Raw genomic sequence first — 72,089 nt, forward strand, 5'->3', positions numbered from 1 at the left:
CTGTAGATATAGCCCACCGGTAGATATAGCCCCCCTGTAGATAGAGCCCACCTGTAGATATAGTTTCCCTGGATATAGCCCACCCCTGAATATAGCCCACCCCTGGATATATCCCACCCCTGGATATATAGCCCCCCCCTGTAGATATAGCCCGCCTGTAGATATAGCCCCCCCTGTAGATATAGCCCCCCTGTAGATAGAGCCCACCTGTAGATATAGTTCCCCTGGATATAGCCGACCCCTGAATATAGCCCACCCCTGGATATATCCCACCCCTGGATATATAGCCCCCCCCCTGTAGATATAGCCCGCCTGTAGATATAGCCCCCCTGTAGATATAGCCCACCTGTAGATATAGCCCACCTGTAGATATAGTCCCCCCCTGAAGATATAGCCCACCCCTGAAGATATAGCCCCCCTGTAGATATAGCCACCCTGTAGATATAGCCCCCCTGTAGATATAGCCCCCCTGTAGATATAGCCCCCCAGTAGATATAGCCCCCCTGTAGATATAGTCCCCAGTAGATATAGCCCACCCCTGTAGATAGCCCACCCCTGTAGATATAGCCCCCCTGTAGATATAGTCCCCCAGTAGATATAGCCCAACCCTGTATATAGCCCAACCCTGTATATATAGCCCACCCCTGTATATATAGCCCGCTCCTGGATATAGCCCACCCCTGGATATAGCCCACCACTGGATATAGCCCACCCCCTGGATATAGCCCACCCCCGGGATATAGCCCACCCCTGGATATAGCCCCCCCTGTAGATCTAGCCCCCCCTGTAGATCTAGCCCCCCCTGTAGATAGCCCACCCCTGTAGATAGCCCACCCTTGTAGATAAAGCCCACCCCTGTAGATATAGCCCCCCAGTAGATATAGCCCACCCCTGTAGATAGCCCACCCCTGTAGATATAGTCCCCCTGTAGATATAGCCCACCCCTGTATATAGTCCCCCTGTAGATATAGCCCACCCCTGTATACAGTATCCCACAAATAGCTCCCCCTATAGTGGTCCACAGAAAGCCCACCCCTGTATATAGCCCCCCTGTACATATAGTCCACCCCTGTATATAGTGCTCCACAGATAGCCCACCCCTGTTTATAGTATATACAGGGGTGGGCTATCTGCGGAGCACTATATATAGGAGTGGACTATCTAGTGGAGCACTATATACAGGGGTGGACTATATGTACAGGGGGCTATATACAGGGGTGGGCTATCTGTGAAACACTATATACAGGGGTGGACTATATGTGGAGCACTATATACAGGGGTGGACTATATCTACAGGGGGGCTACATACAGGGTTGGGCTATCTGTGGAGCACTATATACAGGGGTAGGCTATATCTACAGGTGGGCTATATACAGGGGTGGGCTATAGCTACAAGGGGGCTATATACAGGGGTGGGCTATCTGTAGAGCACTAAATACAGGGGTGGGCTATATCTACAGGGGGCTATATACAGGGTTGGGCTATACGTGGAGCACTATATACAGGGCTGGGCTATATCTACAGGGGACTATATACAGGGGTGGGCTATCTGTAGAGCACTATAGGGGGAGTTATTTGTGGGACACTATATACAGGGGTGGGCTATATGGGGGCACTGTCTACAGGGGGCTCTATGGCAGGCACTATCTACAGGGCGCACAGTGTGTGTGTGGGACACGGTGTATGGTGCTATTATAATTAGAGGTGCAGTGTATGGCGCTATTATATTTATTGGCGTAGTGTGTGGTATAATGATAACTTTATATTTATTTATAGGTGCAGAAATGTTGTAAAAGTGAGAAGCTGAAGACATGTGAGCGGCAAACTGCAGAAATGGTCTGTGACCGGGAGAATTCATCATAGAGGTCTGGATCGGATGGAGAAAAATAACTAGAATCTGAGACATCACCGGTGAGTCACTTAATGTAAGTGTTTATTCTGCCTCTAATCAGTACTGTAGTCGCTGTATGATTTGCAGTGACATGATGGGTGGTATGATTATGATAGGATTTATTTTTTGTGAAACAGCATCTCCCAGCATATCCTTATCATTGTTCGGGCCATGCTGGGAGCTGTAGTTTTACACCGTACACACCTATACGGCAGGGGTTGCACTAAATTGAGATGTATTTGTGCTGGTGTTTTATATATGTAGTGAGCTTGGTCCTGGTGTTGTGTATAGAACCATATTGCTTGTAAAATGTACAAATGTTTTTATGCTCGCGTTACATAAAAAGAAATGTGGAAAATAAATGACACGTCGATTGGTAGAGAAAACAAACACGGCGAGGGGGAAGGAGATGTCGGGAAAGAGGTTGGAGGGGTGGGGGGCAAAATGGATCTTTGCCCCGGTTGCTGGAGAACCTAGCTACGCCTCTGATGGCACCGACTCAGCTTCTGAGCCGGTGCCAAACATTTGGCGTATGGATACGGCAATTTACGGGAAGTCATAGCTTTCCATGGCGTACCCATACGGCAAATGTCGGGAAGGGGTTAATGCAGGGGCGGACATACCGCATGTGCAGCCGGTGCAGCTGCACAAGGGCCCCGCGTGGGAAGGGGGCCCGTTCCTCTGCTGGCCGACTCAGTTCTCAGCTGCGCGATGCTGAGGACAGAGGCCCGTGGACCACTGGCGTAGCTATAGGGGTCGCAGCGGTCGCAATTGCGACCGGGCCCCGAAGCCAGGGGGGCCCACGGCCCCCCGCACCACATCAATAAAAAGTTACTATAGTAACTCGGGCCGCGGGCCCCTGTTACTATAGTAACATACTTTACTTACCTTCCTGGTTCCGGATCGCAGCGGAGGTCCTGACGTCAGGCGCTGTGCGCAGCGCATGACGTCACAGCGCTATGCCGCCGCGCACAGCATCGAGACTACAGAACTCCCGCCGCGGCCGAAGAGGAAGGTAAGATAGCCCTGACTGGCGGGGTCCGACTCCTGGGACCCGCCAATCAGCTGTTTTGAAGGGGCCGCAGCACTCGTACGAGAGCTGCTCCCCTTCATTCCTGTCACTTCATTCCGGTCACACTGTGAATCGGTTTCGGCGATTCACAGTGTGGGCGAGTAGTGAAATGAAGGGGAAGCAGCTCTCGTACGAGTGCTGCGGCCCCTTCAAAACAGCTGATTTGCGGGTCCCGGGCGACACATCAGCTATTGATGGCCTATCCTGAGGATAGGCCATCAATGTTTAGGGACTGCACAACCCCTAAGCCTACGATGTAGCAGGCTTAGGGGGCCCATGAGACAGGATCACAGATTGTGTGATGCTGTCTGCTGGGCCCTGTATCTAAGCCAATCACATGGTAGGCTTAGATACATGGCCCATGCGTGATCCTGTCTGCTGGGCCCTGTATCTAAGCCTACCACACTGTAGGTTTAGATACAGGGCCCCAGCACACAGTAATCTTATACTGTATAAGATTACTGTCTGCTGGACCCTGTATCTAAGCCTACCTTGTGGTAGGCTTAGATACAGGGTCCCACAGACAGTATCACACATGGGCCCTGTATCTAAGCCTTAGGGTATGTGCACAGACACTAATTACGTCCGTAAGTGACGGATGTATTTCGGCCGCAAGTACCGGACCGAACACACTGCAGGGAGCCGGGCTCCTAGCGTTGTACTTATGTACGACGCTAGGAGTCCCTGCCTCGCTGTGGGACAACTGTCCTGTACTGTAATCATGTTTTCAGTACCGGACAGTTGTCCGGCAGCGAGGCAGGGACTCCTAGCGTCGTACATAACTATGATGCTAGGAGCCCGGCTCCCTGCAGTGTGTTCGGTCCGGTACTTGCGGCCGAAATACGTCCGTCAATTCCGGACGTAATTAGTGTGTGTGCACATACCCTAACACATGTGTTACTAATCATTTTTTGTGTGTTTTCTTACAGGTTCGGTCGTTGGACTACGGCGGATTCCAGGACTACTTCGATGACAGCTTTTTTTTTTATTAATAAAATGGTTAATGAGGGTTGTGTTTTTTTTTTTTATTTCAATAAAATATTTTTTCTATGTCTTTGTGGTTTTTTTTAAACTATATTACTACCGCCTTAGTAATGGCCGCCGGCTGATTGACAGCATCCATTGCTAAGGCAGGGCTTAGTGTTAGCCGGTGCAGAGGCTAACACTAACCCCCTTTATTACCCCGGTACCCACCGCCACCAGGGGTGCTGGGAAGAGCCGGGTACGATCCAGTACCTGACCATCTGTAGTGATGGTCGGCCACTGGGGTGGCCGCAGGCTGGTATTATCAGGAGGGGAAAGGCCAGATACAGTGGCCCTTCCTACCCTGGTGATGCTAGGCTGCTGCTGCTTTATTGTATCTGGCTGGTTATGAAAATGGGGGGGACGCCACGTCATTTAAAAAATAATTGGAAAGAACGATGTCGGGTCCCCCCCAATTTTCATAACCAGCCAGATACAACACAGCAGCAGCAGGCAGCATTACAAGGGTGGGAAGGGCCACTGTTTTTGGCCTTCCCCAGCCTAATACTACCAGCCTGCGGCCACCCCGGTGCCTGCCCGTCACTACAGCTGGTCGGGTACTGGTTTGTACCCGGCTCTTCCCAGTACCCCTGGTGGCGGTGGGTACCGGGGTAATAATGGGGGTTAGTGTAGACTCTGCACCGGCTAACATTAAGCCTCGCCTTAGTAATGGAGGTTGTCAATCAGCCAGCGGCCATTACTAAGGCGGTGATAATAAAGTTTAAAAAGATACAAGCACATAGAAATTTTTTTTATTGAAATAAAAACACAACCCTCATTAACCATTTTATTGAGAATAAAAAAAACGCCGTCATTGAAGTCCTCGTATCCGAAGTCCAACAACCGAACCTGTAAAAAAAACACAAACACACAAAAATAATCAGTAACACATAAAGAAGCAAAATTATTATTCTTACCTTTCCTGGGTCCAGCGCTGGAGCCGCAATGTCAGCGAGCTGGGCCCTGTATCTAATCCTATCATGTGTGATACAGTCTGCTGAGCTGTGTATCTAATCCAATCATGTATGATACTGTGCTGGGCCCTATATCTAATCCGATCATGTGTGATACTGTCTGCTGAGCCACTGTATCTAATCCTATCATGTGTGATACTGTCTGCTGAGCCACTGTATCTAATCCTATAATGTGTGGTACTGTCTGCTGAGCCACTGTATCTAATCCTATCATGTGTGATACTGTCTGCTGAGCCACTGTATCTAATCCTATCATGTGTGGTACTGTCTGCTGAGCCACTGTATCTAATCCTATCATGTGTGGTACTGTCTGCTGAGCCACTGTATCTAATCCTATCATGTGTGATACTGTCTGCTGGGCCACTGTATCTAATCCTATCATGTGTGATACTGTCTGCTGAGCTGTGTATCTAATCCTATCATGTGTGATACTGCCTTCTGAGCCACTGTATCTAATCCTATCATGTGTGATACTGTCTGCTCAGCCACTGTATCTAATCCTATCCATAGTTTATAGGGTCGTAGTGCTATAGATATGCTATGCTGTCTCCTATACACACACTTTTTTTTGGGGCGGACACATATGTATTGGGGCTATTTCCCGGACATTTTAAGCCCTGAGGGTATGTTCACACGGCAGCGTCTGTTACGGCTGAAATTACTGTGCTGTTTTCAGGAGAAAACAGCACCGTAATTTCAGCCGTAATGGCATGTGCAGGCGTCTTTTGCTGCGTCCACTACGGAAGTAATTGAAGCTGGTTTTCCATGGAGTCCATGGAAAACGGCTCCATTTACATCTGAAGAAGTGACAGGCAGTTTTTTACGCGCCGCCTTTCGACAGCGGCGCGTAAAAAAAAATGACCATCGGCACAGAACATCGTAAGACCCATTCAAATGAATGGGCAGATGTTTTCCGACGCTTTTGAGCCGCATTTTCGGATGTAATTCAATGCTAAAACGCCCAAATTACGTCCGTAAATAGTGTGTGTGTGAACCCAGCCTTAGTGACGCCCCGGCTGCTAGTGCTGCATTGTTGGGTCACTTAGGAGACCCAGCGATGCAGCTGAAAGCGGACCGTCGGCCATGAGAAGTTTGCGGGGTGGGGGGGGGGGGGCCCTGGCACATTATCTGCACAGGGGCCTTTTGCAGTCTGTGTCCGCCACTGGGTTAATGTAAGGATGTGTACACTTAATTGTGCAGCAACGCTTGTTGTCTCCATTCTATGTCAGTATGGGAAGTAGATGTCCGGCCTTATGATTTTGTGATATGTGATAGACCCAGAATCCCAATCACCAAACCAAAGAATGCAAAATAAAGACACAAAGCATTATAATTGGGTGTTAAATGGTCAAAACTTTTATTATATTATATGACCAAACCCAAAATGGCAAACCTCCGACTCACGAAGAGTCACCCTCCAGCACGCAGGAAAGGAAAAACCCCCTGTGGGGGAAACCTCTAGGGAAACCATGGCTGGAGGATTGCCCTTCCTCTGGGCTTAGAAGGTGCCAAAATATAATTTGTAACAGAATTTGTACGTTTTCTCAGATTTTCAAGGAAGGACAATACAATAAACGAACAACATAAAACACATAAATCGGCTGATCTGGTTGGCTAGGCGGATGTCTCTCTTCCTGGGCACCCATTAAAATGAATAAGCAATCCACGGATGAAACGGGTCCTGCAGATGCCTCCTTGTAGCACCTGTCTCCGCTCCGGCTCCGGCTAATAGAGGGGGATCTCCTGCTGGAAACCCCCCTCTATTAAAGACAACCCGTATGAAGAGGATGGCATCACTGTGATGAAGAAGTGGTCTTGGGTGAAGGGTTTCCCTGCTAGAACCTCCAAATTACATCAGGTATATTGGTGGGGAAGTTAAGCTCAAGGTCCTCAGTCCCATCCAATATGGCGCTGAATGTGGCAGTAAAACCTTCTAATATGGAATCTTCTTTATGTCATAAACATTTGTATTTATGACATCAGCGCATTCATCATCATTACTGCAGGAATTTATTACCACTGCCGCCTCATTCATTGATACGTCACCCACAGTGGTCTGAAGTGTTAACCCTTTAATGACTGGCAGTGTACTTACCACAGAGGCCATAAAGCTGAATAGAACATATCAGCGGCCATAAAGGAAAAGGGATAATGCAGGGAGCATCTCCGCACAAGAACAATCCATGACAAAGGGTTGTCCAGGATAAGATAACTTGTCTGCTTTCTCCAAAAACCAGCACCACACCTGTCCATAGGTTGTGTGTGGTATTACAGCTCATTACCATTCACTTCAATGGAGCAAACCTGCAATACCAGATACAACCTGTGGATAGGTGTGGTGCTGTTTTTGGAAGAAAGCAGCCATATTTTTCTAATCCTGCACAACCCCTGTTAGAAATAGTTCCAAAAAATGGGGGTGAAAAGAAATTAAAAAAAGGTAAAAAGAGGAACTCTGAGGTAAAAGAAATCAAACTAGACTGAAAGGAGTCTGCTGGAGGTGCCAGATGGAAAGACATATTTCTGCCATGGGGACCAGATTAGTTGAAATGTATCTTGAAGGGAGGCCTCAGAGAGTGGGTTTTAACCCCTTCCCGCCCTATGAAGTGCTGTTGCATTGAAAAACTATGCAGTTCATCTTCGAATGCAGCGTCACAAAAACAAATTATTTAGTAAAAAATAAAACGATATAAATTTGGTATCGCCATAATCGTAACGACCCGCAGAATCAAGTTATCATGCAATTCATGCCGCCCAGAGGCGGATTAAGGGTACCATGGGCCCCGGGCACTTTTTCAAGTCTGGGCCTCCCTCCCCCCGAACTCTGAACGCTGTACCGTATATATTTGCAGATTTTTGTTTAGGCGGCCACAGATCTGGCACGGTTTTGCATTTGCTGTAAAAGCAGAATGAGCCATACAGAAGAGAAAAAGCTGAATACTTTGAGACACTAGAGAGGTCAGGAGCTTTATAACTTTTTTATTTTTACGTCAATGGAGTGGTGTGCAGGGGCGGAACTACCGCAGTAGCAGCCGTAGCAGCTGCTACGGGGCCCGTAGTGTCAGAGGGGCCCGGGCTGCCTAGCACACTATGTCCGGACGTCAGCATCCTGACGTATGTAGCAGAGGCGTGGAGTTTGAAGGGAGCTGGAAGCCACTGACGTTCAAGTAAATACAAGTGAATAGAGGATGTGCAGCATTCCTTAGATTGTATGCAGCACATACTCCGTAGTCCTGGAACGATCTCCTCTCCTCTCTGCACTGTGTACAGCAACTGCCGAAGCTTCCTCCAGCGGTCGGGTGGGAGAAGAAGGAGGAGGCAGGCTCACGAGTCACAGCAGTCTTAGATAAACAGCGTGTCAGGACAAGAGGAAACTTTGCCTTTTCTGTGCTGTCCCTCTCCTCCGTGATTTCTGCAGCTGGTTATCAGCTGCTTTTTTTTTTTTAAAAAAGGATCTCATTTGCGGACCTGGACTGCCTACATGTCAGATCTTTCATAAAAGGTTAGGTCATATATGAGTCTGTATAAGTGCTCATGTATTTGTGTGTATATGTATGTATGTATGTATATATATATATATATATATTTATTTAGTGTGTGTGTGTGTGTGTGTGAATATTAGTGTGTATATTTGTTATTTATATATGTATGATACTGCATTTATAACGAGAAATGTGTGTGTGTGTGTGTGTGTGTGTGTGTGTATATATATATGTGTATATATGTGTATATATATATATATATATATATATATATATATATATATATATATATATATATATATTAATGTACTTTATTTTTTATGTTATTGTATATATATTCCCCAACCCAAAAAAGCTTAAAGGGTACCTCCAATGTTGCTGTGTTCCTGACATTCTTTAAATTGAGGGGGCCCGTGCCACCTGGCCCGACATAACATTATGTGCTAGGCTGCGTGGCATGGGCCCCCTCACCCGGTGGCATCACTAGCACCGGGCAGCCGGGGGCCTCTGGCGACTGCCACGTTTAATTGTATCTGCGTCCTTAGGACGAGGATACAATTTTAACACTATTGCAGAGCAGGGAGATAGCTCCCTGCTCTGCCGTCTACTAGACTACAGGCCATGTTAGGCCCACAGCCTATAAGGTGCAGGGACAGGATCCCTGTGCAGGCAAGCATGGTGATGTGATCATTAAGCTGGCCTATGCAAGTGTCCCGTCTCAGGCTGCGGAGCAGCTGAGGCTCCATTCGTCGCGGGTACAGGGCTGAGCATACGTTTTTTTAATTTGTTTGGGGTGGCACTATCTACAAGTGGGGGCTCTTTGGGCTATGTGGCACTATCTACAAGGGGGGCTGTGTGGCACTATCTACAGGAATGTGTCCCGGTGCTTTAAGTTTTGGGTCAGTTTTTTTTCAGCTATTACGACTATGAAAGAACATAATTATGTGATAACAGATGTTGGAATATCAGTGCTAAACTGTTTGTTGCAATTTTTGTAACCCTGTAACTAAAGGTTAATAAGAGTATAAGAGTACACTAGTGGCCTAGCTGTATTTTTACATTGCACACAAAACTGATAAATGTTCATTGTCGGGGGATGGGGGGGTGGAAGATGTGGGGTGGGGGGTGTTTGTTGCATGCTAGGGGGGGCCCAGTCAAAAGTTTGCTATGGGGCCCAGTCATTCCTAGTTACGCCCCTGGTGGTGTGTGAAGGATTATTTTTTTGTGGGAGGAGTTGTAGTTTTTATTGGCACCATTTAACCCCTTAACGCTCAGTGACGTACTATTACGTCATGGAATGCGCCCTGTTCGCGCTCCATGACGGAATAGTAGTTCATGGGAGTAACGGCCGTTTCGGCCGTCCTCCCGACACATACAGGAGCTGTGACAGCTGCTGTCTCGTACAGCAGCTGTCACAGCTCCTACAGCGGGGACTGATCGCTGTGTCCCCGCTGATTAACCCCTGAAAAGCCGTGTTCAATAGCGATCACGGCTTTTTAGGGGTTAAGCTGACATCGCCGGCCTGCTACACGATAGCGGCCGGCGATGGTGACTATGGCAACCGGACACCAAACAATGGCGTCCGGCTATGCCATCGACGGAAGTCTAGTGGGTCCTGATGAAGTCAGGACCCACTATGCTTGCTGTCAGTGAGTAGCTGACAGCTCTAATACACTGCACTACGCATGTAGTGCAGTGTATTAGAATAGCGATCAGGGCCTCCTGCCCTCATGTCCCCTAGTGGGACAAAGTAATAAAGTTAAAAAAAAGTTAAAAAAAGATGTGTAAAAATAAGAAAATAAAAGATTTAAAAGTAATAAAAGTAAAAATCCCCCTTTTTCCCTTATCAGTCCTTTATTATTAATAAAAATATATAAACAAACAAATAAACTATACATAATTGGTATCGCCGCGTCCGTAACGGCCTGAACTACAAAATTATTTTATTATTTATCCCGCGCGGTGAACGCCGTAAAAGAAAATAATAATAAACCGAACCACAATCACAATTGTTTGGTCACTTCACCTCCCAAAAAATGGAATAAAAAGAGATCAAAAAGTCGCATGTACCTAAAAATGGTAATGATCGAAACTACAGTTCGTTACGCAAAAAATAAGTCCTCGCACGGCTTTATTGATTGAAAAATAAAAACGTTCTGGCTCTTAGAATAAGGTAACACAAAAAGTGAATGATTTTTTACAAAATGTATTTTATTGTGCAAACGCCATAAGACATAAAAAAAAACTATAAACATCTGGTATCGCCGTAATCGTATCGCCCCGCAGAATAAAGTGAATATGTCATTTATAGCGCACGGTGAACGGTGTAAAAAAAAAAGAATAAAAAAAGAATAGTAGAATTGCTGTTTTTTAGTCACCGCGCCACCTATAAATAGAATAAAACTGATCAAAAAGCCGCATGCACCCCAAGAAAACTACAATGGATTCCTCAAGGGGTCTAGTTTCCAAAATGGGGTCACTTTTGGGGGTTTTCCACTGTTTTGGCACCACAAGACCTCTTCAAACCGGACATGGTGCCTAATAAAAAGGAGGGCTCAAAATCCACTAGGTGCTCCTTTGCTTCGGAGGCCGGTGTTTCAGTCCATTACCGCCCAAGGGCCACTTGTGGGATATTTCTCTAAACTGCAGAATCTGGGCAATAAATATTAAGTTGCGTTTCTCTGATAAAACCTTTTGTGTTATAAAGAAAATGGTATAAAAAGGATTTTCTGACAAGAAAAAAAGTAGATTTCACCTCTACTTTGCTCTAAATTCCTGTGAAACACCTAAAGGGTTCATAAACTTTCTAAATGCTGTTGTGAATACTTTGAGGGGTCTAGTTTCTAAAATGGGGTGTTTCATAGGGGTTTCTAATATATGGGCCCCTCAAAGCAACTTCAGAACTGAACTGTAACCTAAAAAAATAAATAAATGAGGCAATACGTCGCTTCTTACATTATACTGATAATGAGCCGTGCCCACCCCGAGATGACCCCAGTTTTGAACGTTTGTATAAACGGAGACCCCTATTAGACCGTTTCAGTGCCCGGTTTTCCCAAGCATACACCCCCGAGAAGTGTATTTCTATTGATGAGTCCCTGGTACATTTTAAAGGGAGGGTTCAATTCCGCCAGTACCTGCTGAGTAAGAGGGCAAGGTATGGCGTGAAGATGTGTAAGCTGTGTGAGAGTGCATCAGGGTATACCTACAAATTTAGGATATATGAAGAAAAGGACAGCAGTATTCAACCCCCAGAATGCCCCCCCCCCCCTTACTGGGAGTTAATGCAAAAATTGTGTGGGGTTTGGTGCACCCACTGCTGGACCAGGGTTACCACCTCTACCTGGATAATTTTTATACCAGCGTACCACTCTTCAACTGCCTCACTCCCAGAAGTCCGGCGGCATGCGGCACTGCTAGAAGAAATCTGAGAGGCCTCCCTAAGACTCTGCAGGGCAAACGCTCAGAAGGGGTGAGAGCAGGGCACAATCTAGCAGCAACATATTGTGTGTCAAGTACAAGGACAAGAGAGATGTCACACCAGTACCCATGTACCTGTACGAGGTACCAGTACAGAGACCCCCAAACCAGACTGCATCCTGGGCTACAATAGGTACATGGGAGGGATGGACTTGTCAGATCAAGTCCTGAAGCCGTACAGCGCCATGCGGTGTGGTATGAGAAGCTGGCCGTGCACATCATACAGATGGCTTTGTACAATGCGTACGTGCTACGTCGATGTGCAGGCCAGACGGGAACTTTCCTGGAATTTCAAGAGGTGGTTATCAAGAAACTAATTTTTATGGACCAAGAAGGGGGGGCACCCAGTACTTCTGGAAGCGGGGCCACACGCATCGCACCAGGGCAACACTTTCCAGGAGAAGTTCCCCAAACTGGCAAGAAAGGGAAAAAGTCAAAAGAGGTACAAAGTCTGCTATAAGAGGGGGATAAGGGATGACACAATATATCAATGTGACAGGTGTCCCGAAAAACTAAGGCTCCGTATGAAAGAGTGCTTCAAAATGTATCATACATCCCTTGATTTTTAATCTACCCAAGTTTTACTTACCCTGATGCACTCCGCACAGCTTATCCCCCCTCGTCTTTCCCTTCTGAGCCCTGCTGTGTGTCCAGGCAGCAGATAACAGCCACATGTAGGGTATTGCCATACCCGTGAGAACCCACATTACAGTTTATGGGGTGTATGTCTCCGGTCAAAATGCTCACTACACCTCTAGATGAATGCCTTAAAGCAGGGCCGCCATCAGGAATTTCAGGGCCCCCTACAGCTAAATTTTCTGGGCCCCCCTACCGTGGCACCGCCTGTTAACGGTACTCTGTCCAGCACTATATCATGGTACCCAGGGCCGCCATCAGGGGGGGTATTATGGGTACTGATGTGAGAGGCCCGGCCAAACCTAATTGAAAGGGGGGCCCGGCAACTGCCGCGACTTGTCTTTGGTAGAAAAAAAACAGGCCCCTGCAATGGGGCCCGTTTTTTTTACCAAAAGAATGTCGTGAGCTGCGGGCCCCCCTTTCAATTAGGTTTGGCCGGGCCTCTCACATCAGTACCCATAATACCCCCCTGATGGCGGCCCTGGGTAGCATGGGGGCCGTCAAACACTGCCGCCCATGCGACCGATCGCGCGCACCCGCAAACTCCAGCGCATGCGCACCCGCGACCGCCTGGAACCGCGCACCGAATTTTGAGGCAGATTTTGACCTGCCCACACTATCTTGCCGCGTTTTTTGCCCGCGGCGATTGAGGACAGCAGACAGAAAACGCAGCGAAAAATGCATTTTCTGCCTCCCATTGATTTCGATGGGAGGTCAGAGGCAGAACCGCGGCAAGAAAGGACGTGCTGCTTTTTCTTTTTTCCGCGACTGGCTCCCATTGATTTCAGATTAAATCAATGGGAGGCGGTTTTGGACGTTTTTTGGTGCCGATTCTGACGCAGTGTCCGAGTCAATATCAAGGCCCAAAAACTCTGTGAACTGGGCCTTATTGTTAGGGCTTATTCAGACGAACGTGTAATACATCCGTGCAATGCGCGTGATTTTCACGCACCTCGCACGGACCTGTGTTAGTCTATGGGGCCGTGCAGACTGTCAGTGATTTTCACGCAGCGTGTGTCCGTGTGTCCGCTGCGTAAAACTCACGACATGTCCGATATTTGTGCATTGTTCGCGCATCACGCACTCATTGAAGTCAATGGGTGCGTGAAAATCACGCCCAGCACTTCCCAGCAGTATAAACTATGAATGAAAACAGAAAAGCACCGCGTGCTACAAACATACAAACAGAGTGTCATAATGATGGCGGCTGCGCGAAAATCACGCAGCCACGCATCATACGCTGCTGACACACGGAGCTGTTATGGACCTTTTGCATGCGCAAAACGCCACGTTTTTGCGCACACAAAAAGCACACGCTCGTGTAAATCCGGCCTTAGGCCTCATGCACACGACCGTGGTGTTTTTCTGGTCCGCAAATTCCAGGACCGTGTTCCGTGGAATGTCATCCGCAGTTCATCCGTATGTAATCCGCAGTTCATCCGTATGTAATCCGCAAAAATGCGGATGAAAAAAAAAAAAAAAAAAAAGGACTTTTAAACAGGATGCCAAAAGCTTGGTCAAACCCCCTTTAGAAGGTCACATGATCGCTCTGGAGCCATTTCCTGCTGCATTTTTCCTGATCTTTGCTTTGTGCGAGTTCAGTGAGATTGCGCTGCTGATATAGCTGTGGTTTTTGTCAGTTTTACTCACTGCGAACATGTCTTCTGATGATGTGGATGATGTACTCCTGCACTGGCTCCTCTCCAGGCGATTTGGACAGCAACCACCAATGCTGGACGAAGAACCGAGGAGGAGGAGGAGATATTGGGTTCACCCCATTATCTCACAACGGCTTAGGAAGGGGCATTTTAACATGCTGTACTCAGACCTGCGGCAGCACCCGGACAAGTTCCTCAGCTACTGCCGTATGTCCGTGCAAACTTTTGACTGTCTGCTGGCGGACCTTCGTCCTGGACTGATCTTCCAGGACACCACCATGAGACGTTGCATTTCTCCAGAGGAACGCCTGATGGTCACTCTGAGGTAAGAAAACCTAAATCCCCTTCTACGACATGTCTCTACCCTGCAAACAATATTAGTATACTTGTCCCCTGTTCATATTGCCGCCTTGCCACCGTGTTGCAGATATTTTTCCTGTCTGTGCATATTTTGTTATATATGTTTTTTTTTTTTTTTACAGATTTCTTGCTACCGGCAACTCCTTTGCATCGCTACATTTCCAGTTTCTGCTGGGGTGCTCCACTATTTCGAAGATTGTCAAGCTTACCTGCGAAGTCATCTGGCAGCAACTTCGAGCAGCAGTTATGCCAAAGCCCAAGCCAGAGGACTGGATTCGGATTGCCGATGGCTTCTTCCAATCAGCACAGTTTCCCAACTGTGTTGGTGCGCTAGATGGTAAGCACATCCGCGTAAAAAAGCCTGCTCACTCAGGGTCTCAGTATTTCAATTATAAGCAGTTTTTCTCGGTGGTGCTGTTGGCCTTGGCTGACAGTGACTATCGGTTTATAATTGTCGATATTGGGGCCTATGGAAGCTCTGCGGATGCTGGCATCTTCAGGGCTTCCAGAATGGGTGAACGTCTAGCATCTAACCAGCTCGACCTTCCGGAACCTAGACAGCTTCCAGGATCTACAGGACCACCAGCACCCTTTGTCATTGTGGGTGATGAAGGTTTCGGACTGTCCCCTCACCTGATGCGTCCATTCCCTAGGCGTGGCTTAGATGAACAGAGGCGCATTTTTAACTACCGCCTTACACGTGCAAGACGGTATGTGGAGTGCGCCTTCGGAATTCTAAGCAGCAAGTGGCGTGTGTTCCAGAGCTCCATTCAGATGAATCCTGAAAATGTGACAAAGGTTATACAAGCGTGTGTTGTCCTCCACAATTTTCTGAGGATTCATGAGTCGGCAGTGGACGCAGAGCTGAACCATTTCTCTACTAATTACATCCCTTTGGACTACACACCACATGGAAGACCTGGAGTGTCTGGACTGGCAGTCCGTAATTTGTATACAGACTATTTTGTATCACCTGAGGGAGCAGTTCCTTGGCAAAGGGATGTGCTTCGTCTGCCAAATTAAAATTTGAGAGGGACTGTTGTATTTCCGGTTTATGTTACAAATGTTAGTAGTTAAAGTTGCAGTAGTAGAGTAGGGACTCGCAAGAGAATGAGGACCCTTGACGCGGGTTGCGAGCTAATGTATTTCTGTTTTTTTTTTTTTAATTCTTTATTAATTAAAAAAAAAAAAAAGCAATTATTTGCATTTGGCAGAAATGCAGACCAATACCTCATTATGTTTTGCAATAATAATAAAGACAAACACATAATTAACTATAAACTTATTTTATTTCTTGCATAAAATAGTGTCAACAAACATTAACAAAACTATGTTATATAACTAAATTATAAATTGTAAAAGGATTGCGAAGGTGCAGGTTCATGATGTGGTCGTGGAACTGACTCCCCCTGCTGCATGTGCCCATACTGTTGCTGAGAAGGTCCTGGCATGCCATAAACTGAACGATCATCACTAAATAGCGGCATTGAGTCTACATATGACGGCTGCTGGATGCCTTGCGCGGTTGCTGCAGGTGCTGGAGGGACAGAGTTGAAGGTGCTTGCATCACATCCCCGTCTATGAAACTCGATGGCCTGATGCATTGCACGTGGGTCAGGATGTGTCGCAAATATTTCAACGACTTCCATTAGTGCTGTTTGGCACCTTATCTGTCTGGAAATTGGCACTCTTTTAAGAATATTAGAGAGAGCGCGACAGAAGGTGCCCTCTTCCGTTTCAGTAGCTCTTTTCTCTAAGTGCTCTAATACACGCAAGTCGACTTCCTGCCTTGGCTCTGTACGTGTTGGACCTTTGGCAGAACGTCGACGTTTACCTCGGGGTGTAATTTCTTCGTCCGCGGCACAGACTGGATTATCCACTGTTGTTGGTTCCGCTGTCACAGGAGTGGAAGTGGACCTAGCAGTCCCCAAAGCTACGTCAGGCTCTTCAATTTGAGTCTCATCAGAGTCTTCTTCTTCCTCCAGATTATCCTTGGTTCTGTTTGAAAATGAAAACATAATGTTAGGGAATTTTTGTAGTAATTTAACGTCATGTCTACAGCTGGCCAAATACACTATGTATGCATCACTACATGCAGAGCCCCAACTAGGAAAGACAGGGCCGCATAGCAAACTTTTGACTGGGGCCATCCCTCCACTGGGTGTAACCCCCCCCCTTGTAGATAGTGCCTTTTTTGCTGCCCCCACCCCTGTAGATAACGCCATACAGCCCCACACTGTACACTGTATGGCATTATCTACCGGGGTACTATATGGCGTTATCTATAGGGGGACTGTACGGCGTTATCTAGTGAGGGGGCTGTATGCCGCTAACGCCATACAGGCCCCCCTCCCCGCCCCCCGGACAAATGCCACCTATAGTGTGTCCTACAAATACATGCCTTATCGCTGGCAGCGATAGGGTGAAGGGGGGACTGAAAGTCCCCTTAAGTTCTGCCGTCTGCACATCTCCCAAAAATTGAAAGGAGCGCTGGTTATGTATGCGCACAAGCACGACTTTGGCTCCATTCATTTTGACGGAGCTGGCGAAAGTACGAGGTTTGGGATGGAGAAGTTCAGGGTACTTTCTGTCCCCCGTTCTCCCTGTCAATGCCAGCAATCACACATGTATCCCCTATTCAGTGGTTAGGGGATACATGTCTGTTGTTTAATGTCAGAGCGGGGAGATACCTCCCTGCTCAGCCGTAGTGTTCAGTTGCGTCCCGCTGTAGCCGTCATAGCGGCTGCTAGCGGAGCCTCCGGACATGGTGGAGTCCCCTCATGCCGCGGTCCCCGTAGCAGTCGCTACGGCTGCTACAGCGGTACTTACACAACTGGCTACATGGGCAGACTACAATGATCAAAGTATATAAGCAATACTTACGGGCCAACCTGCATTACATCAAGAAGAAACGAAAGTTGTTTGGTGTACATGTATGGCTTTTTTTTCAGACGTCCGTCTCCGCTCTTCCCCTTGTCATTTATCTCACGCTTTAATTGGTCTCGGCACGTGTTCCAGCGTGTTTTGACGTTTTCGACTATGATATAAAATAAACCAATCACAGATCAACATTTTAGAAGAGTACATTACTAGATATTAGGAAATGTGGTTTATTATATGAAAATGATGCTGCAAACAAATCTTCACCTACATTTGCATATTTGACTGGTAATTCCGACGTTGCAGAAACTACAGCAGACTTGCCACGTTTTCCATGTGCCCACACGACAGCGTCCGTAACGGCTGAAATGACGTTGCTGGTTTCAGGAGAAAACATCACCCGTAATTTCAGCCGTAAAGGCATGTGCTGGCGCTTTAACGCAGCGTCCTTTACGGACGTAATTGATTTTCATAGGAGCCCATGAATAACGGCTCCAATTATGGCACAAGAAGTGACAGGTCACTTCTTTGACGCGGGTGTCTATTGACGCGTAAATATACACGCCGCTTGAACACACAAACGTCAGCCCATTGCTTTCACTGGGCAGATGTTTGTCAACGCTATTGCGGCGTATTTAGCGTGCGTAATAGAGGTCAAACAACCCCGAATTACGTCCGTAATTAGTGTGTGGGAACATACCCTCATAGTGACATGTCACGTTTTGATCGGTGCTGTTCAGAGCCATGAGACCCCCACAATCTCACGTGCACTTCTGCAGCTTCATTTCAGCGATTGGTGGGTGTTTCAGTGATCCAACTGCCAACAATCAAAACGTCAGGCATGTCATTATGACATGACAGGAGTACTCAGAAACCGCATCAAGGTGTGAAACTTACCCATGCGCTTCTTTTGCACTTTAGTTGCCTTCTCCCACTCGGTAAGATGCACCTCACTGCAGACCTCCTGCCAGGCAAGATCTTTCATATTCCTGTCTGCATATTCTTCCACCCGCTTATTCCACAGACAGGGCTTGTGCTGGACCAGGATGATTAGTTTCTCAACGTTTATTGAAGCCATGCTGCTCTCTGCTGCTCTCTGCTGCTCTCATGCACTGTCTCCAGACTTCACGACGACAGAAGTCATTCCCGGTCGTCGCCTAGCAACACTTCCGCAAATCCGCAAACTGCGGATGACACACGGCGGTGTATCCGCAATTTCCACGGGCCCATTGACTTCTATTGGCATGTCCGCACCGCATTTGCGGCCCATAATAAGACATGTCCGGAGTTTCTGCTTCTGATTGGACGCTTTGAATGATCCCATCCTCAGAGCTCCTCTGCACCAGCCGTCTCCATGGAACTGCAGGTGTCAGTTGAGCGGATAATAGACAGTGAGAGACTTGAGATCTGTGTAAGAGACGATGTTTAGGGACGGTCTTAGGTGTGTGTGACCTGTACGAGTGCACGGGGTGCTGCACCCTCCCAGCATGTAGGGGGCACCACTGGGCTCTGCCCCTATTCTGTCCTCTCCTCCTCGTTACACACACTGAGGAAACAAGAGCCGACGAGCAAGAGCAGAGGAGGAAGCTCCGTCACAGCCCGTCCTGCAAGAAACCTGTGATCCTGTCAGCAAGAAGAGATGTAAGTGTCTATGTGTGTGTATGTGTCTCTGTGTTACATAGTTACATAGTTACATAGTTTGTACGGTTGAAAAAAGACACATGTCCATCAAGTTCAACCAAGGGATGGGAAAGGGGAAGTGGGATAGGAAAGGGGAAGTAAAAAATGTCTACACATAGCAGTTAATATTTTTTTGTTCTAGGAAATTATCTAAGCCTTTTTTAAAGCCATCTACTGTCCCTGCTGCGACCAGCTCCTGCGGTAGGCTATTCCATAGATTCACAGTTCTCACAGTTAAAGAAGGCTTGTCGCCTCTGCAGGTTGAACCTTTTTTTCTCCAGACGGAGGGAGTGCCCCCTTGTTTTTTGAGGGGGTTTTACATGGAACAGGATTTCACCATATTTTTTGTATGCGCCATTCATATATTTATATAAGTTAATCATGTCCCCCCTTAGTCGTCTTTTCTCAAGGCTAAATAGGTTTAGTTCTTTTAATCTTTCCTCATAACTTAGATTCTCCATGCCCCTTATTAGCTTTGTTGCTCTTCTTTGTATTTTTTCCAACTCCAGGGCATCCTTTCTATGAACTGGAGCCCAGAACTGGACTGCATATTCTAGATGAGGCCTCACTAATGCTTTGTAAAGTGGTAATATTACCTCCCTGTCCCGCGAGTCCATGCCTCTTTTGATACACGACAATATTTTGCTGGCCTTTGAAGCAGCTGATTGACACTGCATGCTATTATTGAGTTTATGATTTACAAGTACACCCAGATCCTTCTCAACAAGTGACTCCCCCAGTGTAGCTCCCCCTAGGACATATGATGCTTGCAGGTTTTTCGTACCCAGATGCATAACTTTACATTTATCTACATTAAACTTCATTTGCCAAGTGGACGCCCAAACACTTAGTTTGTTTAAATCTGCCTGCAATTCACAAACATCTTCCATAGTCTGAACTATATTGCATAGCTTGGTGTCATCTGCAAAAATAGAAATAGTGCTATTAATCCCATCCTCTATATCATTAATAAATAAGTTGAATAATAGTGGTCCCAGAACTGAACCCTGGGGTACACCACTTATTACCGGTGACCATTCAGAGAAGGAATCATTGACCACAACTCTCTGGATACGGTCCTTGAGCCAATTCTCAATCCAATTACAAACTATACTTTCTAAACCTATAGTCCTTAATTTACCCATTAGATGTCTATGAGGGACAGTGTCAAATGCCTTTGCAAAGTCCAAAAACACTATATCCACAGCGGCCCCTCTGTCTAGACTTCTGCTTACCTCTTCATAAAAACAAATCAGGTTAGTTTGACAGCTTCTGTCCTTTGTAAAACCATGCTGGCTGTCACTTATAATACTATTTATTGTCACATAATTCTGTATATAGTCCCTCAATAGCCCCTCAAACATTTTCCCCACAATTGATGTTAAGCTTACTGGTCTATAATTACCCGGCGAAGACCTAGTGCCCTTTTTGAAAATAGGCACCACATTTGCCCTGCGCCAGTCCCTTGGCACTATACCACTCATGAGAGACTCTCTAAATATTATGAAGAGGGGGACAGAAATAACTGAACTAAGCTCTTTAAGAACTCTAAGGTGTAACCCATCTGGTCCCGGGGCCTTGTGTACATTTATTTTATTTAATTTAGCTTGGACCATATCTACATTCATCCAATTCAGTATATCAACTGATATATTAACAGCACTGGCACCGGCTACATCAGCTGCTCCTTCTTCTGTTGTATATACAGAGCGGAAGAACCCATTTAGTAACTCTGCCTTCTCTTGATCCCCTGTGACCAACTCCCCATTACCATTATCTAGGGGTCCTACATGTTCAGACCTTGGCTTTTTTGCATTTATATGCTTGAAGAATTTTTTAGGATTTGTTTTACTATCCTTGGCCACCTGCCTTTCATTTTGTATTTTTGCTGATTTTATTACATTTTTACAGATTTTATTAAGCTCTTTATATTTTACAAAGGCTGCAGATGTACCCTCAGATTTGTATTTTTTAAATGCCCTTTTTTTGTCATGTATTGCCCCTTTCACAGAAGGTGTAAGCCATGTGGGGTTTAATTTTAGTCGTTTATACTTGTTACCTGTAGGAATACATTTTGCACTATAATTACCCAAGGTAGATTTGAAAATCTCCCATTTATCATTTGTCCCATTATTTGACATTAGTTCTTCCCAGTCTATATCCTGAATTGCCGCCCTCAGCCTGGGGAAATTGGCTTTCTTAAAATTAAATGTTTTTGCCCTCCCAGCCTGCGTTTGTTTTTTACAGTATAGGTAAAATATAACTATATTATGATCACTGTTACCGAGGTTTTCACGAACATTAACATTCCCAACAAGCTCTGCATTATTAGAAATGACCAGATCCAACAGAGCTTCACCTCTAGTCGGGTCTTCCACAAACTGGCCCATAAAATTTTCCTGCAACAGGTTGAGGAAATGTCTCCCCTTTGCAGTTGAAGCCGAACCATGACACCAATTAATATCCCGGAAATTAAAATCTCCCATTATCACTACAGTACCCGCCTGTGCAGCCCGCTCCATCTGTTTATATATTTGACCTTCCATCTCCTCAGTTATATTGGGGGGTCTATAGATTACACCAAAAGTAATTTTTTCAGTGTTTACTTCCCTTTGTAATTCCACCCACAAGGTTTCAACCTCCTCACAGTCTTCACCCTCTAATGTCTCATTTACACTCACCTTCATATCGCTTCTCACATACAGACATACACCACCACCTTTCCTATTTGCCCTGTCTTTCCGAAACAGTGTAAAACCCTGTAGATTTACAGCCCAGTCATGTGAAGAGTCCAGCCATGTTTCAGCAACACCAACTATATCTATATCTTCTTCCAGTATCAAGGCCTCCAGCTCCCCCATTTTGCTTGCTAGACTTCTGGCATTTGTGAACATACACTTTAACTTGCCTTTAAATGTTTCAATTTCACTATCAGAAATGTGATTATTTGACATTTCGGCCTTTTTATTTTCACTGCTGTTTTGTAACGAAAGGATCTCCTTATCTTGTTGCCTAGTCTTCTCCCCACCGTCTGTTTCTCCCCCCACCAATATAGTCTGACCCCTCTCTAACCTAACTACCCCTTTATTTCCTACATTGGTGTTCGCGTGTGTATATGTTCCAGTATGTGTGTGTGTGTGTGTGTGTATGTGTGTGTATATATGTGTATATATGTCTCTGTTAGTGTGTATATATGTGTGCCTCTGTGTGTGTATATATGTGTGGGTATAGTTATCAGAGTGTGATATCTGTGGTGTTACATAGGACTGCAGGGGACATCTACTACATTATCTGTAATCAGAGAGTTATCACTGTGTTATCTGTGGTGTTACATAGGACTGCAGGTGACATCTACTACATTATCTGCACAGTGTATATATGGGTATGTATGTGAATGTGTGTTTGTGTTTGTATATATGTTCCTGTGTGTGTGTGTCTGTGTGTGTGTGTGTATATATTCCAGAATATGTATATATATATTTGCCTGTTTGTCTAAATATGTCCCTCTATGTATGTGCAGTATATATGTTCCTGTGTGTGTGTGTGTGTGTATATATTCCAGAATGTGTATATATATATATATATATATATATATATATATATATTTGCCTGTTTGTCTAAACATGTCCCTCCTATGTATGTGCAGTATATATGTTCCAGTATGTGTCTATATATGTGGTTAATTTTTGGTTTGTGGAGGGCGGCAATAGAGAATCCCGCACAGGGCGCCCTCCAACCTAAGGCCGGCCCTGACGGTATTTATATATAAGTGAGCGCAAATATGGCAGCTAAGAGCTTTTATAATGTGACATCTAGTCATGAAATCCATGAAATATGGACAGAACCGGAGGAAAGTCTCTCAGCTTATGTGAAGCAGTAAATGACTCTACAACTTGTAATGTTTATACAAGGACCTTCCCAAGAAACGTTCCTCATCCTGACTCAAATAAGTCGAGTCGCTACTCCCCTTATGTAAATCTACCCTCCCAAAGCAGACACTGAAACAGAGTTGGATTTTAATGGCCACAGCAGCCGTTTATTATTTAAATAACAATAACTTTAAATACCATAATTTTTTGAATCCCCAAAAAAGGGGATACATCATAACAACAAATAACCCACTGCGACCCTATCAGGGTCATAACATTATAAACCAACCAGAATGACAGGGGCAAGTCCTTGAAGCCACCGATACTTAATTTTGGCCATCTGCCCACAAATACCTTACCCCCAGCCGTAACCCGGCCCAGGAGCACCAAATTACCTTTTTGCAGATGACCACCATATATATATAAATATATATAACCCAGCTTTCAAAAGGGGTAACACCCTAAGAAGCCGACAAATTGGGGGTGCATCCCGTGATGCATTCCCCCCCACCACTTTTTACGACCTACTTCAAGGACTCCCCCCCGCAGCTGCAATGACAAAATTTAACCTCCCCCAAAGACAAATGTCAATAAGCAAATAAACTTTGACGAGAAGAACCACCATCCGCAGCAACCTCTTGCCGCGGTCAACCGATCCACATCAGGGCGGGCGGGCGGGAACATGTTCCTGCTTCTGTGTCCTGGCGAAGAGAGGGAGAGCACAAACAGGAAACAGGTACATCCCCTTCAATCCCCACCCCTTCTCACTCAAGCCCTCCTGCTGTCCCCCCCCCCTTTCCTCTCATATGCCAGCCAACTCTGTGTCCCTCCCATCTATTTTAGTCATGGAGGCCTTCCCTTATTCCTTTTTTCTTCTTTCAGTACGGCCTCTTCTTCTGTTGTAATATTATACAATGAGCGGACCTGACGTTCTATCTGGTAATGATTGTTACTTCACGGTCCAGTCACTAGTACAGCTGTAAGGAAGGCGAGGACTACAGGCAGGAGAAGAACACAGAGACATAAGACACTAAGGGGGGGGGGGGGGCATTTATCAACTCTTCTACGCCAGGCGTAGAAAAGTCGCAAAAGGGATTAAAAGTCGCATTTTAGATGCAAATTGCAATTTTTGCCCTTTTTTTCCCGCCACTTTCCACACTTTTGTAGAAATGGGGCGTGGTCGAGGGGAAAGGAGCGTGGCCACTGAGCCAACAAATTTATTATGATTCTCCCAGAAAAGTGGCATAAATTATAGTGGAAATCTACGCCAGCTCCTCGCTAACGTATATTTCACTCCATGGGGCATAGCAAGGTAGAGGCCCGCGCTGGACCGCGCAGATCTGGCACAGTTTAGAATTTTCTGTAAAAGCAGAATGAGCCATTACAGAAGAGAGAAAGCAGAATACATTGGGACCCTAAAGAGGTCAGGAGCTTTAAATTGTTTGGGTTTTCCGGAAAAAATCATCTTCTGTGCGTGAATATAACCTTAAAGAACCAGTTCCTGTTCAACCCCTTAACTGCTTCCCGCAAAATGTTGTGTCAGATATGTCATAGTGCGAGGAGTGATGTATGGAGCGCTCACGCGCTGTGCGTGCACCATACGCTGCGGCTGTCAGCTGTGTATTACAGATGACATCCGGGACTAACGGCCAGAAACAGTGATCGCGCTGATTTCTGGCTGTTTAACCCCTCAAATGCTGTGGTCAGTCGTGACGGCAGCATCTGAGGTGTTAAAAAGAGGGGGCGGCCCCCTCTGACAGCTCGTCACCCCCACCCGCAATGAGATCGCAGGGTCACTATGGTTGTCATGGCAGCCCAGGGCCTAATGAAGGCCCCAAGACTGCCTTCGCTCTGCCTCTCCTAAGTCCTGCATGTGGCAGGGCTTAAAGTGTAGCTAAACGTTTAAGAAACTTCTGACATGTCATAGTGACATGTCAGAGGTTTTGATTGGTGGGGGTCCGAGCACTGAGACCCCCACTAATCGCTAGAATGAAGCAGCTGAAGTTCTCGTGTGAGCGCTCAGCCGCTTCGTGTCTGTTCGGCTTTTTCCGGAAACTAACTTATCGGAGAAAGTCTAAGAGCCCGTACCGAGCGCTTCAGCTCCGTACTTTTAGCGATAGGTGGGGTCTCAGTGCTTGGACCTCCACCAATCAAAACTTCTGACATGTCACTATGACATGTCAGAAGTTTGTTAAACGTTTAGCTGCACTTTAACAGAAGCCTGTGGAAATGACAATATACTGCAATACATTAGTATTGCAGTGTATTGTACCAGCGATCTAACAATCGCTGCTTCATGTCCCCTAGCAAAAAAAAGGGAAATATAGTTTTTAGTAAGGAAAAAAAGAACAAATTAAAAGTAAAAAAAAAAACACCTTTTCCCAGTTTTCCTCTAAAGTAATGTAAAAAATAAAAAAAAGTTAACAAAATTGGTATAGCTGTTTCTGAACTATTAAAATATAGCGTTATTTAACGCGCATGGTGAACCCCAAAAATATTTAAAACCCCAAAATTGCTGTTTTTTGGTCAACTTAGCTCTTAAAAAAAATGTAATAAAAAGTGATCAAAAAATTGCATGTACCAAAAAATGGTACCTATAAAAACTAGAGCTCGTCCCACAAAAAATACGCATCACACCGCTCAATCCATGAAAAAATAAAAACCGTATGGCTCTTAGAATGTGGCTACACCAATAAAAAAATGTTACCAAAAAGTTTTTTTTTCTTTGAAAGTAGTGTAATTTAAGAAAACCTATATTAATTGGTATCTCCGCAATCGTATTGAGCCACAGCATGTAGTTACGTTTTCATGTCAACGAAACCCAAAAAGCCATGAAGGGATCGCAGTTTTTTCCAATTTCAGCACGCAAATAATTTTTTTCAGTTTACCAGTGCATTGTATGGTACTTTAGATGCTACTAATAGAAACTACGACGCCTCCCGTAAAAAATAAGCCCTCAAACTCTATTAAAATGGCTTCGGCCTGAAGAGGTTATACAAGCCATTTTTCATTTGTCACTCACCTTCCTAGAGTCATAACTTTTTTATTTTTACGTCAATGGAGTGGTGTGTGAAGGATTATTTTTTTGCGAGAGGAGTTGTCGTTTCTTAGGCACCATTTAAAGTACCATGTAATGGTTGAATTTGAGAAAACTGAGCTTCCTCCATGTTTTTTGGGTTTAGTTTTTACTGTACACACTTACCTTCTCTTAAGGTAAAAGTAGATTTAACATCTACTTTTACCATAAAGAGGCTCTGTCACCAGATTTTGCAACCCCTATCTGCTATTGCAGCAGATCGGCGCTGCAATGTAGATAAGAGTAACGTTTTTATTTTTAAAAAACGAGCATTTTTGGCCAAGTTATGACCATTTTTGTATTTATGCAAATGAGGCTTGCAAAAGTCCAACTGGGCGTGTATTATGTGCGTACATCGGGGCGTGTTTACTTCTTTTACTAGCTGGGCGTTGTGTATAGAAGTATCATCCACTTCTCTTCACAACGCCCAGCTTCTGGCAGTGCAGATCTGTGACGTCACTCACTTCCTGCCCCAGGTCCTGCATCGTGTTGGACGAGCGAGGACACATCGGCACCAGAGGCTACAGTTGATTCTGAAGTAGCATCGGCGTTTGCAGGTAAGTCGATGTAAGCCTCTTTAAAGGGGTTGTCCGAGATACCAAAATTTTTTCAAAAACGGTGTCATACATTACCCCTTATACAGACAACCAAAATAAAGCATTATTTTAAAAAAAATTCTACTTCGCACATTTCTGCTTTGAGTTTAGCACCGCTTGTTTACATGCAGTTCAGCTCTGGTTTGTTGATCTTTCCTTGTGAGGAAACTTTTTTCCCGTGCACGCTCCTTGCAGGCTGCAATGAGCGTGCACGTACCTTCCAAGAGTTCACGTGAGCTGTCCCTGCTCCTCCCCGCTGACATCCTTCACTGGACTTGTCTTCTTGCTGACATTCTTGAAGGATGGTGACCGTTCTCCCCCCCATTATGTTTTCACATTTATGTTTTCTTTCTCTTTTCAGGTCTATAAACCTCTTCGTGTCTCCCTCACCCTCGTCCACCCTCTTCTATCTCATGTCTCTCTCCACTAAGGCCATGTTCACACAGAGTTTTTTTGCAGGAAGAATATCTGCCTCAAAATTCCGTCTTGAAGTTTGCGGCAGATTTACCTCTCCCTGCACGTTGATTTTTGCGTCATTTTTCCCAGAGTTTTTTGTGCGCTGTTTGCGGCTTTGTTTGCGTTTTTGTTTGCCGCTTTGTTCGGGTCGTTTTTCGCTTAGTTTATATTGGCGTTTTTTGCTTATTTGTTTGCGTCTTTTTTTGCGATGTTTTTTGCTGTGTTTTCCGTTGCGTTTATCGTAGCCTTTTTCGCGTCGTTTATCGTTTATTTTTTTGTGTCGTTGTTTGCGGCTATTTTTGCTGCTTTTTTCGTTGCGTCTTTCGTGGCGTTTTCCCAGTTGTTTTTCGCGGCGTTCTTTGCCTCTTTTTTCGCGTCTTTTTCGCAGCGTTTTCCGTGGAGTTTATCGTAGCCTTTTTTGCGTCGTTGTTTGCAGTTTTTTTTTCTGGGTTTTTCGTTGCATCTTTCGTGGCGTTTTCCCTGTCGTTTTTTGTGGCGTTCTTTGCCTCTTTGTTTGCGGCTTTTTTCGCGGCTTTATCGTAGCCTTTTTGGCGTTGTTTTTTGCGTCTGTTTTTTGTGGCGTTTTTCGCCCGCGGCAATTGAGCGCCGCGGGCATAAAACAACGCGAAATACGTTTTCTCTGCCTCCCATTGAAGTCAATGGGAGGTCAGAGGCGTAAACGCCCGAAGATAGAGCATGTCGCTTCTTTTTCCCGCAAGGCAGTTTTACTGCTCGCGGGGAAAAGACGCCGACGCCTCCCATTGAAATCAATGGTACGCATTTTCGGGCCGTTTTTGTCGAGTTTTGCAACGCTGTTTCCGCTTAAAAAAAACTCGTCAAAATACTCTGTGTGAACTTAGCCTAATGCTGCCTCCGTTATTGTACTTCATGTACCATTCCTCCTCCTGCACTTTGTGTTGTGAGGAGGAGTCATTTTATTACATAGATGACACACTACCCCTCCCCCCACCTGTACCTAGCGCTATTGTAACTTATCGGAGTAGTGGAATCCCACTATGGTCGGGGATTCCGCTCCTGCACGCTTTGCTTGGACATAGACCTAGGCAGAGACATGAAGCAATCCGTTGTGGACCGGAATCATAGTGGCGCTGTCTACCTAAGGGCGGATTTACACGAACGCCATATACGTCCGTGCAACCCGCGTGTTTTTCACACGTGTGGCACGGACCTATGCAAGTCTATGGAGCAGTGCAGACTGTCATTGATTTTTGCGCAGCGTGATTCCGCTGCGTATAACTCACGACATGTTCTATATTCCGGCGGTTTTCGCGCAGCCGTCATCATTATGACACTCCGTTTGGATGTTTGTAAACAGAAAAGCACGTGGTGCTTTTCTGTTTACATTCATTATTTTACTGCTGTTGCGCGAATTACGCGCGTCACACGGAAGTGCTTCCGTGTGCTGCGCCTGATTTTCACGCACCTATTGACTTCAATGGGTGCGTGATGCTCGAAAAACGCAGAAATATAGAACATTTCGCGAGTTTTACGCAGCGGACTCACGCTGCGTAAAATTCACGGACTGTCTGCACTGCCCCATAGACTAGCATAGGTCCGTGCCACAAGCGTGAAAAGCACGCGGGTTGCACGGACGTATAGCACGTTCGTGTTAATCCGCCCTAACGCACACACACGGATGGGATTGACGCAAGTTTTTCACGCGCGGAAAATACACACGCTAGTGTGCATGAAGCCTTACTAATGGACGCTGTTAGACAGTGGCCATTAATAATCCACTAGTAATACATTTTTAAATAAATGAGAAGGACATAGAAAAAATCTTGTAATAAAATAACACACAACACTGGTTAACGATTTTATTAAAAATAAAAAAGGTGTCATTGAAGTAGTCCTTGAACTTGATGTAGTACCAAGGACCCAACCTGAAAAAAAAAAAGAGGGATGCTTAGATACACTGCTCATGTGTGATACTGTTAGACCATGTATCTAAGCCTACCACAAGGTAGCCTTAGTAACATTACCCAAGCAGACAGTGTCACACATGGGCCATGTATCTAAGAATACCACATGTTAGGCTTAGATACAGGGCCCCAAAACACTAATCTTAGGGTATGTTCACACGGCAGCGTCCGTAACGGCCGAAATTAAGGGGCTGTTTTCAGGAGAAAACAGCCCCGTCATTTCAGCCGTAACGGCATGTGCAGGCGCTTGAACGCCGCGTCCATTACGGACGTAACTGTAGCTGGTTTTCCATGTAGTCCATGGAAAACGGCTCCATTTACGTCTGAAGAAGTGACATGACACTTCTTTGGCGCGGGCGTCTATTTACGCGCCGTCTTTTGACAGCGACGCGTAAATATACGCCTCGTGTGAACAGACAAACGTCAGCCCATTGCTTTCAATGGGCAGATGTTTGCCAACGCTTTCAAGCCGTAATTTCGGACGTAATTCGGGGGTTAATACGCCCGAATTACGTCCGTAAATAGGCCGTGTGAACATACCCTTATACAGGAATAAAAAGAATGTCATCTGGGGTCCTGTATCTAAGCCTACATTGTGTTAGGCTTAGATACAGGCTCCATGTGTGACACTGTTGGTTAGACCCCGTATCTAAGCCTAACAATGTAGGCTTAGATACAGGACCCCAGAAGATCTTATCCAGTTCAGGACCGGGCTATTTTGTGCCTTCAGGACCAGACACCGTTTAGCCCTTTTTAGCACGTGTTAGTTAAATGGCTATAACGTTTTTATTTGTTGGGCTAACGACGTTATTTTTGCGACGTTTTTTCCGTAGACAATGGAGGTTTATTTTTTTATCGTTTTTATACACACCTTTTTGCCATTTTAGAATTTTCATTCATAAAGTTTGAAAATAATAGTAAAAAAATAAGCTTTTTTACGTTTCAGCTTTTTTTTTTTTTGGTAATAACATAGTTTTACCCTAAAATAGACCTTTTTTTTGTGATCGTCATTGTCTACCGTAAATTGTAATATATTATATGTCTATTAGGGTAATTGGGTCAGCGCTAGCGTTACAACAATGATTGGCGGGGGGGGAACGGTATTTTTTTGGGGTGGGTATTTTATGTGTATTTATTATTTAATTTTTTTTGTACTTTACTATTTTTTTATTATTATGGTCTGTCCCTCAAAGGTCAAAAAAGACCTTTGGGGAACTTTATATATTTTTTTTCTTTCTTTTACACCATCTTTTCCACTGTAAGGGTATGTTCACACGGCCTATTTACGGACGTAATTCGGGCGTTTTGGCCCCGAATTACGTCTGAAAATAGCGCCTCAATAGCGCTGACAAACATCTGCCCATTGAAAGCAATGGGCAGACGTTTGTCTGTTCACACGAGGCGTATATTTACGCGCCGCTGTCAAATGACGGCGCGTAACTAGACGCCCGCGTCAAAGAAGTGACCTGTCACTTCTTTGGCCGTAATTGGAGCCGCTATTCATTGACTCCAATGAATAGCAGCGCTAATTACGGCCGTAATTGACGCGGCGTTCAAGCGCCTGCACATGCCGGTACGGCTGAAATTACGGGGATGTTTTCAGGCTGAAACATCCCCGTAATTTCAGCCGTAACGGACGCCCTCGTGTGAACATACCCTAACTGGAGTTGCACAGCAGCCCCAGTTACAGGGGAAATCAGCCCTCTCATAGTGACGATTGTCACTAACTGGGCTGTGCTGGGTCTAGTAAGACCGAGCAGCAGTCTGTCACTAACGGCACCCGGCGATCATGTGACCAGTCACATGATCACCGGGAGGAATAGAGACAGCGCCGCTGCTGCTGCTGTCTCTATTCCTATACACAGCGTTCATTGAAACACCACACACACTAACAATGCCCCCTGTAGATAGTGCCAGTGACAATGCCCCCTGTAGATAGCGCCAGTCACAATGCCCTCTGTAAATAGTGCCAGTCACACTGCCCCCTGTAGATCGCGCCAGTCAAAATGCCCCCTGTAGATATTGCCCAGTGTAAATAGAGTGCCCTGTAGATATTGCCCCAATGCTGCCCACAGAAAAAAAAGCCAGTGCAATAGTAATCAGTTGTATCTGCGTCCTAAGGACACGGATACAATTGGGTAAAAAGTCCTGTTTCACCCCGGTTCTCTGAACCAGCTGTAATTTTAACAACCAGTTCGGGAAAACCGGGGCGAACTGGTCCCCCTTCTGCCTCGGGACCTGGGCAAGTGCCCACATTGCCCTCATTGTAATCCGCTCCTGCATATATGGCTCTGACACTTCTCGGCATCCACTATGTATGAGCGGCGCTGAAATGATGATGAGATGGAGGGGAGAAGAAGAGCGGTGAGGTGAGTATGTGTTTTTTTATGTTATGGGAGACGTGGGAGGGATGCTATGGTGCATGGTGTGGTCATTGCTGCACAATTTTACCGCACGGCCCAGCAGAAAAATGCAACACATTTATTAAAATGCTTTTGCCTCTTAATAAATGTGTCGCACTTTACGTTCAATTTTTTTTCTATTAAGACTGTGTATAAAACACCAGTGTTAATAAATTGCCCCCTTTATGATTAGTATCAGCGACTGGTAAGTATCCGGATAGATTGTAGTTGTAGGATCACACGCTGCAGTAACATCTTATTTCATGGATTTCTTACAGACATCGACGTTATATGGAAAACGATAGCATTTACCAGGAATGTATTCTCACACCTCCTTCTTTTTCAGGTGTCTATTTCCAAGTTCAGAGAATCAAGATGGTGAATGCTCCACAGGTCGGTTCACACGGAAACCGCAACGGAATCAGCGCCAAAAAAATGCCCCAAATCACTTTCCTGGAGCGGTTTCCGCCTCTGACCCCTCATTGAAATCAATGGGTGGCAGAAAAAAACGCGGAACTGATTAATTTGATTAATTTATAGGACTTTGTGGCTGGCGTTGGAGCCGTTTAGGTATTGTGATTGTCATGGGGCAGTTGGGTAAAGGTATGTTTTTAGTCTTGTGTGAGGCTGATAAAGTGTAACTAAACTTTCAACATATCAAAGTGACATAGCAGAAGTTTTGATCAGTGGGGGTCTCAGCACTGAGACCCCCCCCCCCCGACTGCTACAGCGAAGCGGCAGAAGCGCTTGGGTGAGTGCTGTGCCGCATGGTTTCTGATTGGCTTTCCACGGAAAACTGAGTGAGCGTTGTACGGACTAAATGGAAACTCTGAGTCTGTACACCGTTTGCTCAACTTTCCGAGGGAAGACGATCAGAAACAAAGCAGTACATCGCTCGCCCTGCCGCTTCTGCTGCTTCATTTTAGCAATAAGTGGGGGTCTCAGTGCTAGGACTCCCACCGATCAAAACTTCTGACATGTCACTATGTTTAGTAACAATTTAAGGCCCCATGCACATGACTGTAAAAAAACAGAACCGCCTGGTTCTATTGGCCGCAGAAACCTTTCCGTATCGCTACGGACAGCTGTCTGTGCCGTAGAACCGTGCCGTGAATTATGGAGCATGTCCTACTTTTCGTTTTTTATGGGCCGTGCTCCCATACTTTGTATGAGAGCACGGCCCGAAACTGCGGCCCGCGGCCATCGGCAGCTGGCTGTGCCCACTATCACAGGCCGTGATTATGGGCACAGCCGTGTGAATGGGGCCGAAATGTTGATAAAATTCCTATAGAAAGTATTATGACTAAGTAAAGTAGCTGTGATAGAAATAATTCATACAGTTCTGGTAATAAAGTGATTTTGAGTTGGATTTCCCCGGTCAGATGCGGTTTGGTTGCTGTTTGCAGAAGAGTTTTCTTCTGGAGTTCTTGTTCTTGGAGGATATTATTGAGGACATTTGGACGTTCTAACAGTCAGTTGTCTACCTCTGGCCATAGAGTAGTGTTTCATCTCTTACAGACGAGTGTGCAGCTTAAAGGGGTTTTTCCATCTTAGACATTTATGGCGGGTCCAGCTCTGATGTATGCCATAAATGTCTACGATGGGAAGAACTCCTATAAAATGCTCCATTTGTGGCAGGGTAAGGAAGGACACTCTACTTGCCGTCAGATCCACCAAATTAAAGGTAGCGATGAATGGGGTGATAAATGTTGCAGCCAGACGCCCCTTACATCCCGGCTAGTAACAAGATATCATCATTATTTGAGGTGTTCCTGATGTAGAAATCCCTGTGTAATGACAATGACGTTATCGAGCCCAGTATATTTTGTTTGTCAGTATGTTACACAATCTTTCTGGTTATCAGCAGTGTCCATGAAAGTCTCCCCTGAAATAAGGCTCATTTTTGTAGGGTTTGTGTGGGCAGGGTTTTAATATTTTTGCTGTGAGTGGCGCAGTTTAGTTGACGCGTCTCCTTTTCTTTTCCTCTCTAGTGATTTGGCCAGACGTCACAAGTCAGTGTCCGGCTATTTTCTCTACTAGTGATATCACTTTGTGTCATAACTTGGCGCATGTGAGGTCTCTATTGAATGTGTAATATTTTTCCTGATGATGATATTAGATATACGGTGTCCTCTCTAGGCCACACTTAGGCCCATGTTATAAATGAGATGTAAATGTTCCACTGAATAGATTGTAGAATGGTTTTCTGTTATACAGATGTGAAGGAGAGCGCTATTTCTTCTAGACATCTGATCTTTGGTGTGATTGGTGAATAATTTAGGGGCTGTGGTCAGAGACAATTCCATGATACTTGTGGCTTATAGTCAGTGTGGGGTGGTCGGTGCGACCTCTTGGATAGGAAGACTTGAGGTGGGATCTCTAGTTTGGCTCCGCAGAATGTACCCCAGAACGGATTTAATTGCCCCTTAAAAATGATTTGAGCTTTATCAGAAACCAGGTACACTAACATCTCTTTACTGATCCAGTACATCTATAGCATATACCAGGAACGTATTATAGCACCTCTTTCTTTTCTAGATGTCTATAAGTGAAGAGAAGCAAAATATAGAATCCTCCAGTCAGCGGCAATGGAGGAATCAGAGGACTGGTAATTAATATTATTATTAATTACTGATAATTATCAGGCTGGTTTCTAGCTGTGGATTACTCAGAGGTGTAATTCCCAAGTGACGGCTAAGATTTGAACAGCGAAGCTACTGCAGTCCTAGTACTTGTAGCAGACGCTGAAATAGTAAATTAGAATCACTCGGAAACAACCGCCGGTTCCCGAGTACATACCGTCCTCTACAGCGATGTGACTGCGCATGAGCAGTAGCGCACGCTGAAATACAGGTTTAGAATAAGCACTTGGGAACAGTCGCCGGTTTCCGGGTACATACCGTCCTCTATACAGCCATGTGACTGCGCATGTGCAGTGGCGCACGCTGAAATACAGGTTTAGAATAAGCACTTGGGAACAGTCGCCGATTCCCGGGTACATACCGTCCTCTACAGCGATGTGACTGCGCATGAGCAGTAGCGCACGCTGAAATACAGGTTTAGAATAAGCACTTGGGAACAGTCGCCGGTTCCCGGGTACAAACCGTCTTCTACAGCGATGTGACTGCGCATGAGCAGTAGCGCACGCTGAAATACAGGTTTAGAATAAGCACTTGGGAACAGTCGCCAGTTCCCGGGTACATACAGTCTTCTACAGCGATGTGACTGCGCATCTGCAGTAGCGCACGCTGAAATACAGGTTTAGAATAAGCACTTGGGAACAGTCGCCGGTTCCCGGGTACATACCGTCCTCTACAGCGATGTGACTGCGCATGAGCAGTAGCGCACGCTGAAATACAGGTTTAGAATAAGCACTTGGGAACAGTCGCCGGTTCCCGGGTACAAACCGTCTTCTACAGCGATGTGACTGCGCATGAGCAGTAGCGCACGCTGAAATACAGGTTTAGAATAAGCACTTGGGAACAGTCGCCAGTTCCCGGGTACATGCAGTCTTCTACAGCGATGTGACTGCGCATCTGCAGTAGCGCACGCTGAAATACAGGTTTAGAATAAGCACTTGGGAACAGTCGCCGGTTCCCGGGTACATACAGTCTTCTACAGCGATGTGACTGCGCATGAGCAGTAGCGCACGCTGAAATACAGGTTTAGAATAAGCACTTGGGAACAGTCGCCGGTTCCCGGGTACATACAGTCTTCTACAGCGATGTGACTGCGCATGTGCAGCAGCGCACGCTGAAATACAGGTTTAGAATAAGCACTTGGGAACAGTCGCCGGTTCCCGGGTACATACCGTCCTCTACAGTGATGTGACTGCGCATGAGCAGTAGCGCACGCTGAAATACAGGTTTAGAATAAGCACTTGGGAACAGTCGCCAGTTCCCGGGTACATACCGTCCTCTACAGCGATGTGACTGTGCATGAGCAGTATCGCACGCTGAAATACAGGTTTAGAATAAGCACTTGGGAACAGTCGCCGGTTCCCGGGTGCATACCGTCCTCTACAGCGATGTGACTGCGCATGTGCAGCAGCGCACGCTGAAATACAGGTTTAGAATAAGCACTTGGGAACAGTCGCCGGTTCCCGGGTACATACAGTCTTCTACAGCGATGTGACTGCGCATGAGCAGTAGCGCACGCTGAAATACAGGTTTAGAATAAGCACTTGGGAACAGTCGCCGGTTCCTGGGTACATACAGTCTTCTACAGCCATGTGACTGCGCATGAGCAGCAGCGCATGCTGAAATACAGGTTTAGAATAAGCACTTGGGAACAGTCGCCAGTTCCCGGGTACATACAGTCTTCTACAGCGATGTGACTGCGCATGAGCAGTAGCACATGCTGAAATACAGGTTTAGAATAAGCACTTGGGAACAGTCGCCGGTTCCTGGGTACATACAGTCTTGCTGAAATGCAAGTTTAGTAGAAGCACTCGGGAACAGTTGCCAGTTCCCGAGTGCAGGTGGGGACTTGGGCAGCGCTACTGTTGCACATGCGCAGTTGCAGCTACAGGCTGGTAGTCACACCAAGCACTCAGGAATAATTGGATGTTCCGGAGTGCAAACGAAATAAAGCGTGTTCATGAGAACATTGAAAGCGACCACAAAGCCATACTATGGTCGGGATGTGTCTTTTCCCGACCATAGCCAGAGGAATGGGTTATGGTCGGATCCAAGGGCAACCAGTAACACAACAAAACTTCTGCAACAAAGGCGTTGAGTACATAATGGCATGGCTTTATAAGCATTCACACATGGCAGACCTGGGAGCCTTGTTTAGGCCCCCGGTTGCCATGGCACCTATCAGAAACATGCGATTGTGCTGATGGTGACAGAAGAAGCCCCTGCCATCTGTTTACCCACGTAGATGCCCCACTATTGACCACAGCAACTGAGGGGTAACGTGCCGGGATCTACGCTATTTCCCGCACCATCCAAGTACTGTACATTTACAGTACTTTGTGCTAACTGCATGGCACTGTATATGTATGTCACCCAGTGGTTAAATGACAGAAAGCTGACATCAGTACCGTGAATTTCTAAGTTTATAGGATTTGCGTCTGTAAGTAAATAAACCGTATGCAACCCCAATGGCAGCCTCTATCTGTGGTGCACGGTTGGGTAAACGTTCTTTTGGCACTTGCCCCCTCCCCACCTAGTGCTGCACATGGAATAATACAAGACGTTTTTGGGCATGTGCAGTAGCCTGGGGCTGCTCTGCTTGTATGTACCAAGATGATGAAGCAAGCGGGCCTAGGACATTTCACCCATCTGCCCTTAACAACAACCCACCCCCAAATCTGGAACTTCTACAGAGCAGAGAGTAAGCCGGAGGGCATGAATAGCAGAAACAGTGAGGAAAATCCTGACCTAGAATGGATCCAATTGTAGCAAACTATCAGCTGCGAGAAATATCAGGCATGTTCCTGAATATAAACAAGAATATTCCCATTCACTGACCCCAAACAGATATCTTAAAAATGCTGAGGAATTAGTAAGTTGCCGAACTTTTCATTATACGAAATTTAAGCATCTAGTTACATGAAACCGGAAAATCCCTATTATATTGCCATTTTATAGAGATCAGTGGTAAAATAGTGGCCACTCGGGGGCACAAATATGGATAACCAGGCCTGTACCTCTAGTTGTGCCTGTGACAAGGCATCACCCCCATCTTATTATTAAGGACCATGAAGTGTTTGAGCTTCTACATGGACCTAACAAGCGATCTGCTGGAGTCCCTTATCTACACATATTCAGGGCGGAGGTGCCTTGCTGGGGGCTCCACTACATAAATATCCTGCAGACTGTCCGGAAACAAAATGTACTTCTCTGTCGTGTGTATATATGTATGGAGCATGTCCTCACTGTATATACTGTACTCCCTCCTTACTGTCCTCATATATACTGTATATAATGTACTGTTCAGTTTTATGTATATATGTATGGAGCATGTCCTCACTGTATATACTGTATTCCCTCCTTACTGTCCTCATATATACTGTATATAATGCACTGTTCAGTTATATGTATATATGGGACGTGTCCTCACTGTATATACTGTACTCCCTCTTTACTGTCCTCATATATACTGTATATAATGTACTGTTCAGTTATATGTATATATGGGACGTGTCCTCACTGTATATACTGTACTCCCTCTTTACTGTCCTCATATATACTGTATATAAAGTACTGTTCAGTTATATGTATATATAGGACGTGTCCTCACTGTATATACTGTACTTGCTCTTTACTGTCCTCATATATACTGTATATAATATAATGTACTGTTCAGTTATATGTATATTTGGGACGTGTCCTCACTGTATATACTGTACTCCCTCTTTACTGTCCTCATATATACTGTATATAAAGTACTGTTCAGTTATATGTATATATAGGACGTGTCCTCACTGTATATACTGTACTCCCTCTTTACTGTCCTCATATATACTGTATATAATGTACTGTTCAGTTATATGTATATATGGGACAGGGTCCGCTCTCTAATCAGGATTTTTAAGGTGCTATGGATAAAACATTATCCCCTACTATACCTTTTCCTGTAATATTATAATAAATATTGGATTTCTGGGGGGCGTGGCTGACTCCCGCCGCGAGCAGTCGCATGCTGTGAGAGCTCCGTCCCGGCTCCGGTGTTTCTGCATTAATCCTGCCGTAAAACTTCCCGCGAAAACTCCTTGAACGTGGGGCAATCGCAGGCACAGTAGAGGAAAGCTCAAAATGAGCAAGACATGCAATTCGGCGGCCGCTGACCGCCTCAAAGAGTTCGCCAGATCAAGTAGCCATCATGGCGCCGTTACTCCTGGACAGCAGCATGACGAGGCGGACCCTCAGGGAGATGAGGATCCGGAACCATCACTAAAACAAGTCACAGCACAGCTCCTGACTGCTATACGTGAGTCTACTACTTCTCTTACTGGGAAAATAGATGAGGTTAAGGTGGACCTTGGCTTGATGCGTCAGGATCTCCAGAAGCTAAGAGATCGGGTTCGTGATACCGAAACTCGGATCTCGCAAATAGAGGATGATTCTGCTCCTGTGGCGCGGCAAATCGGGGCCTTGGAAAGGGCAGCAGAAGCATGGGCGCAAAGATCGGATGATCTTGAGAATAGGATGCGCAGGAATAATGTTCGTATCCTGGGCCTGCCAGAGCGTGCTGAAGGCAGGGACATTTATGGAGCAATGGCTCAAAGATACGTTGCCTGATGCTACACTGTCTGCGGCTTATGCGGTTGAACGAGCACATCGCGTTCCCGCCAGACCACCACCGCCAGGGGCCATGCCTAGGCCTATGTTGGTTCGTTTACTCAGCAGCAAGGATAGAGACACCATTTTGAGAGCTGCGCGCCAAAAAGGCCAGATCACACACAACGCCGCTACGGTCACGATTTTTCCAGATTTCTCTGCAGCACTCCAGAAAGCTCGAGCTACATTTGTTGGCGTTAAACGACGGTTTAGAGATCTTCAGATTCAATACTCCATGGTCTTCCCAGCACGGCTCAGAGTTGTACATCATGATAAATCTATCTTTTTCAATACTCCGGGGGAGGCTGACGAATGGCTGAACAGCCGAAATAACCCAGGCCCCAGACCATGATTGTGGTTTTACTATCCGACACCTAGAATCGTGGACACGGAGACTCTGTGACTTTTGTGGAGCTGCGGTCTGCTCCGGGAACTTTTATTATCCTCTCCTCTTGACGCTGATCCAGGTTGCTGCTTTGTGGTATAATATATGCATATCTGATACGTTTTCATTGAATGTACGCTCTCTCTAACCACTGTATCTTACTTTTGCTTATATTGTTGTTACTGGATTGGGATACTGGATTGTCCTTGAACGGGTTGTTAGACCGACCTGGGGCGACTAGTTACTCCATATTATTGCGGGTTCTTATGTGACGGGTTGTATGCCTGTCTTGTGCGGGTTGGAGACGCTGGAGGGGGGAAGATGGAGCAATAGTCTGTGTGGAGTTTCCAGTCTCACACAGGCTACCCCCGTGATTCAGAAGGGATATATTCCCCTAGTTCGGAAGATTTTCTTGATAGGGAGACTGAGTTCCCCCTCCTACTATTGTTGTTTTGTTAAATCTTCTACTTTTGTATTTTAAGGATCGTTCATTTAGCGGTGCATGATGTCTCTAAGTGTTATGTCTTGGAATGTGCGGGGACTGGGAGAGCCACGTAAACGCAATCAAATCTTCTCTCAGATCAGGGCAAGAGGTCCACAAATAATGTTTGCAAGAAACGCACTTAATGTCAGACACTATTAAATTTATGAGGAAGCCATGGATACAATGGTCAGCACACTCCACGCACTCCTCATATTCCAGGGGGGTCTCCTTGTTAGTTCACAAGTCCCTGAGGTGGGAGCCAGGAGTTATGCAAAAAGACCCAGATGGGAGATATATTTTTGTACATGCCTGGATAGAGAGTCATCCTTTTGTCATCCTGGGCATTTATATTCCCCCGACACAAACCCTAGCGGTACTATATGAGGCAGCCAAATTTGCATCAGAGTATCCCCAAGCTACGGTCCTCTGCATGGGAGACTATAATACTGTAGCAAATCCTACATTGGACAGATTTCGTCCGGATGTGGGGACAGATCCCCCCGGTGTAGCTAGACCCCCTTCTTTATTGCTATTTCTGGAAGAGGTGGGATGGCATGATCTTTGGAGGTATATGTGGCCGGATGTTCTAGAATATACCTGTTATACCCCGGGGAGAAATGCATTGTCCCGGATTGACTACATTTGCGGTAATGTACGCGCATGTTCGATGCTCTCATCTGTAGAACATTTACCCCGGGTGTTTTCTGACCACTCCCCTATGATGGTAAAATTGATCACGTCCCAGAGAAGGAGCCATATCTGTAGGAAAATACACCCATTTTGGTTAACTCAATTTACCCAGCAGGATCGCATTCCTGATCAAATTCATATTTACACACAGGGCAACGGAAATGGTACGAACCACTCAGCTTACTGGGATGCATTAAAAGCCTATTTGAGGGGCTGTCTCCAGTCCTCCATTTCTTATATTAAAAAGGAATCGGTTAAAAGGGAACAGGAACTAGCTAACTTCTGCAAGGTACTAGAGGCCACTTATGTCTCGGACCCATCGGAAAACAATAGGGTCAGTTGGTTACAAGCGGGAAGACAATATTTGTTGCATTTGACGGAAAAAAGCAAGCGTAAAATGTTCTTTGCAAACCAGAAGTATTTTGAACAGGGAAACCAATCCAGCAGCCTGTTAGCACATCTCATCCACCAGAATACTTCCTCCCCAGCTATTTTGAAAATTAGAAGCCCTAATGGTGTTATTCTCACTGCTACGTCAGATATACTTTCTGCATTTTCTGATTTTTACAAAGACTTATATGTCTCTAGAACTACGGAAACGGCAGAAGAGTTGCAGGTATATTGTGAATCTATCCCCTGCCCCTCTATAACTAATGAACAGAGTCTCCTACTTGATGGCATGATCACGATAGAAGAGCTAACTGAGGCAGTGACTGATATGTCTAAGGGGAAAGCCTCGGGGCCGGAGGGAATACCTTTAGAAGTTTATTTGAAATACCAAGAGCAGTTACTCCCAGAACTCCTTCATACCTACCATAAATCCTTGTTAGCGGGGTCCCTGCCCGACTCCTTCTATGAAGCCACAGTAGTGGTGATACTTAAACCAGATAAAGATCCCTTGGACTGCTCTTCCTACCGGCCTATAGCATTACTTAACGTAGATTATAAAATTTTAACTAAGGTATTGGCAAATAGACTTAATGGTATTATGCCCTCTATCATCCATCCTGACCAGGCTGGGTTTATACAGGGGAGAAGTACGTCAGACAACCTACGCAGAGTCCAAATTGTCTCTCAGATTGCATCGCGGCAGGGTGCGGACTGGGCCTTGGCATCTTTGGATGCAGCAAAGGCCTTTGACTCTATTGAGTGGCCATATTTACTTCATGTTCTGCGGAGGTTTGGATTTGGCCCTGTGTTCTGTCAGTGGGTCTCCTTATTGTATCTACATCCCAGAGCGGCGGTGTTCTTGAACGGACAGCTCTCTCCATACTTTGATTTGGCTCGTGGTACCAGAGAGGGGTGTCCGCTTTCACCTTTATTATTTGCAATCGCTGTAGAACCCTTAGCTATTCTACTTAGATCGGATGTGGTTTACCGGGGCATACCCCTAGACTCTGCGGAACACCGAGTGGCATTATATGCTGACGACCTGTTGCTATTTATGTCATCTCCTGATGAGTCCCTACATGAAGCAATGACCATAATTGATAGGTTTGGAGATTTTTCTGGACTGTCCATTAATTGGGGCAAGTCGTGTCTGATGTACTTTTCCCTGCGCAGAAATGGTATGGTGGGATCATTGGTAGGGGGTTTGAGGGTGGTTCCTAGTTTTAAGTATTTGGGAATTCAAATCACGAGATTGGATGCTGACATGATACAGGCAAATGTTGCTCCCCTAATTTCGATGTTTCGAGACAAATTTAAGATTTGGTCGGGATTACCTCTATCCGTAGCAGGACGTATCAATCTTATCAAAATGGTGGTTCAGCCTAAATGTCTTTATATTCTGCAACACATATTTGTATATATCCCAAGGTCATTTTTCCAAGAAATGGACTCGCAACTAATTAAATTCATATGGGGATCTTCTAGATCTAAGTTACAGCTAGCAAAATTGCAACGACCCAGAGATCTAGGGGGAATGGCCCTCTCTGATTTATATTTATACTATCTGGCGGGTCAGCTCAAGTATATGGCTGCCTGGGTGTCACCTGACGTACCGGAGGGATTGGAACTATGTCTGGCAAACTACTTGGATATTCCTAAACTCTGGCCTGTATTAGAACCCTCACTTCCCCTTAGTAGGAAATCTTTACCGATACATAGGGTGGCTCGTAATGTCTGGTCGGCGGCACTTAAGATCTCAGGAGAGGACCAAATAATAGCGGAAACACCCCTATGGCAGAATGTGGCACTAGATCAGTTACTCTCCTCACAGGATGATACATTTTGGTCGACACTAGGGGTGAATACGGTGGGAGATCTATTTGTGAATAATGTGATGCTGTCCTTTACTCAAGTTGAGGAAACCTATCAAGCTCCAAGACGAGCTTTCTATAAGTATTTACAATTGCGCCATTCACTGCTGAATCAGTATAGGGGAAGAGAAACACCTATTTCCACCTATCCCTTGATTGGGGTTATTAGATCACAGGGCCCTGGAGGGTTAACTTCATCTATCTATTCTTACCTTATACATGCAAAGGCAAATAAAGCGGATCTCCCAGCAATGGGCAGGTGGCAGACCTTGATCCCATCCCTAGATGAGGATTCCAGATTGGATCTATTAGAGTCACATAGATTCGTCTCTCCTGCTATTAACAATAAGCTTATACAGCTCTACATCATACACCAGAGCTATCTTACCCCGGTCAGTCTTTTTAAAATGGGTAGACGGCCTAATCCCAGTTGTCATAGGTGTCTTTATGAACCTGCGGATTTTCATCACATGATATGGGAATGCCCTCTACTTCAAGTTTTCTGGACTGAAGTTACTGACCTGTTATCCCGGGTATTGGAAGTTCCAGTTAGACTGGAACCAGGAGTTTGTCTATTTGGATTGGTGGAGGATGGGATGTATGCTCATACAACACGTACGTGCCTTCGGGAGACGTTATTTATGGCTAGGAAGGCTATTGCTATTAGGTGGATGAATCCTCGTACTCCTACTAAATCTATGTGGATAGAACTGATTAATTCCATGATACCTTATGAACGAATTGTGTATGTTAATAGAAGATGCCCTGATAAATTTCATCGGGTGTGGGATCAGTGGTGTAATTCTGAGCTCACATCCTACTCCAACAATGCTTTATCTAGGGCTCTTGGAGCAGTCCCCACTTAAGGTGTGTTGTAAAGGGAAGGGAAGAGGTTGCCTCTCCTATCTGTTTGGGTAATGTATAAGTTTAAGATGAGATGCGACATTATAGGTACCTTAGGTCGCTTAGATGGAATCGGGATTTGCGGGCTCTCTGTCTTCTGCATATGGTGATATATTATTACTCTAAGAAAATATGGAACACCGTGCACTATGAACGATTGTGAAAAGTTTATATACTATGTTTTAGTTTATTTCCTGTTTAAATTGAGATTGATTGTAATGCCATGCATTGCTGACATGATATTGTAACACGCACTTTTGTATTAATGTAGGGCATGTCCGCTGTGCGGGGGCCCAGAAATGTCTTTTATCATGGTGTTTATGTATCTCCTTCAATAAAACGAGTTTAAAAAAATATTGGATTTCTCTCTTTCTAAACAGACTCCGCTCCCACTGGACAACATGCAGGGCTCCCATGTTACGTCATCGCCATAGAAACTGTTCGGTTTCCAACCATCGTAGAACGGACAACTAACCGGCAACTGAAAGCTCCTCCCAATGTATTAATGTCACTTCTGTATGGACAGGTAAAATTTGTCTATCCCCTTCAATGGGTTTTCCCATGAAGGACATTTATGACATCTCCACAGGATATGTCATAAATGTCAGATAGATGGGAGTCCCACCTCTGTGACCGGCGCCTATCTCCAGAACGAGGCCCCCTAAACAGTGGCGGATTAAGTAGGCCATAGGCCCTGGGCTGTTACCCAAACATGGGGCCCCCCTACTCCTCCGCCGCCCTGCCACTACCTTTTTGTGCAAGCATTAACAGATGGATGTTACGATTCCCCTTGTCAAAGAGCTGCGTCCCTACATACTGACAGTATCACACTGTGCAGGGACACATCCTCCTGACAAGGGGAATGGTAACACGCAATTGTCTATCAGTCCTGGACTGCACAAAGATATTTTGTGAAAGACAAGGATTTCCTATAAAAAACATGTCAGGAGAGGAGACAGATTCTCTATAAATCTAGTGACTCACAGAAGGTAAAGTAAAGCACCACACACACAGCCCCCGTAGAAAGCGCCACACACAGCCCCTGTCGATAGCGCCACACACACAGCCCCTGTAGATAGCTTCACACACATCCCCCCCTCCCCTTGTATATAGTGCCACACAGCCCCCTCTCCCCTTGTATATAGTGCCACATATCCCCGCTCCCCTTGTATGTAGTGCTACACAGCAATCACCCCCCTGTATATTGGCACATATATTGCCTCCAAAACAAAACATTGTACTTACCTTGCCCCGTTCCCGCGACGGACGGTGCGCTGCACTGTCTCCAGGCAGAACGCATGCTCATATCAGCGTGATGCAGTTACGTCATCACGGCGGCCTGCCCAGGGAGTCTTCCCAGCACCTTATAGGCTGCAGTCCTAACTTGGCCTGAAGACTATATCATTAATTCATATCTGCGTCCTGAGGATGCAGATACAAGTGAATGTGGCTGTCGCTAGCATCGGGGCCCCCTCCAGTGCTAGGCGCCAATGGGCTTGAGGGGGCCCGTGCAGCCCAGCCAATAAATGTTATGGGCTTGGCAGCCATGGGCCCCCTGGGAGCCTTGGTCGGCTGCCCGAGCCTTCCTAACGATGATCCGCCGCTGCCCCCAAACACAGTTATAGCTTTTTGTGCTCATGCTGCTTCCTGGTCACTTCTTGATGACATGGTCGGAAGTTACAGAAACAGCGGTGAGTGCCTCAAATTTCTACCTTCTATACATATATATATATATATATATATATATATATATATATATATTGATGTGCTCAGGACTTCACCCTAGGATCCCCCCTTACTAGTAATAAATGCCGTGCACCTCCATTTGGGATTTCAGATCCTCGCTGTCTTTTTGGATTATTTATCAGTTTGTTTTCTGTGTTTTTACAGATAGTGCCAGAAACCCAACTATGGATTTTAGAACCAGAGAACAGTCATGGCTGGTTAAAGATGACTCCACAGCCACAGGTGTTGGCAGTCAGAGAAATATTAGGGAGCCACGGAACTCCTTCAAAAGCCTTGTAAATAGAAGAATGAAAGTTTGGTGGAACCGAGCATTCCTAGCAAATTATCTCCAACGGAACCTTATACCGAGGGGGTTACGCATACAAGTTTTCCCATCATTTCCAACTGAAGATGTGAATTTTCCATCTAAATGGGAGGAGAACTGCAGTGCGTGTTCATTTAAAGTGATGGAGCTTCTTATTGGACTCAATAACACATCATTAGAAAACAGGGATAACGAGCTGGAAAAGATCCAGAAAAAATTAAAAGCAGAGATGTCCAAAGAGGACTTAGAAACATTTAAAACACAATTGGATCAACAAGGCCTCGTGTGGAGAAAAGAAATGGAGAGCAGAAAAACAAAGAAATTGATATCTGATAATAATGATTTTCAACAGAAGAAAATATATTGATGGAATGGGAGACAAAATGGTGAATCACTGAGTCTTTCCTCTTCTATGTGATCTTTGTCATCACAGAGCGGTCACCATGATATGACATTATGTAGTAGCGTGAGGTCTACACGTGACTTACCAAGATACAAAAGAAAACGGAACTAAAATCAGTCGTCCAACAGTAGGAGAAAAATGACTAAGGGATTGGAACAAAATCCAAGACATCACAAGAAGGTAATTAACATTTCTATGCATGAATTATCTATAGGTGACATCACACTGTTGGCCAAAGTCTTGACCTTTTCTCCCGCCTGCTGTTTTGATCTTTTCTCAGCAGTAAAAGATCTGCAATTTTTTTGCACAATCTTTGATCTTTAAGAAATGGTATTTTAAAGAGGAAGACGATTTATTTGTGACAGTTGAGGAACGAGAAACATTGCGAATATTTGAGAAACTCTTTCACCAAGAAGGGGGAATATCCCAACTCATGGCTTGGAGGCACTTTACTCTATCATTTTTAGGTAGGGCTAATCTATTAAAAATGGTTGTCTTCCCTAAATTGTTATACTTACTACAATCCTTGCCTATATACTTGAGACCAGTTGACGTTAGGCGGCTGAATACTCTCTTTTGAGGCTACATTTGGAACCAAAAGAGACCAAGAGTGAGCCTATGCATATTGCAGCAACATCATGAAAATGGAGGCATTAATTTTCCACAGATTCACTTATACAATATGGCAGCTCAACTACGAGTGATTGGAGATTGGATAACTGGTAGCTCCTGCTTTTCTGATTCTACATTGGACCAACAATTTTCAAAACCCATTTCCTTAACATGCCTCTTACACACTCCCTACTCGGCTCTATCACCTGATGAACGGGCTAACCCCCTAGTCATGTCCTCCTGGAAACATGGACCAAGGTCAGACAACACTTAGGTTTAAACCCTAGATTTTTCCTACTTCTTCCTTGGGTCCATAACTTTGACTTCCAAAATGCCAACCCCCATGTGGTTTTTCGTGGATGGGTTGGGGGGGGGGGGGGGGTTGACATGTATTAATCAGATAACTAACATGCTCACTCGTCGTCCATACTCATTTAATGAACTATGTATACAATATGATTTTTTGGGCCAACACCCATTTTATTACATGCAGGCCTGTAGCTATGCTCATAAGGTCATTAGACACTTACAAGACCAAGACTGGGATGACTTCTTCTGTCACTTAACTCCATTTCATCAATGCCGAAAAAGACTAATCACTACCTATTATAACGTTTTAAGACAACCATTGGACTACACTAAATCGAGATCAGGCGTATCTTACTGGGTTGACCACTTAGATCAAACAACTCATGACGATGTCCTATCATCTGTAATTATGGCTGCCAAATACCTCCCATCAGCCAAGTCCTGGGACATGTCTTTTACAATAGCCCATAGGGCTGACGTGTCTCCTTATAGGGGCTTTCTCATGGGTAACTCCTCTGACCATTCGTGTTTAAAGTGTGGAGCACCGCAATTACATTGTCTCTGGTTATGCCCAACTATTGTTGACTTTTGGCGAAAAATACAATATTTTGTGTCGAACACCCTGTCCATACCATGCCCCTCAACCAAAAAGTGGGGTCTCTTTGGGATACTGCCACCTTCCATGCTCTTTATCCCGAAACATCACAAACAACTGTTATACTATGTCTCTGCGGCTGCTAGGAAGGCCATTCTCCAGGTTTGCATAAATAATACACCCCCCACACATCGTATTTCCCTAGAAAATATATCTTATCTTTTCCGAATGAATTGGGTGAAAACCTCCCATCGAAAAGAGCACAAAACTGAAGCCTTTTTTAAGTTGTGGGAGAACTTTATACCTCTCTTACCACTTCATATAAAACAAAAACTGATTGCATGCTTTGTCTCCACAACTTGGTATCTGGAGCATCAGCTGTCTGGTGTGACACCAATCATGATCTGATTCCTTAAATATCTGTATTGAATCGCGGTAACGATGGGGATACACGTGTCCATCCTCTTCCCCCCTCACCCTCTATACTTCCCTTCCCCCTTCTTTATGGTTTATTTAGTGTGTTTCATTTCCTATGAATATTGACACTTTTTCAATTTGTCTTTGGGCTAAAATCTCTAATTCTGTCCTCGCTCCAACTAGGATCATTTGAAGTAATTTATACAAATTGTAGATTATATAATATGCAAAATAATGATATGTGTTCAGAGATGCTATTGCCATGGGACATATTGTTGAATTGTTGTTCGCTTGTTTGTAATGTTTAGAAAAATAAAAAATACATCAATAAAAAAAAAAACAAAATAAAAAAAAACTCCACTTGTTGTAGAAGGTTAACATACAATTCTTTATTATCCTTTAGAGCAAAGATGATCCACATTCTACAAGATGGTATGGATGCCGGAGTCCTCTCCAAGTCCCTAATGGAGGCACTGATTGTGACTGAGCCAACAATACAGACGCCTTTTCTACTACCCAAAATTCATAAGGACTCTCCAGGTAGGCCAATTATATTGTGTACCGGGGGGTTAACTCAGAAGGTGTGCAAATGGGTCGACCACCATTTAAAACCATTAGTGGAATGTCTACCTTCGTATCTGTGCGACTCTGCAGATTTGTTGTTGAAAATTGAAGAGATTCATTTAGATGACAGACATATTTTGGTAACTTGTGACATTGAGTCACTATATACCGGCATCCAGCATACGGATGGGTTGCATGCAGTGGCCACCTTTTTGCATATGAGCAATATAGGAAAGACTTTTCAGAGTTGTTGCTCACCCTATCGGACATTGTTCTCAAACACAATTTTTTCACGTTCAATGGGTCCTTCTACCTGCAACTCCAGGGCACGGCAATGGGGGCAGCCTGTGCACCCTCATACGCCAACCTGTTCCTGGGGCTGTGGGAGAGGGACCTATTCCTGCCAGATCATGAGATATCAATGAACCAGCTCCTTTTCTGGGCCCGTTCATTGATGACATCTTCATGATCTGGCAGGGGACTTCGGATGAATTAATGGAATTCATCAGTGTATTTAACTATAATACACGTAACATTAAATTAACATGCAAGTGGAATCATGTTGAGATAGATTTTTTGGACATACTAACTAAAAGGAACCATAATGGTTGTCTCCAGACAGATTTGCATCGTAAAGAGACATCAACAAACTCATTTCTTCACGCCACGTCTTCACATCTTCGCCACACCATCGAAGCTATACCAACTGGACGATTACTGCGTGTTAAGAAAATTTGTTCAACTCATGAAGATTTGAAATTCCGCACGACTGAGTTAAGAAAGAGACTTGCTCAACAGGGCTGCAGCCGCTGCCGCAATGTTAATAAAGCCCATTGACGACCACGTGCACAGCTCCCCCTCGTGCACAGCTATTACAAACTGTAACTAAACATAAGGAATTTCTCCTAAGGTAAGATTTACGAACACGTATCATTTGGTCAGAAATGAGGGACACCTCAAACACATTTTGGCCGATGCTCCTCAATGATCCAATTCTACAGAAAGTACTACCAAATTATCTTGCTGTTGCACCATGTAGAGCGCGTTCTTTACGTGACGCAATAGTTCAGTTACCGAACAGTGGAAAAACCGGGTAAATGTTTTGGAAAGATTGGTCCTAAGTGGAGTTGTAACCCTTGCGGCGACTGTATTAGTTGCCCTAATATTGAACGCTCTCATGGTTTTGTTGACTCAAGTGGGTTGAAAAATGTTAAGATCACATGGCCAATTACATGTGGCACTACAGGTGTGATCTATCATGCAACTTACCCTTGCCCTAAAATGTATATTGGCATGAGAACCCGAGAATTGCGCTTTCGCGTAAGAGAACATGTTAGAGACATTGAAAATGCCAAACCAGTAGAGTATATGGAACAGCTGAAGACGATTCCACAACATTTTCACCTACATCATGCGTGTAACTCTAGACTTGTGAGAGTGAAGGGAATAGATCACATCAATACTGATATGCCAGGACGAGATGTAAAAAGAGGCTTTTGCAATCAGAATGCAAGTGGATATGGAGGCTTAAGACAACACAACCGAGGGGTCTCAATGAGAACATTGGTGTTGCTGCATTTCTCTGACTGCTACCAAAGATTTTAGTCGGGTATTTTTGATTTTATGTTCTTATTTTGATTTTAATCTACATTTCTTTATTTATGTATACAGATTAGATATATGGTTTACGCTGCCTGTGTTGACTATGTCAACTGTGCAATTTTCGGGTTGTCATGATCTTCATCCTCAACAATGATTTCCTACTTCTGATGATCTTCACAGACAATAGAAAAGCGGGCTCTGTCTGCAGATCACTGCATATTATATTCTGCACCTTAGTGGCTTGTTGTATTAGATATATCGACATGTAACTAAAATCTGCTTTGTGCATGGCACTTGTAGTCCATTTTATTTTTTGATGCATGATACACACGTTGTTGTTTTCTTCTTTTTTCATCGCACACGCCTATTCACACTATTTTATTTTTCGTTTTTTATTTCTTTTATTTTGTCACCATACATTTATTACCTTTTCACTCTTTTACTTACACATGTTCTATATAAACAACACTTTATTGTGTTTAATATCATTTCTTACCTGTCACTTACCTACTATGTTCAGGTTGTGTGCGCTGGATTATTCCTTTTGGCACGTATATATTGGTCTTTTTTCACACATTATAATTGATAATAATGTTCCACACTTGATTACTCCCTACACGTTGACGCTCTTCATCACACATCACTTTGTGGCCATATATTTATATGTATTTGTATGATACATGTGCAATATATCTGTATAACTATCTTGTCTCTCTGTATTTTGGGTTTAGACTTGCAGACATGAAGTGTATCGCTATTGGACTGCCCGTACAGGGTTAATATCCTTCTGAATGCTTTTCATGCCTTCAATCACTGGTTGCATTCTGATTGGTTGTGATTGACCGGCCTCCGATTCGTCACCCATGACACGCTGGGTTGCTGACACACGTGACCGCGTCAGGTGACGCGCTGATGTGTTTCCGCCCCAGTGTCTCGTTGTTGCCGTTTCTGGAGTCCGGCCATGTACTCGACCACATATTGCCACCAATAGTAAACAGTGAGTGCACTGATCTGATTTATGGGCATATATATATATATATATATCACCTGGATATCTTTAAGTACCATTGGCTAGCGTTCATTTAAATACTGTGTGTGTACTATCAGCGCCACCCCCTGATGAAGACATTTAGCGCTGAAACGTGCGTCTGGGTGGGCACTCCCTGTGTTGGTGCTCCTGAACAACCTTATTATGGGTATGTTATATCCCTCCATACTTGGTTAATAGTTGATTCATTTTTGCTCTTACTTATGCGCTGACTGCTTTTTTGCACTGTATAGTTGTTTATTCCATACCATTTGGTATTTATATATGACCTACATTACGCAGGTCTGTGCAGCCATGGGGTCTTATCTAATTATTATTTTCTTTGAGTCACACAGTGAGCTGTCCTTTTCTTCTGTAGAGTCTTGTGGAGTATTTTTAATTGTATTGACATGTAGCTTTTCATTGTTATTCCAATAAAGATTTTTTCCATTTTCTACACTTTTTTTGGTCGCATCAATTTCTTTGTAGGTTATATATTTGTAGTTTTATGTCTCAAAATATTTTTCTTGTTTTTTTTTCAGGAGATCTTTATCCCAGTCTTTGAGATTTTAAAGAGTCCTGACAACACGTAGACCCCAGTTAGCAGCTAGAAGATTCCTGCATATACCTAGAAGATGACCACCTTCAACATCTAGAAGACACCAACCAGCACAGATAAGGAGATCCTGGCTACAAGAAGATTCCTACAAACATCTAGAAGAAGAGACACATTGTAAATACTGGTGTGTCCATCCTAGCAGAAAACCCATGACGTCTGAACAGTGAGGAGAGAACTTATATGTTACTTCTGACTATATGATCCCAGGGTAAAGGAGCAGAAAATGCTGAGAAATATGGAGAGGCTTAGTAATAGTCAGTGCGCAGGATGCTCCATATGTGGTGATAGTCATGAGATGGTCACAGCTAGAGAAATACTCAATTCATTATTCATTTATCAATGATATCATATTAAAACATGTACTGAGACTACTATAGAAAAGAGGCAGGGATATCATCATCATCATCATCATCATTGGTATTGTTGTTAAGCTGAACGTAGAGAAAAAGTATTCACTGGCCGACCCCCAGATCTATTGTAGAAAGAGTCCTGTTGAGACACTATCATGTAATGGAAGTTGGCACTTGAGTTGTACGCTACTAAAGAAGGAGAAAACATTAGGGTATAATGGTTCCACTACGTATGTGATATGACCTTTCTAGATTCGTTTTCCACCTCAAAAAACCCTATTGAAATCAATGAGAGACGGAAAAATGCTGTGAACGGCCGCGACCGTTTTTGACGCGGTTTTAGGCAAAAAAAAAATGCTTGCGTTTTTTTTTTCCTTTGCCTGTTGAAGAAGGAGATAAAAATAACGCTTTAAAATGGGCATAAAGAACCACGTAGGAAAACGCATCAAAAACTGTGTCAAAAAACGTGTGTGGTAAAAAAAACACTTAAAAAAAGGTGGAGCTGATTTTTCCAGGCAGAATTTTTTGCCTGCAAAAAACTCCACATGAACAAAACCGACTGCATATTAAAAAGGCCAATTTCTCCCGGTTGAGGACTGCGCAGCAGGAAATAGACTGGGGGCAACTATTGTCAAATAAATATACAGACACTACATGGGAATGCTTTACATGTACTTTAAGTAATTACACTGTAAAATATAATCTTATAAGTAACAAGTATTAAAAAACCCTAAAATGAAACTAGAAAAAGCTTGCTTCTAATGTTAAAAAGACAATAAATGACAAGATAAGAGGACTTATAAAAAATACAAATCTGAAGGGGCAGCATTAGTCTTTAAAGATCACACACACACACACACACACACACACACACACACACACTTCCATACACACACAACTACATACTTCCATACACACACCTACATACTTCCATACACACACAAACACACACACCTACATACACACACACACACACACACACACACCTACATACTTCCATACACACACACACACGTATACTTCCATACACACACACGATATACACATACATACTTCCACACACACACACACACACACACACACACACGTACATGTAAATACATTACACAGATACATTTACATATATTCAAATTAAGCACATACATATATCCACACTATACAAACACATATATCCACATTACACTCTACACAAACATATATCGACATTATACACACACGCACACATGCACATTACACAAATACATTTACACATTACACACGAGGAAACATTATTCACCTGGTATATCCCTGCTGCTCCGGTGGTCTCGCCACTCATTTTAGCTGTCCTGCAGTGATGAAATTTCAGCTTCACGCACGTGACCGCTGCGTCAATGCTGAGGCCAGTGACTGGCTATAGCAATCATGTGTAGGTAGTTATCATGTCATCACTGCATGACAGCAGACACAGGCCTGCTAATCCTCTGAAGCAGAGGTGGATATATTAAGCGAGAGCGCTTTCTGTAAAGAACTTGGTTAGGGGTTTAGGGAGTAAGAGGGTTAGGAGGTTAGCGGGCATTTTCCGATGCTCTGGCTGAAATTTCCGGCATCTTAAAGACCCCAACATCGCTGTTTATATATGGACAGTGACATAAAGGTCTTTCTCAAGAGAGGAGTCCTCAACATGACCATTTGCTGCAAAGCGCTTGGTTAGGGGGTTAGGCATTAGGGTTAAGGGGTTGGGATTTAGGGGATAGGGTTTTTTCAAGAGCGGAATCCCCGGCCAGAGCATTGCCTTGGATTCTCGCATTACAAAGCCCTTGACGCCACACTCCATATATGAATACTCACGTCAAGTTCTTTCACAAGCCAGGAAGGAGTCCACCGCCAGAGTGCTTGCTGTAAAGCTCTCGGTTAGGGGATAGAGGGTTAGAGTTGGGGTTACGGTGAGGTGGTTTGAGTTAGGGTTGGGGTTATAGTTAGGGGGTTAGGAAGTGTTAGGGTTAGGGGCTTAGGGTGCTTGGGTTAAGGGGTTTGGGTTCTAGGTTTAGGGGTTAGGATTGGGGGATAGGATTAGGATTTAGAGTTTAGTGATTAGGGTCAGGAATAGGGTTAGGTTTAGGGTTGGAGTTAGAGTTAGAAGGTTAGGGTAAGAGGGCTAGGTTTAAGGTTAGGAGCAGAATCCCCAGCCATAGTGTTTCCGACACTCTGGCTGAGGAATTCGGCATCTTATAGCCCCTGCCGTCACTGTCCATTTATGGACATTGACTTCAGGGGCTCATTCTAGGAGTGGAATCCCCGGCAAGAGTTTTGCCGACGCTCTGTCAAGGGATTCTCGCATTACAGAGCACTTAACGTTACTCTCCATATATCAACAGGGATGCCAAAGTCTTTCTCAAAACAGGAATCCCCGGCCAGAGTACTTGCTGTAAAGTTCTTGGTTAGGGGCTACATTTAGGGATAGGGTTTTAGGGGTTAGGGTTAGAGCTTTTCCAGGAGCGAAATCCCCGGCCAGAGCATTGCTTACGCTCTGGTTGGGGATTCCAGCATCTTAAAGCCCCTAATGTTACTGTACATGTATGGACAGGGACGTCAGGGGCTTCCTCTAGGAGCGTAATCCCCAGCCAGAGTGTTGCCTACGTTGGGGTTATGTTTTAAGTTAGTGGGTTAGGAAGTTAGTGTGTTAGGGGTTGTGGATAGGGGGTTGGGGTTAGGATTAGAGTCAGGGTTAAGGTAAAAGGGTTAAGGGGTTAGGGTGCTAGGGTTAAGGGGTTAGGTTTTGGGGATTAGGGTTTGTGTTAGGGTTTAGAGGATAGTGTTAGAAATAGGGTTAGGGCAAAGGTTGGGGTAGGATTGGGGTTAGGTTTTGGGTTAGTGGGTTAGGAAATTAGAATGTTAGGAGTTGGGGGTTAGGAACAGGGTTAGAATCGGTGTAGGGTTGGGGTTAGGGGTTAAGGTTCGAAAAGGGTTAGGAATACGGTGAGGGTAGTGGGTTGGGGTTCGGAATAGGTTTGGGGTTAAGGGATAGGGTTTAGAGGTTAGGGGCTATGGTTGCGGGTTAGGGTTAGGAATATGTTTAAGTTTAAATGGGTAGGGTGTTAGGGTTAAGGGGTGGGGGTTAGGGAGTTGGAGTTAGGATGCTAGGGTTAGGGGATAGGGTTAGGGTTTAGAGGTTAGTTGTTAGCGTTAGGAATAGGGTTGGTGTTAGGATTTAGAGGTTAGGGGCTAGGGTTGGGGATTAGGAATATGGTTAGGGTTACAGTGTTAGGGGGTTGGGGTGCAATTTTAAAGGGGTTAGGATAAGGGTTAGGGTTTAGCAGTTAGGGTTGGGGATTAGGGGTAGGAATAGGGTTAGTGGTTAGGGTTAGAAGATCAGGGTTGGGATTTAGGGTAAGAGTTAGGGTAAGAATTATGGGGTTAGGGTGCTAGGGTTAAGTGGTAAGGTTTAGTGGGTTAGGGGATAGGGTTAGTTGTTAGGGTTTAGAGGTTTGTGTGGTTAGGCTTGGGGTGTTAGAGTTTGGGTTAAGGGGTTAGGGGCTATGGTTAGAGTTAAGGGATAGGATTAGGGCTTTTCCTGACGCTTTGGTTAGGGATTCCGGCATCTTAAAGCCCCTAATGTTACTGTTTATATATGGACTGCAACATCAGGGGCTCCCTCTTGGAGAGGAATCCCCGGCCAGAGTGTTGACTATGCTCTGGCCGGGGATGCTCGCATTACAAATCCCTTAATGTCACTCTCCATATATGAACAGGGATGTCAAGGTCTTCCTCAAGACAGTCCCAGGAGTCCCTGGACAGAGCCCTTGCTGTAAAGCGATTTGTGAGGGTCTTAGGGTTGGGGTTAAGAATAGAGTAAGGGGGTAGGGTTTGGTTTAGGGGGTTAGTAAAAGGGTTGGCGTTAGCAGATAGGGTTTAGAGTTCAGGGTCGGGGTTAGGAATATTTTTAAAGGTTAGGGGTTAGAGGTTGGGGTTAGGGTTAGGATGTTAGGGCTAAGGGGTTGGGGTTAGGGGATTATGCTTAGGGGATAGGGTTAGGTTTATAGTTAAGATGTTGGGTTAGGGGTAGGGTTAGATGTTAGGGTTTGGGCAAAGGTTTAGGGGGTTAGGAATAGGGTTAGGGTTTAGAGGCTAGTGGTTGGGGGTTAGGATTAGTGGTTTAGGGTTAGAGTTTGGATTAGAATTCAGGATGTAATTCGGGTTAGGAGTTAGGGCTCCTCCAGGAGCGAAATCCCCGGCCAGAGCCATAATGGGTTAGGAATAGGGTTAGGGGGTTAGGATGTTAGCGTTTGGGGTTAGGGTTAGGAATAGGGTTAGAGTGAAAGGATGGGGTTGAATTTAGGGAGTTAGGGGCTAGGGTTTAGAGATTAGGTTTGGGGGGTTTGGAATAGGGTTGGGGTATGGAATGAGGTGAAGGGGTTAGAGTGTTAGGGTTTAGGAATAGGGTAGGGGGTTAGGGCTAGGGGTTATGAAAAGGTTAAGGTGAGGGGTTAAGGAGTTAGAGTTAGGGTTTTTAGGTTAGGAGTGGGGGTTAGGAATAGGGTGAGGGTATGTGGTTAGGGGGTAGGGTTTTGGATAGGGGGTTGGGGTAGGGTTATAAATTAGAGTTGGGGGTTAGAGTTAGGAATACGTTTGAGGTAAAAGGGTTAGGGGGTTGAGGGCTAGGGTGCTAGGGTTTGGGGATTAGGGGGTAGGGTTTGTGTTAGAGTTTAGAGGTTAGGGTTTAGGAATAGGGTGAGAGTGTTATGGTTGGGCTTAGGTTTAGGGGGTTATGGTTTTAGGGCGAAGGTTAGGGGGTAGGGTTACAGGGTTGCGGTTAGGGTTAGCAGGTTAGGGTTAGAAAGTTAAGGAGTTAACGTTATGTGTTAGGGTTTGTATTAGGGGGGTTAGTATTAGTGGATAGGGTTGGAGTGAAGGTGTTAGGGGTTGGGGTTAGGGGGATAAATTTGGGTTAGTGTTAGGGGAATAGGGTTTGGGTGATTGGCTTAAGGAGTTAGGGGTTGAGGTTAGGCAATAGGGTTGGGGTTAAGGTTAAGAATAGGGTTAGAGGCTTAGGGTAAAAAATAGGGTTAGACTTAGGGGGTTAGGTGGCTAGGGTTAAGGGGTTAGGGGTTTGAGTTATGGGATTAGGGTTAGAGTGTTAGGGTTTTTGGTTTAGGGGGTTGGGGGTGTTAGGTTTAGGGGGTTAGGAATAGTGTGAGGGTAAGTGGTTAGGTGTAGTTTTGGTTTTAGGAATAGGGTCTGAGTTAGGGAATAGGCTTTAGGGGTTAGGGTTGGAGGTTAGGAATAGGGTTACGGCTAAAGGGTTAGGGGGTTGGAGTTTGGATTAACGGGTTAGAGTTAGGGGATACGGTTAGGGGGTTTGGAATAGGGTTAGTAAAGTTTAGGGGTTAGGGATGGGGGTTAGGGTTGTAGTTAGGGGTTTAGGATTAGAGTTTGGGTTAGAACTAGGGGTAGGGTTAGTGGGTTAGGGCTTTTCCGAGAGCAAGATTCCCGGCCAGAGCCATAATTGGTTAGGAATAGGGGTTGGGGTTAGTATTATGGGCTTAGGAATAGGGTGAGGGGTTAGGGTTGAGGTAAGTGCTGTAGTGAGGGGCTAGGGTTAGAGTTTAGATTTTGGGATTAAGAATAGTGTTATGATTTTGAGGGGGGTAAATGTTGAGGTTAGGCGTTTAGGTTAGGGAGTTAGTGTTTTGATGTTAGGGTTGAGTGTTAGGATTAGGTTTGGGGTTATCAATAAGGTGAGAGCAAGTCATTAGTGGGTAGGGTTTTGGCTAAGGTTTTGGGATTAGGTATAGAATTAGGCGACATGGTAACGGGTAAGGGTTGGGGGTTAGAGTTAGTAATAGAGTTAAAGGGTTAGGGTGCTAGGGTTAAGGGGTTGGAGTTAGAGTTTAATTGTTTAGGGGTTTGGGTTAGGATTAGGGGTTAGGGTATAGAGGTTAGTGGATTAGGAGTATTAATAGAGTTAACGGTTAGAGTATTAGGGTTGGGGTGTTGGGGGTTAGGTTTAGTTCTTAGGGTTAGGGGGGGCTAGGGTTTGGGTTAAAGTTAGGGGATAGGGTTGGGGTTTAGGAATAAAGTTGAAAGGTTAAGGTTAGGTTAGAGGGTTAGGATTTAGGGTGAGTTAGAATTAGGGTGATAGGGTTTGGGGGTTAGCATTAGGGGCTAGGGTTAGAGTTAGGGATTTTCCAGAAGCGAAATCCCTGGCCAGGGCGTTGCTGATTCTTTGGTTGGAGGTTCCGGCATCTTAAAGCCCCTAATGTTACTTGTTTTTTATGTGGACAGTAACCTCAGGGGCTCCCTCTAGGAGCGGAATCCCTAGCCAGAGTGTTGCCTACCCTCTAGCCGGGTATTCTCGCATTACAAATCCCTTCATGTAACTCTCTATCAATGAACAGTGATGTCAAGGTCTTTCTCAAGACAGGAGTACCTGGCCAGAGCGCATGCTGTAAAGCGCTTGGGTGAGTGGGTTAGGGTTGGGGATAGGGTTGGGTTGTTAGGGTTGGGGTTAGGAGTTTAGGGTTAGAATTATGGATACGGTTAGTGGGTTAGGGAATTAGGGGTTACGGTTAGGGCTTTTCCTGGAGTGAAATCCCTGGCCAGAGCCATAATGGCTTAGGAATAGGGTTAAGGTGTTAGGGGTTGGAGTTAGGATTCGGGGGTTCTAATACGGTTAGGTTGATGGGGTAGGGTTGGGGTAAGTGTGGTTAGGGAGTTAGGGGCTAGGATTTAGAGGTTAGGTTGAGGGTTAGGAATAGGGTTGGGGTTACGAATGGGGTGAGGGGGTTAGAGTATTAGGGGTTAGTAATAGGGTAGGGGGTAAGGGCTAGGGGTTATGAATTGGGTTAAGGTGAGCGTGACGGTGTAGGGTTGGGGTAAGTGTTGGGGTTAGGCGGTTAGGGTTAGGGAGTTAGGGTTTTGAGGTTAGAGTTGGGTTTAGGAATAGGGTGAAGGTTAGTGGTTAGGGGGTAGGGTAGTGGATAGGGGGTTAGGGGTAGGGATTAGGAATAGAGTCAGGGGTTAGGGTTTAGAGGTTAGGGGGTAGAGTTAGGAATAGGGTTAAGGTTAAAGGGTTAGGTTTAGGGGGTTGGGTTTAGGGTGCTAGGATTAAGTTGTTTGGGGATTAGGGGATAGGGTTTGTGTTAGGGTTTAGAGGTTAGTGGTTAGAAATAGTGTTAGGGAGAGAGTGTTAGGGTTGGATTTAGTTGTCAGGGGGTTGGTGTTAGGGGATTAAGAATAGGGTTAGGGGGGTAGGGTTGGGGTTAGGATTTAGATATCAAGGGTTAAGGTTGGGGGTGAGGAATTGGGTTAGGAATAGTTTGAGTGTAGGGGGTGGGGGTTAGGAATGGGGTTGTGGTTAAGGGTTAGGGTTTAGAGGATATGAGTTAGTGTTTGGGGTTAGGAATAGGGTTAGGGAGTTAGAGGTTGGGGCTAGGGTTAGAGTGGTAGGGGGTTGGGGTGCTATTTTAAAGGGGTTTGGGTTAGGCGGTTAGGATTAGGGGTTAGTTGTTAGGGTTGGGGTTGAGGGTAGGAATAGGGTTAGGCTGGGGGTTAGGGTTAGTTGTTAAGGGGCCATATATGAGGTTGGAGTTGGGATAGGGATTATAGTAAGGGGATACGGATATGGAATAAGTTTAGAGGTTAATGGTTAGGGTAGGGTTGGGGTTAGGAGTTTAGGGTTAGAGATTGGTTTAGAATTAGGGATACGGTCAGTGGGTTAGGGAATGAGGGGTTAAGGCTTTTCCAGGAGTTAGGGTGTTAGGGGTTTGGGTTAGGATTAATGAGTTCAGAATAGGGTTAGGTTGATGGGGTAATGTTGTGGTAAGTGTTGTGGTTAGGGAGTTACGGGCTATGGTTTAGAAGTTAGGTTGAGGGTTTAGGAATAGTGCTAGGGTTGGAGTTAGGAATGGGGTGAGGGGGGTTAGAGTGTTAGGGGTTAGTAATAGGTTAACTAGGGGTTATGAATAGGGTTAAGGTGAGGGTGATGGTGTAGGGTTGGGGTAAGGGTTGGAGTTAGGCGGTTAGGTTTAGGGAGTTAGAGTTTTGAAGTTAGGGTTGGGGGTTAGGAATAGGGGTAGGGTTGGGGTTAGGATTTAGATATCGGATTATGGTTGGGGGTTAGGAATTGTGTTAGGCGGTTAGGAATAGTGTGAGTGTAGGGGGTAGGGGTTAGGAATGGGGTTGTGGTTAAGATATATGGTTTAGAGGATAGGGGCTAGTGTTGGGGGTTAGGAATAGGGTTAGGGAGTTAGAGGTTGGGGCTAGGGATAGAATGGTAGGGGTTTGGGGTTAGGTTGCTATTTTAAAGGGGTTCGGGTTAGGGGGTTAGAAGTTAGTGGTTAGGGTGGGGGTTTAGGTTAGTTGTTAGGGGGCCATATATGTAAGGGGGTTAGGAGATAGGGATTAGAGTAAGGGGATAGGTTAGGTTTAAGTTTAGGTTTAAGTTTAGAGGTTAGTGGTTAGGGTTGTGGTTAGGGTTAGGATTAGGGGTTAGGAATAGAGTCATAGGAATAGAGTCAGGGCATAGGTTTAGGATTTAGAGGTTAGAGGGTAGAATTAGGAATAGGGTTAAGTTTAAAGGGTTAGGTTTAGGGGGTTGAGAGTTGGGTTTGGGGCGCTAGGGTTAAGGGGTTATGGTTTGTAGATTAGGGGATAGGTGGTTTGTGTTAGGGTTTAGAGGTTAGTGGTTAGAAATAGGGTTAGGGGAAAGGGTAAGAGTGTTGGGGTTAGGTGTTAGGGTATTGGGATTAGGGGGTTAAGAATAGGGTTAGTGAGGGGGGTAGGATTGGGGTTAGGATTTAGAGATCATGGGTTAAGGTTGAGGGTTTGGAATTGGGTTAGGGGGTTAGGAATAGTCTGAGGGTAGGGGGTTGGGATTAGAGGGTTAGGAATGGGGTTGTGGATAAGCGATAGGGTTTATAGGATACGGGCTAGTGTTGGGAGTTAGGAATAGGGTTAGGGAGTTACAGTTTGGGGCTAGGGTTAGGGTGTTGGGTTGGGGCTAGGGTGCTATTTTAAAGAGGTTTGGGTTAGGGGGTTAGAAGTTAGTGGTTAGGGTGGGGGTTGAGGTTAGTTGTTAGGGGGCCATATATGTAAGGGGGTTAGGAGATAGGGATTAGAGTAAGGGGATAGGTTAGGTTTAAGTTTAGAGGTTAGTGGTTAGGGTTGTGGTTAGGGTTGGGTTGTTAGGGTTGGAGTTAGGAGTTTAGGGTTAGAGATTGCGTTAGAATTAGGGATAAGGTCAGTGGGTTAGGGAATTAGGGGTTAGGGCTTTTCCAGGAGTGAAATCCTTGGTCATAGCCATAATGGTTTAGGAATAGGGTTAGGGTGTTAATGGTTGGGATTAGGATTAGGGGGTTCAGAATAGGGTTAGGTTGAGGGGGTAGGGTTGGGGTAAGTGTTGTGATCAGGGAGTTAGGGGCTAGGGTTTAGAGGTTAGGTTGAGGGGTTAGGAATAGTGTTAGGGTTGGAGTTAGGAATGGGGCGAGTGGGTTAGAGTATTAGGGGTTAGTAATAGGGTAGGGGTACGGGCTAGGGGTTATGAATATGGTTAAGGTGATGGTGTAGGGTTGGGGTAAAGGTTGGAGTTAGGCGGTTAGGGAGTTAGAGTTAGGGTTTTGAGGTTAGGGTTAGGAATAGGTTTAGGGTTTGGGTTAGAAATAGGGTGAAGGTTAGAGGGTAGGGTAGTAAATAGGGGGTTGGCGTTAGGATTAGGGGTTAGGAATAGAGTCAGGGCATAGGTTTAGGATTTAGAGGTTAGAGGGTAGAATTAGGAATAGGGTTAAGTTTAAAGGGTTAGGTTTAGTTGGTTGAGAGTTGGGTTTGGGGCGCTAGGGTTAAGGGGTTAGGGTTTGTAGATTAGGGGATAGGTGGTTTGTGTTAGGGTTTAGAGGTTAGTGGTTAGAAATAGGGTTAGGGGAAAGGGTAAGAGTGTTGGGGTTAGGGTATTGGGATTAGGGGGTTAAGAATAGGGTTAGTGAGGGGGGTAGGATTGGGGTTAGGATTTAGAGATCAGGGGTTAAGGTTGGGGGTTGGGAATTGGGTTAGGGGGTTAGGAATAGTCTGAGGGTAGGGGGTTGGGATTAGAGGGTTAGGAATGGGGTTGTGGATAAGCGATAGGGTTTATAGGATACGGGCTAGTGTTGGGAGTTAGGAATAGGGTTAGGGAGTTACAGTTTGGGGCTAGGGTTAGGGTGTTGGGTTGGGGCTAGGGTGCTATTTTAAAGGGGTATTGGTTAGCAGGTTAGGATTAGGTGTTGGGGTTCAGAGGTTAGTGGTAAGGGTTGGGGGTTAAGGGTAGGGTTAGGGTGGGGGTTAGGGTTAGTTGTTAGGGGGCTATATATGTACAGTAACGTCAGGTACTCCCTCTAGAAGCGAAATCCCCGGCCAAAGTTTTGTCAATTCTCTGGCCGGGGAATCTCGCATTACAAAGCCCTTCTCACATCACTCTCCATATATGAACTTTGACGTCAAGGTCTTTCTCAAGACAGGCGTCCCCGGCGAGAGCGCTTTCTGTAAAGAACTTGGTTAGTGTTAGGGTTAGAGGGTTTGGGTTAGGGGTTTAGGAGTTGTGGTTAAAGGGGTTGGAGTTAAGGTTAGGGACTCGGGAGTAAGAGGGTTAGGAGTTTAGGGTTGTAGTTAGGGGGTTAGAGGGTGAGGGTTTAGGTGGTTAGAGATTTAAGGGGTTAGAGGGTAGAGGTTATGGGTTAGAGGGTTAGTGTTAGGGGGTTATAGGGTTAGTGGTTGAGTTTAGGGTTACAGCTTTTCCAGAAGCGGAATCCCCAGCCAGAGCATTTCCGACGCTCTGGCTGAGAATTCCGGCATCTTAAATTCCCCAATATCACTGTTTATATATGGACAATGATGTCAGGGGCTTGCATTACAAGGCACTTACCGTCACACTCCATATATGAAGAGTGACATCAAGGTCTTTCTCAAGACAGGAGTCCTTGACTTGAGCGTTTGCTGTAAAGTTCTTGGTTAGCGTTTTAGGGGGTTAGGCATTAGGGTTAGGCTTTTAGGGGTTAGGGATAGAGCTTTTCCAGGAGAGAAATCCCTGGCCAGAGCATTGCTGATGCTCTATTTGGGGATTCCGGCATCTTAAAGCCCCTAACGTTACTGTACATGTATGGACAGTGACTTCAGGGGCTTCCTCTAGGAGCGTAATCCCGAGCCAGAGTGTTGCCTACCTTCTGGCCGGGGATTTTCGCATTAATAATCCCTTCATGTCACTCTCCATATGTGAACAGTGATGTCAATGTCTTTGTCAATACAGGAGTACCTGGCCAGAGCGCTTGCTGTAAAGCGCTTGGGTGAGGGGGTTGGGGTTAGGAATATGGTTGGTGTTAGGGGATAGGGATTAGAGGTTAGGGTTGCGGGTTAGGAATAGGGTTAATGTTACAGTGTTAGGGTTAGAGGTTTAGGGGGTTGGGTTAGGGAGTTAGGGTTGAGGGGTTTGGGTTAGGGGATTAGGGGATAGGGTTAGAGTCTAGAGGTTAGGGTTCGGGGTTAGAAATAGGGTAAGGGTTAGAGTATTCTGGTTATGTTTAGGGTGTTGGGGTTAGGTGTAGGGTTGAGGTTAGGTGTTAGGGAGTTAGGGGGTTAAGGTTTGGGTTATTGTTAGAATAAGGGGATACAGTTAGGAATAGATTTAGGGTTTAGAGGTTAGTGATTAGGGTTGGGGGTTAGAGTTGGGTTGTTAGTGTTGGGGTTATGGATTTAGGGTTAGGGATAGGGTGAGGGGGTAGGGTTAGGGTAAGAGTTGGGGTTAGGGGCTAGGGTATAGAGATTAGGGTTAGGAATATTGTTATGGTTGTAGGGTTGGGGTTAGAAATGGGGTCAAGGGGTTCGAGTGTTAGGGAAGAGTGCTAGTTAGTTAGTGTTAGTTAGAGTGTTACGTTAAGAATAGGGTAGGGGTTTTTGTATAGGGTTAAGCTGAGGGGGTGGGGTTGGGGTTAGGCTGTTAGAGAGTTAGGGTTTTGAGGTTAGGGTTGGGGGTTTTGGTTAGGAATAGGGTCAGGATTGGGATTAGGAATAGGGTGAGGGTAAGTGGTTAGGAGGTAGGGTTGTGGATAGGGGGTTGGGGCTAGGATTAGGGGTTAGGAATATAGTCAGGGGATAGGATTATGGTTAAGAGGTTAGGGGTTAGAGTTAAGAAAAGGGTTAAGGTAAAAGGGATAGGGAGTTAAGGGGTTGGGGTTAGGGTGATAAGGTTAAGGGGTTAGGTTTTGGTGATTAGTGTTTGGGGTTTGTGTTAGTGTTTTGAATGAGGGAGTAGAGTTGGGGTTAGGGTTTAGAGGTTAGGGGTTAAGGTTGGAAAAGGGTTAGGAATTGGGTGAGGGTAGGGGGTTGGGGTTAGGTGCTGCCGCAGTGTCCTCTGTAGGTAGTGCCACAGTGCCCTCAGTAGGTGCTGCCACAGTGCCCTCTGTAGGTGCTGCCACAGTGCCCTCAGTAGGTGCTGCCACAGTGCCCTCTGTAGGTGCTGCCACAGTGCCCTCTAGGTGCTGCCACAGTGCACTCTGTAGGTGCTGCCACAGTGCCCTCTGTAGGTGCTGCCACAGTGCCCTATGTAGGTGCTGCCACAGTGCCCTCTGTAGGTGCTGCCACAGTGCCCTCTGTAGGTGCTGCCACAGTGCCCTCTGTAGGTGCTGCCACAGTGATGTCAGGGGCTTGCCCAGAGCTGGAGTCCCGGAGCAGAGCCGCTTCTGGCACTCTGCCTGGGATTCCAGCTCTGCTCCTGACATCACTGTCCATATATGGACAGATGTCAGGGGCAACGCAGGTTGGCGTTAGCAGTTAGGTTTGAGGGTTATGAAGAATTCGGGATAGGGTTTAGGGAGTAAGGGGTTAGGGCTATTCCAAGAGCGAAATCCCCAGCCAGAGCCATAATGAGTTAGGAATAGGGTTAGGGTGTTAGCGTTTGGGGTTAGGATTAGAAGGTTAGGAATAGGGTTAGGTGAAAGGGTAGGGTTGGGTTTAGGGAGTTATGGGCTAGTGTTTAAAGGTTAACTTTGGGGGGTTTGGAATAGTGTTAGGGTTGGGGTTAGGAATGAGAAGGGGTTAGAGTGTTAAGGTTTAGGAATAGGGGATGGGGTTAGGGATAAGGGTTATGAATAGGGTTAAGGTGAGGGGTTAGGGTTGGGTAAGGGTTGGGGTTAGAGTTAGGGTTTTGTGGTTAGGATTGGGGGTTAGGAATAGGGTGAGGGTAAATGGTTAGGGGGTAGGGTTTGGGATAGGGGGTTGGGGTTAGGGATAGGGTTTATAGGTTAGGGTTGGGGGTTAGAGTTAGGAATATGTTTAAGGTCAAAGGGTTAGGGGTTTGAGGGTTAGGGTTCTAGGGTTAAGAGGTTGGGGTTTGGGGATTAGGGGAAAGGGGTTGTGTTAGAGTTTAGGAGTTAGGAAAATGGTTAGAGTGAGAGTGTTATGGTTAGGCTTAGGGGGTAGGGTTTTAGGGAGAAAGTTAGGGGGTAGGGTTGGAGTTAGGGGGTTGCGGTTAGGGTTAGTAGGTTAGGTTTAGAAAGTTAGGGAGTTAACATTATGGGTTAGGGTTTGGGTTAGTATTAGGGGATAGTATTGGGGTGAAGGTGTTAGGGGTTGGGGTTAGGGGGATAAGTTTGGTTAGGGGGTTAGGGTGTGGGTGATTTGCTTATGGAGTTACGGGTTGAGGTTAGGCGATAGGGTTGGGGTTAGGGTTAAGAATAGGGTTAGAGTCTTAAGGTAAAAGACAGGGTTAGAATTAGGGGGTTAGGTGGCTAGTGTTAAGGGGTTAGGGGTTTAAATAATGGGATTAGGGTTAGAGTGTTAGGGTTTTTGGTTTAGGGGGTTGGGGGTCTTAGGTTTAGGGGGTTAGGGATAGTGTGAGGGTAAGTGGTTAGGGGTAGGTTTGGTTTTAGGAATAGGTTTGGTGTTAGGAGATAGGGTTTGGAGTTTAGGGGTGGGGGTTAGGAATAGGGTTAAGGCTATAGGGTTAGGGGGTTAGGGGGTTAGAGTTAAAAGGTTAGGGGGTTGGAGTTCGGATTAACGGGTTAGAGTTAGGGGATACGGTTAGAGGGTTAGGAATGGGGTTAGGGTTTAGAGGTTATTGGTTAGGTTTGGGGGTTAGGGATGGGTTGTTAGAGTTGTAGTCAGGGGTTTAGGGTTAGAGTTTCGGTTAGAATTAGGGATAGGGTTAGTGGGTTAGGTCTATTCCGGGAGCAGAATTCCCGACCAGAGCCATAATTGGTTAGAAATAGGGTTAGGGTGTTAGGGGTTGGGGTTAGTATTATGGGTTTAGGAATAGGGTTAGGATGAGGGGGTAGGGTTGAAGTAGAGGTTAGTGGGTTAGGGGTAAGAATAGAATTAAGGGTTAGAGTGTTAGAGTTCGGTTAGATTTAGTTCTTAGAGTTAGGGAGTTATGGGGGCTAGGGTTTGGGTTAAAGTTAGCGGATAGGTTTGGGGGTTAGGAATAGGGTTAGAAGGTTAGGGTTAAGGTTAGGTTAGAGGGTTAAAATTTAGGCTAAGAGTTAGAATTAGGGTGATAGGGTTAGGGGGTTAGCATTAGGGTTTAGAGGTTAGCGTTGGGGTGTTAGGGTTAGGGTTTTGGGGTTAGGGGCTAGGGTTAGGGGTTAGGGCTTTTCCAGAAGAGAAATACCCAGCCAGGGAGTTGCTGACTCTCTGGTTGGGGATTCCGGCATCTTAAAGCCCCTAATGTTACTTTGTTTTATGTGGACATTGACCTCAGGGGCTCCGTCTAGGAGCGGAATCCCCAGCCAGGGTGTAGCCTACGTTCTGGTTGGGTATTCTCACATTACAAATCCCTTCATGTAACTCACCATATATGAACAGTTAGGGTTGTGTTGTTAGGGTTGGAGTTAGGAGTTTAGGGTTAGTATTAGGGATACGGTTAGTGGGTTAGGGAATTAGGGGCTACGGTTAGGGCTTTCCCAGGAGTGAAATACCTGGCCAGAGCCATAATGGCTTAGGAATAGGGTTAGGGGGTTTAGAATAGGGTTAGGTTGGGGTAAGTGTTGTGGCTAGGTAGTTAGGGGCTAGTGTTTAGAGGTTGAGGGGTTAGGAATAGAGTTAGGGTTGGGGTTAGGAATCAGGTGAGGGGGTTAGAGTGTTAGGGGTTAGTAATTGGGTTGGGGTAAAGGCTAGGGGTTATGAATAGGGTTAAGGTGATGGTGTAGGGTTGTGGTTAGGCGGTTAGGGAGTTATCGTTAGGGTTTTGAGGTTAGGAATAGGGCTTGAATTAGGAATAGGGTGAGGGTATGTGGTTAGGGGGTAGGTTGTGGATAGGGGATTGGAGTTAGGATTAGGGGTTAGGAATAGAGTCAGGGGATAGGGTTAGGGTTTAGAGGTTAGGGGGTAGAGTTAGGAATAGGGTTTAGGTAAAGGGTTAGGATTAGGGGTTTGAGGGTTAGGGAGTTGGGTTTAGGGTGCTAGGGTTAAGGGGTTAGAGTTTGGTGGTTAGGGGCTAGGGTTTGTGTTAGGGTTTGGAGGTTAGTGGTTAGAAATAGGGTTAGGGGCTTAGGGTGAGAGTGTAAGGGTTGGGGGTAGTGTTGGGTTTAGGGGGTTAAAAATATGGTTGGGTTTAGGATTTAGATATCGGGGGTTAAGGTTGGGGTTAGGCATTGGATTAGGGGGTTAGGAATAGTGGGAGGGTAGGTGGTTAGGAATTGGGTTGTGGTTAAGGGATAGGGTTTAGAGGATAGGGGCTAGTGTTGGGGTTTAGGAATAGGGTGTTAGGGTTAGGGAGTTACAGGTTGGGGCTAGGGTTAGGGGGTTGGGGTGCTATTTTAAAGGGGCTTGGGTTATGGGGTTAGGATTAGGGTTTAGAGGTTAGTGGTTTGGGTTGGGGATTAAGGGTAGGGTTAGGGGGGGGTTAGGGTTAGTTGTTAGGGGGCTAGGGTGTGGGTTAAAGTTAGGGGATAGTGTTGTGGGTTAGGAATAGGGTTAGGGTTAATGTTAGAGTTTTAGGATTTAGGGTACGCGTTAGGATTAGAATTAGGGTGTTAGGGTGCCAAGGTTAATGGGTAAGGGTTAGCGGATAGTTAAGTTTTAGGGTTTCGAGGTTAGTGGTTAGGGCTGTGGGGTTAGCGTTGTGGTGTTAGGGTTTGGGTTTAGGGGCTATGGTTAGAGTTAGGGAATAGAATTAGGGCTATTCCAGGAGTGAATTCCCCTGCCAGGGCATTGCTGAAGCTCTCGTTAGGGATCCCGGCATCTTAAAGCCCCTAACGTTACTGTTTATATATGGACAGTGACATCAGGGTCTCCCTCTTGGAGCAGAATCCCTGGCCAGATTGTTGCCTACGCTCTGGCCGGGGTTTCTCACATTACAAATCCCTTAATGTCACTCTCCATATATGAACAGTGACGCCAAGGTCTTTCTCAAGAAAGAAGTGCCTGGACAGAGCCCTTGCTGTAAAGCTCTTGGGTAAGGGGGTCAGTGTTCGGGTTAAGAATAGGGTGAGGGTAAGGGATAGAGTTTGGTTTAGAGCGTTAGGAAAAAGGTTGGCATTAGGGGATAGGGACTAGAGTTTAGGGTTTTTGGGTTGGGGTTTAGGAATAGGGTTAAGGTTAAAGGGTTAGGGTGTTATGGGGCTGGGGTTAGGGTAATATTGTTAGGGGGTATGGGTTAAGATATTAAGGTTAAGGTTTTGGGATTAGGGGATAGACTTAGAGTCTAGGGGTTAGTGGTTAGGGTTGGGGGGTTAGGAATTGGGTTAGGGGGTAAGGGTTAGAGCGTTGGGGTTAGGTTTATGCTTAGGTTGTTGGGGTTAGGAATAGGGTTAGGGTTTAAAGGTTAGTGGTTAAGGTCCGGGTTGTTAGGGTTAGGGGTTTTCGTTTATAGTTTGGGATAGAATTAGGGTTAGGGAGTTGGGGGTAAGGGCTTTTCCAGGAGCGAAATCCTCAGCCAGAGCCATAATGGGTTAGGAATAAGGTTAGGGGGTTTGGGTCTTAGCATTTGGGGTTAGGATTAGTAATAGGGTTAGGATGAGGTTGTAGGGTTGGGGTTAGGGTTAGGGAGTTAGAGTTAGGGGCTAGGGTTTAGAGGTTAGGTTTGAAATAGTGTTGGAGTTAGGAATGAGGAGAAGGGGTTAGAGTGGTAGGGTTTAGGAATAGGGTAGGCAGTTAGGGCTAGGGGTTATGAATAGGGTTAACGTGAGGGTGAGTAGGGTAGGGTTGGGTAAGGGTTAGGGAGTTAGAGTTAGGGTTTTGAGGTTAGAATTGGGGGTTAGAATTAGGGTGAGGGTAAGTGGTTAGGTGGTAGGGTTTTGGATAGTGGGTTGGGGTCAGGGATAGGGTTTATATGTTAGTGTTGGGGCTTAGAGTTAGGAATATGTTTAAGGTCAAAGGGTTAGGCGTTGAGGGTAAGGGTGCTAGGGTTAAGGAGTTAGGGTTTGGGGATTAGGGGATAGGGTTTGTGTTAGAGTTTAGAAGTTAGTTGTTAGAAATAGGGTTAGGGTGAGAGTGTTATGGTTGGGCTTAGGGGCTATGGTTTTAGGGGGAATGTGTTAGGGGTTGGGGTTAGGGGTATAAATTTGGGTTAGTGTTTGTGGGTTAGGGTTAGTGGTTTAGGGAGTTAGGGGTTGAGTTTAGGCAATAGGGTTAGGGTTGGGGTTAGGGTTAAGAAAAGGGTTTAGAGGCTTAGGGTAAAAGATAGGGTTAGAATTAAGTGGGTTAGGTGGCTAGGGTTAAGGGGTTAGGGGTTTGAGTTATGGGATTAGGTTTAGAGTTTTAGGGTTTTTGGTTTAGGGGGTTGGGGTGTTAGGTTTAGGGGGTTAGGAATAGTGTGAGGGTAAGTGGTTAGGGGTAGGTTTGGTTTTAGGAATAGGGTTTGTGTTAGGAGATAGGGTTTAGAGGTTGGGGTTAGGATTCGGGGTTAGGAATAGGGTTAAGGCAAAAGGGATAGGGGGTTGGGGTTGGAGTTTGGATTAACGGGTTAGAGTTAAGGGATACGGTTAGGGGATTAGGAGTAGGACTAGAGTTAGAGTTTTTGGTTTAGGGGGTTAGTTATAGGGTGAAGTTTAGCGAGTAGGGTTGAAGTTAGGGGTAGCAGGCTAGAGTTAGAAAGTTAGGGAGTTAACATTATGGGTTTGGGTTAGGGGTTTAGTATTAGGAGATAGGGTTAGATTTGTAGTTAAGGTGTTAGGGGTTGGGTTTAGGGGGTTATGTTTGTATTAGTGTTAGGGTCTGAGTTAGCGGTTTAGAGAGTTAGGGGTTGAGGTTAGGGGTAGGCGATAGGGTTGTGAGGTTAGGGTTAAGAATAGGGTTAGAGGGTTAGGGTAAGTGTTAGAATTAGGGTTCTGGGGTTAGGGGTTTGGTTATGGGGTTAGGGCTATGGAATTAGGGTTAGAGTGTTAGGGTTTTTGCTTTAGGTGGTTGGGGTGTTAGGTTTAGGGGGTTAGGAATAGGGCGAGGGTAAGTGGTTAGGGCTAGGATTAGTTTTAGGAATAGGGTTGGTGTTAGGGGAATGGGTTTAGAGGTTAGGGTTGGGGGTTAGGAATAGGGTTAAGGCTAAAGGGTTGGGATTAGAGTTAGAGGGTTAGGGGGTTGGAGTTTGGATTAATGGTTTAGAGTTAGGTGATACGGTTAGGGGGTTAGGAAAATGGTTAGGGTTTAGAGGTTAGGGATGGGGGTTAGGGTTGGGTTGTTAGGGTTGTAGTTAGGGATTTATGGTTAGAGTTTGGTTTAGAATTATGGTTAGGGTATAGTGGGTTAAGGCTTTTCGGGGGAACAAAATCCCCGGCCAGAGCCGTAATTGGTTAGGAATAGGGTTAGGGTGTTATGGGTTGGGGTTAGTATTATGGGTTTAGGAATAGTGTTAGGGTTTAGGGTTAGGGTTAGGGAGTTAAGGCATTGAGATTAGGGTTTGGGGTTAGGAATAGGTTGAGGGTAAGTGGTTGGGGTTTTGGAAAGGGGGTTTGGGTTAGAAATAGGGTTAGGGGATATGGTTAGGGTTAAGAGGTTAGGGTTGGGGGTTAGAGTTAGGCATAGAGTTAAGGTCAAAGGGTTAGGTTTGGGGTTTAGGGTTAGAGTTTGGGATAGAATTAGGGTTAGAGAGTTGGGGGTTAAGGCTTTTCCAGGAGCAAAATCCCCAGCCAGAGCCATAATGGGTTAGGAATAGGGTTAGGGGGTTAGGGTGTTAGCGTTTGGGGTTAGGAAAAGGTTAGGATGAGGGGGGTAGGATTGGGGTTAGAGTTAGGGGCTGGGATTTAGAAGTTAGGTTTGGGGATTTAGAATAGTGTTAGGGTTTTAGTGTTAGGGTTAGGAATTGGGAGAAGGGTTTAGATTGTTAGGGGTTAGAAATAGGGTAGGGGATTATGAATAGGGTTAACGTGAGGGTGAGTGGGTAGTGTTGTGGTAAAGGTCGGCGTTAGGGAGTTAGAGTTAAGGTTTTGAGGTTAGGGTTTGGGGTTAGGAATAGGGTTAGGGTGAGAGTGTTAGGGTTGGACTTAGGTTTAGGGGGTTTTAGTATAGGGTTGGGGTTAGGTTTTTGGCTGCGGGGCTAGGGGATTAGGGTGTTAGAGTTTTAGGGTGAAGGTTAGGGGTAGGGTTGAAGTTAGGGTTAGGGGCTTGCAGTTAGGTTTAGCAGGTTAGGGTTAGAAAGTTAGGGAGTTAACATTATGGGTTTGGGTTGGGGTTTAGTATTAGGGGATAGGGTTAGGTTTGGCATCAAGGTTTTATGGGTTGGGTTTAGGGGGTTATGTTTAGGTTAGTGTTAGGGTTAGTGGCTTGAGGTTAGGGTTAGGCAATAGGGTTGGGGGTTAGGGTTAAGAATAGGGTTAGAGTAAGAGTTAAGGTTAGAATGTGAGGGTTAAGGGGTTAGGGGTTTGAGTTATGGGGTTAGGGAATTTGGGTTAGAGTGTTATGGTTTTTGGTTCAGGGGGTTGGGATGTTAGGTTTAGGGGGTTAAGAATAGGGTGAAGGTTAGGGGTAGGGTTGGAGTAAGGTGTTAGCGGGTTAGCAGGTTAGGGTTAGAAATTTAGGGAGTTAACATTATGGTTTTGGGGGCTAGTATTAGGGGATTGGGTTAGGGGTTGGGGTTAAGTTTAGGTTAGAGTTAGGGGGTTAGGGTTTGGATTAGCGGCTTAGGG

The 72,089-nt window shown here is 45.4% G+C and overlaps 1 long non-coding RNA gene across 2 annotated transcripts; it reads left to right on the plus strand.

Annotated features, from left to right (window-relative positions):
- The first annotated feature begins 19,019 nt into the window (after positions 1-19,019).
- On the plus strand, positions 19,020-52,995 carry LOC142699134 (uncharacterized). 2 transcript variants are annotated; one of them, XR_012866015.1, is made up of 6 exons: positions 19,020-19,094; positions 31,822-32,078; positions 43,868-44,013; positions 48,277-48,413; positions 49,056-49,347; positions 51,609-52,995. It is a non-coding gene; the product is annotated as an uncharacterized LOC142699134 (long non-coding RNA). The 2 variants fall into 2 exon arrangements; XR_012866016.1 differs by having other exon boundaries at positions 31,822-31,868.
- The last annotated feature ends 19,094 nt before the right edge of the window (positions 52,996-72,089 follow it).

The sequence above is a fragment of the Rhinoderma darwinii genome, unplaced genomic scaffold (genome assembly GCF_050947455.1).
Source record: "Rhinoderma darwinii isolate aRhiDar2 unplaced genomic scaffold, aRhiDar2.hap1 Scaffold_133, whole genome shotgun sequence".
NCBI classification, from domain to species: domain Eukaryota; kingdom Metazoa; phylum Chordata; class Amphibia; order Anura; family Rhinodermatidae; genus Rhinoderma; species Rhinoderma darwinii.